The sequence below is a fragment of the Notothenia rossii genome (genome assembly GCF_949606895.1).
Source record: "Notothenia rossii genome assembly, contig: SUPER_4_unloc_1, whole genome shotgun sequence".
Taxonomy (NCBI): domain Eukaryota; kingdom Metazoa; phylum Chordata; class Actinopteri; order Perciformes; family Nototheniidae; genus Notothenia; species Notothenia rossii.
Window position 1 is genome coordinate 64,447 of NW_027640358.1, and position 72,089 is coordinate 136,535.

General features: G+C 42.5%; 3 protein-coding genes across 3 annotated transcripts in view; 1 reads left to right on the forward strand and 2 right to left on the reverse strand.

Annotated features, from left to right (window-relative positions):
- Positions 1–928, forward strand: part of LOC307038378 (uncharacterized protein) — a 3,173-nt gene extending 2,245 nt beyond the window's left edge. The window contains exons 4-5 of the mRNA XM_079696291.1: positions 159–290; positions 405–928. Coding sequence (XP_079552417.1) covers positions 159–290; positions 405–688 — 416 coding nt within the window. The 3' untranslated portion in view covers positions 689–928. The remainder of the gene's footprint in view (positions 1–158; positions 291–404) is intronic.
- Positions 929–7,573: 6,645 nt separating this feature from the next.
- Positions 7,574–50,285, reverse strand: LOC307038375 (protein NLRC3-like). Its single transcript, XM_079696277.1, has 10 exons — positions 50,243–50,285; positions 48,669–48,823; positions 41,439–41,543; positions 31,836–32,071; positions 29,841–31,641; positions 20,234–20,407; positions 19,662–19,829; positions 10,878–11,048; positions 10,404–10,447; positions 7,574–8,150 (listed from the first exon to the last, which is right to left on the reverse strand). Coding segments are annotated over exons 2-10 (2,829 nt in total). The 5' UTR covers positions 48,797–48,823; positions 50,243–50,285; the 3' UTR covers positions 7,574–8,148.
- An 18,662-nt stretch (positions 50,286–68,947) lies between these two features.
- Positions 68,948–72,089, reverse strand: part of LOC307038372 (NACHT, LRR and PYD domains-containing protein 12-like) — a 21,198-nt gene continuing 18,056 nt past the window's right edge. Inside the window, exon 14 of the mRNA XM_079696273.1 lies at positions 68,948–70,417. Coding sequence (XP_079552399.1) covers positions 70,416–70,417 — 2 coding nt within the window. The 3' untranslated portion in view covers positions 68,948–70,415. The remainder of the gene's footprint in view (positions 70,418–72,089) is intronic.

A 72,089-nucleotide genomic window follows, 5' to 3' on the forward strand; every position in this document is an offset into this window, starting at 1 on the left:
CAATATGTGCATATTTCAAAACTTTCATTCACAGGTAAATAAAATCTCTCTCTCTCTCTCTCTCTCTCTCTCTCTCTCTCTCTCTCTCTCTCTCTCTCTCTCTCTCTCTCTCTCTCTCTCTCTCTCTCTCTCTCTCTCTCTCTCTCTCTCTCTCTCAGTCAAACAGGTGGCTTTCTCAGCCTCTCTGTTGGCTTCAGGCTCAGGAACTATCGGACCATTTAACACTCAAACTAATCTGGTCTTCAGATTCGTCTTCTCAAACATTGGGAATGCCTACAACCCAAACACAGGTACTCAAACGTTTACAATTAAAAATAGCAGCAGGTTTTAGGATTTGCTGAATTCGAATAAATGATCAACAAACAAATATGAAGTTTCCTTCACTGACAAGACATTTCCCACAGGTTTTTTCATTGCACCAGTGAGAGGAGCCTACCACTTTGAGGTCTACGTACATGGTCACGGTCATCCTTCACACGCTTCAGCTGCTGCATTGTTCAAGAACGGAGAGCATGTTTGTATTGCATATGAACAACAGCCGTCAGGTGGTGCCACATCTTCTAATGGTGCCACGCTGCTTCTGGAGGTCGGAGATGTTGTGTTTTTGCGTTTGTGGCAAAATACTCGAATATATGACGATGAAAATCACCCTAGCACTTTCAGTGGTCATCTGCTTTTCACCATGTGAAAGGGAAACTATTTTCTTCAGCTATATGTTAGCCATGCAGCAGTTTGTCAGCACTTGTACTTGTAAAATATAATTCATGTTGTTGTATTCAAGCTTTTCTTTTGTTTGGACAATGCTGCACAACAACCAAAAGGTCTGTATCAGTAGCAGCACATTAAAGTCTCATTGTGTTTCTCCTGTAAATGAAAGCTGACTGAAGAGCTTCACAGAAACAGCCATTCATAAATATCACACATGTTGTTTCATGTTCTCTTACATTTGAATACAATCATAGACATATCACTGCAATACTTTTTGTAAACACACAAAGTTGAATATTAAAAAAAAAAAATCTTACTGTTAATAGAAAAACCAAAAACATGTGTCTTATCTGTTTTGAAATGAGGGATTAAACACTCACCAATAGCTGTCTCAGATGTTGGTGAGAGCAGGCTCTGTGAACACAGTCACTCTGATCTGTTTCCAGATGAGACGCTTTACACTTTGTCATATTTTGACTTTCTGACTCAGCGCTTGTGTTTTGTTTTGGAAGAGAGAGTTTAATGTAATGTAGGAACATTTAGGTTGTTGTGAAGATCACATCATTCTGCTACTTCCTGCCTGTAGATGTTTTATAACATTGTGTTGTTCCCACAAAACAACAAATACAAGGAACAGATTGTGCATAAGAAATATCAGCATGTGGTTCCTGCTGGGTCATCTTGTACATTATGATAAGAGTATATCCTCTACCTTCACAGTGCACATTAACAGACTCATGTTAACGGTTGTGATAATGGTGGCGTCAGTAGTGGAGGATCTGCAGCTGCACACACACACTCTCTCTCTCTCACACACACACAGGCCAAAGGCCTTTGCCCACCTAACCATTGTTTTTATGGGTGAACCTCCCATTGATTGATGTCAGACATCTCATTTAGTTTTTCTACACCTCACACTCTCCAAAACCACACACCCCTTCAAAAGAAAAGCCCTATAGATGTAATGCTACTTGAACTTATACTACTACGTACATCTGATATTGAACTCCTTCAGCCTACTTTCAGCTGCACAAACTATTCAACTATTAACTTATTCAGCTATTTCAGGACAATCAGGCGATACATGTTGTTGTTTATACCTTTTTTAAACCTTTTCTTTTAAATATTAAGCTTCTTCACTATTGTTCCTCCTCTTACAGTTTAACATTTCACTTTCAAGTGTTCAACAAAGTCATTGCAATGCATTTGAGCTGTAACAATTTGATTCAAATAATTTCATTTTTCTGCATTTCTCCACTTAGTTCAGCAACACACTTACTTGGTCTCTGTAGCTAAAAGCAGCTACCATTCAACTAATAACATATTCAGCTTTTTCTGTATTTTCAGCTAAATTCAGCCACAAATGCTCACAGTTTACAGCATTCGCACACATTTTCTGCAGGAAATGCATTTTCTAGTTAATGTACTTATTGCAGCAGTCTGTGCATAGATTTGGTACCTTGCTGGTCTAAGAGTGAAACAAACTCATTCAGTTAAAATTCATAGAATTATGTCTGCCACCTTATATATTTATATTTAAGGCTTTACTGATGTGCCACAATAATGTCACCTAATGTTGTTGAGTTAAAATATTAATATTGTGGCTTTCCAAGTTAACATTGATTGATATGACTGCGATTAAATCCGCATATACTTCTGCCAGGGGATGCCACCCCTCAAAATCTCGTGCCACCCTCTTGCCACCCCATGAATATTTGTCTAGATCCACCCCTGATTGGAGACGAAACAGCCAATCAGAATTGACCTTCTCGAGTTCTCCGATTGGTTGGTTTTGTTGCACATTTGTAACGCTGGGCCAACTTGAGCGAGCAGGCAAGGGGGGGCGGGGGCCGCCTGGTAAAAGAAATGTATGTCTGCCGCCGGGTCTGTCCTTTACAGTTCCTTTAACTCAGGGGTGTCAAACGTACGGCCCGCGGGCCGGATCAGGCCCGTGAACAAGTTTAATCCGGCCCGCGAGATGATTTTGGAAAGTATAAAAAATAAAAAGAGCTGTAATTTTTCAATGAAAGAAACTGCTGTTCTAAATGTGTCCACTGGGTGTCGCAATAGCAATTATGTGAAGCGAGCAAACTATGTATAACGGGGCTGAGGAAGTAATCCTGTGTTTACAGTCTATCGTGCTTGGCTTCCTCACTCCCCAAAATGTCGCTATCAAAAAAGAGAAAAGTGGACACAGAGTGCAGAGTTTTCCAAGAAAAATGGTCATCCTCCTATTTATTCACGGAAGTGAATGGGAAACCCGTGTGTTTGGTTTGTTCGCAGCACGTTTCAGTGCTGAAAGAATATAACCTTCGTCGCCACTATGAGACTCAACATGCCGACAAATATGATAACTTGAAAGGAAAACAGAGAAGCGAAAAGGTGAAGGAATTGCTGGCGGGTCTGAAAAAACAGCAGTCTGTGTTTACTCATAGCCGAGAAATCGGCGATGCTGCAGTGAAAGCCAGCTACCTTATTGCTAATGAAATTGCAGTGGCTTCAAAACCATTTAGCGAGGGTGAATTTGTGAAGACATGCATGCTGACAGCTGCAGAGATTGTGTGCCCTGAAAAGCGTCAAGCTTTTGAAAATATCAGCCTGACAAGAAACACAGTTGCACACAGGATTTCTGATCTTTCGGAGGATTTGGACAGCCAATTGAAGCGCAAAGTTAAGTCGTTTATTGCGTTTTCAGTTGCAATTGATGAAAGCACGGACATTACAGATGTTGCGCAACTGGCCATATTCATCCGCGGAGTTGATGATACTTTGACCGTAACCGAGGAGTTTGTGGAGTTGGTGCCGATGACGGATACCACGACAGCGGCTGATATTTTCAACACACTCGAGGGTGCCCTGGACAGAGTCGGAGTGGACTGGTCACGCGCTGTCAGCGTGGCTACAGACGGTGCGCCTTCAATGATCGGGAAAAAAGCAGGTGTTGTGACGAAATTCAGGGAAAAAGTGCAGACTGCAAATGGAGGACGTGATTTTTGGACTTTTCACTGTATTTTGCACCAGGAGGCATTGTGTTGCAAGTCATTAAAGATGGATAACGTCATGAAGGTGGTCGTCCAAACTGTTAATTTCATCCGATCAAGAGGCTTGAATCACCGTCAGTTTGACAACCTTCTCAGAGATAAAGACCACAACTACGGCCTGCCTTACCACACCGAGGTAAGATGGTTAAGCCGAGGCATTGTGCTGAGGCGTTTCTTTGATTTACGAGAGGAAATTGAACAATTCATGAAACAAAAAGGCAGACCAGTGTTAGAATTTAAGTCCAAAGAATGGATGCAGGATCTTGCGTTCATGGTGGATGTTACAGAGCACTTGAATAACTTGAACACAATGCTGCAGGGGCGCAACAAAGTTGTAACGCAGTATTATGACAGCGTATGTGCGTTCAAGTTGAAGCTGTCATTGTGGGAGACGCAGCTCGCGGGAGGTGATGCAGCGCACTTTCCTTGTCTGAAAAATGTGTGCGATACCCAACATGTCGCAGACATGAAGCGGTTCAAAGATAAACTAATAGGACTATTGCGGGAGTTTGAGCAACGCTTTCAGATTTTTGGTGAACTGGAGAAAGACTTCAAAGTTTTCTGCTCGCCATTCACCGCGAATGCCTCTGATCTGCCCGTCAACATTCAACTTGAAATAATAGACTTGCAGTGTGACTCAGATTTGAAGGGGAAATTTGCTGCAGCTGGCTTAGACACATTTTATCAGTATCTTTTGCCAGGTTACCCCAACTTGACAGCCCTTGCTGCAAAAGTGTTGTGCATGTTTGGAACCACGTATATTTGTGAGCAAGTTTTCTCTGTAATGAGCATCAATAAAACAAAGCTGCGCTCAAGGCTCACGCACAAGCACTTAAATGACATCCTGAAATTGGCTGCCACTCAGGCTTTGACCCCTGATATTGATGCACTTGTGAAAGCTAAAAGGTGCCAGGTTTCAGGAGCAAAAACAACAGTGGGTAACCCAACTTAAAATGCTGCATAAGACACTGCACCCTGATATAGTTATCTAAAAAATGATTGTCTTCTGTGCAGATTGAAAGAAAGTGAACAGTGTGTGATTTACTGTAATAATGACAGTAACTTCAGTTCATAAGTTAGGTTTGTTGAAATTGTTCATGCATTGCACAGCTTTTATTTATCAATAAGTAATGTAGCCTACAAGGCAGGAAGTAAGTAACTCAACCCTCTTGAAAAGTTTCTACCTCAATTTGTCTCAATCATTTGGTGAGTTAGTACAGGATTAATATGTTAAAATGACAAATTAGTTATTTGAGAAGAGTTTTTGTATTTTGTTCATTCCCAGTATATGACTTAATGTTGTTGTATGGCTTTTTGTTGATACGCCAAGTCTAAATGTGCTTGTACTGTTATTGCACTAAAGTTCACTAAACTTAAACAAAGAAAACAATCTGAAGTTGTCGTCATTTTTTTGTTATTATGCTATGATTTTACCGCTCCGGCCCACTTGGGAATAGATTTTCCTCCATGTGGCCCCTGAGCTAAAATGAGTTTGACACCCCTTGAGTTAAAGTTTAACTCAACATGTACGTCTGTAGTTCTTACTGCAGTACGTTAAAATGAAATATAAATATAAGGATATTTATAACTTTATGGATGAAAGTTATTAATGAATATAAATGAGGTTAAATTACAAAGTAAACATGTGAGATCTCCAGCAGTAACAGAGAGTGACCTGAGGGTCTCCAGTCTGCAGTCTGGACTCTCCAGAAGATCTCTCTCAGCTCCACTCCTGAATCCTGCAGAGCGTTCTGACTCAGGTCCAGATCTCTCAGATGGAGGTTGGACTTCAGAGCTGAGATCAGAGCAGAACAGCTGATCTCTGACAAGCTGCAGCCACTCAGTCTGAATAAAGAAAACATGATGAGGATAAACATCTGTTTATAATCCAATCAGATGTTACTCAACATTTAAATGAATCTGAAAAGAAACATCTGTCTACTTCAGAAAGTGAACTCTATCATGTAAAACTAAAATGACTTCAGATGACCTTTATTCAGACGTTATCGTTTACTAAATATTAAATACAGAGATTTACTTTGAACTACTAACATCTATTACAGTTCCTTATAATTGAGATGGCATGCTTTATTATACTCTCCAAGATTCTTCTTTGTGGTTCCGGGCCAATCCCTAGGGGCTTTGGGTTATACGGGACATGTATTATTCCGCGAATGTCCGTTGCCTCCCCATGAGGTTGCCTTTGTATGTTTTCTGCTTTTAGCGGCAGACTTTGTCGTGTTACTAAATCATTATAGTTTGCTTGTGTTTGAACGCTGTATTTCTCGCTAAGCGCTTTTGCTACTCCTTTTTTATGGTTCATGTCAGTGTTGGCCGGGTTCAGAACCCATGGCCAACCGATCATGTAGCCGTTAACATTTTTAATGTTGTCGGCTAAAATCACTACATGTGACCCGTTAGTGGCCAAACATCGTATCCCCATCTGGACTGTGTCCTGTGGTAGGGCTGGCGCTGTTCCCAGAGTAACTAACGGGTGCTCGGGTGAAATCATTTCATTACATTCACTCGGTCCTGCCTCAGACCGCAATCCAAAAATGGATCCGGTTTGGGACATCGTTCCTACTGATATGGTTTTTTAATAGCCTACTGCTTGATCCCTAAGTGTGGTAGCGACCCACCCCGTCGTCTGTTATAATATTTTCGGTTACCCTTTGGAGGGGGCCCTATTTGTATTTTTAGCGGTAGCTCCCCTCACTCAGTATTTGTCGCAATATTATACATACAAGGGAGGCTGTGGCTCAGTGGGGAGTGTGCTGGACTTCGAATCAGGGGGTAGCAAGTTCGAGTCCCACTGCAGTCAGCATGTTATTGTGTCCCTGAGACACTACACCCCAAAGTGCTCCTGTGGGGATTGCCCAAAGTACTTAATGTATGTGAGTCGCTTTGGACAAAAGTGTCTAACTAGTGTAATGTATACAAGTATAGTTATTCCCCTCTGTTCGGTCATAATGGTACTGCTTTCCTTTAATCATAAACCGTTACAGATTATGAGAGTCTCACCTCCTATCGGAAGATGTACTTGTTAATTTTTACGCTTGAGATTATTAACGGAACGTTACACTCCTTTTCGTGATAGAGGCGTCTATTTTTTAACCCATATTTTAGACCCTCTACCGTATGCGCTCCTGCTTTGATTTCTTTAGGCTCTTTACTCGCCTTTGTTCTTGGCGGCAAGGTACTCCGTGATTAATAAGGTTAGCTCTCGGAGAACTCAGTTTGACTGAGGCTCTTTGTACAGGTTGTTTAGTTTGTGCTCTGGCACTTTTCGCAGTTTTCGGTTTGTTCAAAGAACGAGACAACTTCTGCACGATCGTGCCCCGCGTTGGGCGCCATGTTATAAAGTTACGGTTTTTACTCAGTCCGGGCATAAAAGGTGTGTCCTCACACACCACCACGAGGTACCGACAAACTCCCTACTTTCTATACTACCTCCATTCATCAGTTAACACATTATTTCAACTTTTACCCTGCTAGTTTTTCCCTTTAGACTTTAAACACAGACCTTAATGAACACACCTCTGAAACCTTGGGATTCAATACCCATAAAGCACTGCTGCCGTATTTAAGATCAATCGATCATGGCGACCTCCAATATGACATAGAGTTCAGCAACAGAGTTACCTAGATGCAACTTACCCGTTGTTCTCTCTCACGTTTTGTAAGACTCCGTAAGGGATTGATCCTCAGCCAAGGAACAGGACACTGGACTCAAACTGGACTCAGGACTCAAGCTACGTGGGAACAGGTTACATTGCCATCTGAATTGTCAACTATCCAACAATAATCAGAAGGGCTACATGGACTTTAGTTTCCTCTCACAAATATGAACAGGTAGTTTTATTAAAGTTCAACACATCAATAAAAAATGAAATGCGCTTTGCTCAGATACAAATTATATCTGAGGTTTAGGTTTGCCTCACTATGAGTTAGTCTAAGATCGTCTTCCGTTGCCTGATAAAGCCGGAGAGTTCAAGTTCGCACTGGGTTCAAAAAGGAACTGCTCTCCGATGTTCTTCTTTCATCCTCTTCTTTCCCGCGGCTTGTCACATGGTCTGACTCGTGGTTTGTCACTTCCTGTGCGTGCAAGCTGCTGCGTTAGAGGTGTCGTTCTTCGTTGCTGTAGTTAACTGTTCACTTCCCGCAAGGAAATACATAACAGATGTTCTTCTCGAAAGAGGAAGTGCGTACTCCAGGTCTTTATGAGTACCTATGTTTTTAAGGGTTTTTGTTATACATCCTGTTTATATTGCTAAAGCGTTAAACTATACGATACATGACTCTGGCATTCAGAGTTTTAACACAGTTTTTAGCATATTCAAGCTAAATACATTGTTCCATTTTCTTCCTTTCTTCAACACAGGACTCGGGGGATGGGAGTTCCTGAACATGGAGAAACAGCTTCAGTTATTATGCTCCAGATATCTGGAACAAAGTCACAGAAAGAATGTGTCTGCAGCTCAGAGAGTCCTGCTGGGAACCCACACATGTTGAGGAGCCCAAAGTGTGATGATAGAAATGTACAGTACGGGTCCCCAGCACATAGAAGCTGCCGGATGCTAACCTGCATATGTTGGGAGAGCTTTACAGACCAGGAGAGGAACTAAGTACATTTACTCAAGTACTGTACTGAAGTACAATGTGGAGGTACTTGTACTGTACCTGAGTATTTCCCTTTTAGGCTACTTTGTACTTCTAGTCCACTACAGTTCAGAGGTACATGGTGTACTTCTCCTCCACTACATGTATTTAATACCTTTAGTTACTTCTCAGATGTGGATGAATGATGTGAAATATAATCAAGTGTTAAATCAGACTTTAGTTCCACCTGGAGTAAATCCACCAGCTACCCTGCAGTATACAAAGTCATTCAAACTAGCTGCACCTTTACCAGCTTTGAGAACACTTTCATGATCAATCATTATAAAACATATCATATCTATTATTCTGAAATGGACCAATCTGCACAATGACTACTTTTACTGTCTTTCACTATATTTTGATGAGAATACTTTTCTACTTTCACTTGAGGAACATTTTGAATGCAGGACTTTTACTGTAACAGAGTATTCCTACACTCTGGTACTTCTACTTTTACTCAAGTACAAGATCTGAGTACTTCTACTTTTACTCAAGTACAAGATCTGAGTACTTCTACTTTTACTCAAGTACAAGATCTGAGTACTTCTACTTTTACTCAAGTACAATATCTGAGTACTTCTACTTTTACTCAAGTACAAGATCTGAGTACTTCTACTTTTACTCAAGTATAAGATCTGAGTACTTCTCCTTTTACTAAAGTACAAGATCTGAGTACTTTTACTTTTACTCAAGTACAAGATCTGAGTACTTCTCCTTTTACTCAAGTACAAGATCTGAGTACTTCTACTTTTACTCAAGTACAAGATCTGAGTACTTCTACTTGTACTCAAGTACAAGATCTGAGTACTTCTACTTTTACTCAAGTACAAGATCTGAGTACTTCTACTTTTACTCAAGTACAAGATCTGAGTACTTCTACTTTTACTCAAGTACAAGATCTGAGTACTTCTACTTTTACTCAAGTACAAGATCTGAGTACTTCTACTTTTACTCAAGTACAAGATCTGAGTACTTCTACTTTTACTCAAGTACAAGATCTGAGTACTTCTACTTTTACTCAAGTACAAGATCTGAGTACTTCTACTTTTACTCAAGTACAAGATCTGAGTACTTCTCCTTTTACTCAAGTACAAGATCTGAGTACTTCTACTTGTACTCAAGTACAAGATCTGAGTACTTCTACTTGTACTCAAGTACAAGATCTGAGTACTTCTACTTTTACTCAAGTACAAGATCTGAGTACTTCTACTTTTACTCAAGTACAAGATCTGAGTACTTCTACTTTTACTCAAGTACAAGATCTGAGTACTTCTACTTTTACTCAAGTACAAGATCTGAGTACTTCTACTTTTACTCAAGAACAAAATCTGAGTACTTCTACTTTTACTCAAGTACAAGATCTGAGTACTTCTACTTTTACTCAAGAACAAGATCTGAGTACTTCTACTTTTACTCAAGTACAAGATCTGAGTACTTCTACTTTTACTCAAGTACAAGATCTGAGTACTTCTACTTTTACTCAAGAACAAGATCTGAGTACTTCTACTTTTACTCAAGAACAAGATCTGAGTACTTCTACTTTTACTCAAGTACAAGATCTGAGTACTTCTACTTTTACTCAAGAACAAGATCTGAGTACTTCTACTTTTACTCAAGTACAAGATCTGAGTACTTCTACTTTTACTCAAGAACAAGATCTGAGTACTTCTACTTTTACTCAAGAACAAGATCTGAGTACTTCTACTTTTACTCAAGTACAAGATCTGAGTACTTCTACTTGTACTGAAGTATATGTTGATGGTAATTCTGTAACAAACTGGTTATAATGTTGATGTTTTCATGTGTTTTATTCTTCAGAGTTTATTTACATGTTACAGAGTGTCAGTGAACGCGTCACTGTGTTGATAGACAGTTGTTGTGAAGAGAAACAGCCAAAATGATGAAGAGAGAGAAACCAGAGTGTTGCTTTCCTCTGAGGACATGCTCCATCAAAGAGTTTCATATCTGGATGAATGGAGGATATTCAGTACTCACAGGTCTTCTGGATCTCGGCTCTGATCGTCTCATCATCTCTGATCCTGTAGGGATGAACACAATCCAAAAGTTATGGATCCAGTTTAAAAGAAGTGTTTGTTCTTTGAGTCAGCTTCAGAGTCCTGACTGATCTCATGCTTTACATCCCATCATATCTTCTCTGCAAACACTACGACTGACTGCCACAGCTCTCAGCTGCATGACAGGAAGTAACAGTCATTAGTCAAGGAGCTCAAAACATCCCATCAAACACAGACTACCTTTTCCACTCTTCTGTCAAATCCCACATGTCTGGTGGAAAGTTGATCACTTACTAAATGTGGCTTTGCATTTCCAGCTGGCCTTCTATAGTTGATGGAAGAATGAGAGAGCCTGCAGTCAGTGGGTAACATCACTGATCTGATTCCCCAGTGAGAGAAACACCTCCCTGTGTTTCATACAATACTGCTGAACCAGCAGAGACCCCTTACTGACCTGAGGGTCTCCAGTCTGCAGTCTGGACTCTCCAGAAGATCTCTCAGCAGCTCCACTCCTGAATCCTGCAGATCGTTCTTACTCAGGTCCAGATCTCTCAGATGGATGTTGGACTTCAGAGCTGAGGCCAGAGCAGAACAGCTGATCTCTGACAACATGCAGCGCCTCAGACTGAATAAAGAAAACATGATGAGGATAAACATCTGTTTATAATCCAATCAGATGTTACTCAACATTTAAATGAATGGTAACAGAAACATCTGTCTACTCCAGAAAGCCAACTTTATCATGTAAAACTAAAATGACTTCAGATGACCTTTATTCAGACGTTATCATTTACTAAATATGAAATACAGAGATTTACTTTTTACAACTAACATCTATTACAGTTCCTTTAAGAAACACTCAACATGTGTGTCTGCAGTTCTTACTTCTTAAAAATGAAATATGAATAAAAGGATATTTACAACTTTATGGATGAAAGTTATTACGTCCTCAACCATCAGTATATCCATGGAACTGCCCCACCCTACCTCAAGGAACTCCTCACACCTCCCTGCGGACCACCCGCTCCGGCAACTCCAACATCCTCAAACCCACCAGGACTAAGCTCCGTACCATGGGAGACCGGGCCTTCTGCTCGGCTGCCGCCAGTCTGCGGAATGCTCTCCCTGACCACATGAGAGCACCACAGACCGTGGAGGCCTTCAAAAAAGGCCTCAAAACCCATCTATTTCATAGAGCCTTTCCCTAGACCTTTTATTTATTACCACCCTTTTATTTTATTTTATTTTTATTGTTTGTTTTTATTGCTTTTTTATTTAATTCTACCGTGTTGTGTATTGTTTTTATACCGTTCATGCCCACTGCTTGTAGCACTTCGGGATTTGAAATCAAATATGAAGTTCTTTATAAATGAAACCCATTATTATTATTATTATTATTATTATTAATGAATATAAATGAGGTTCAATTACAAAGTGAACATGTGAGATCTCCAGCAGTAACAGAGAGTCACTTACTTACTTTAATAATATCATTGTGTGATTCTTATTTGCTAATGTTTCTCTATATTTACTACTTCTCACACTTCTTAGCTAAGCTTGGGAGAAGTCCTTATGAAGAAGATGTGTTGCGGTGTTGTTAGTGACTCTCTGTGTGCACCAACAGTACTTTAAGAAACAGTCAACATGTATGTCTGCAGTTCTTACTTCTTACTTTTAAAAATGAAACATGAATATAAGGACATTTACAACCCTATGAATGTAAGTTATTAACGTACGGGCCCCGCCCATCCAGGATTTGGGCCCGCCTGTTAGGGAATACTTCTAACTCCTCTACTCCTAAAATATCCAACCTTTTTGCCCTTTAACGTTTATCACCAACCCTGATTCAGTTATCTCCCTTAAGGAATGTGCTGCTCCAGCTATATGTTGATATTCCCAGTTTATGACCAGGCAACTCTCGGTCACAAATGGTTTATGATTGTGAGAACGCTGGAACACTTCCTTCTCTGTGTTTGTAATGTTCGAGGCCATGAGGGTCAGGCAAGTGATTCAGTGTCCCCAGATGTTCAGGCTATCTCTAGTGTTCCCAGATGTTTAGTTTATCCCCCCCACTATGTTGATTACTCTCTGTGAACCTATTAAAAGGTCTAGCAAAAGAGAGGCGCTTCAGAATTGACGTGGTAACTCTCCCGTGCAGTCAGAACCTCTGGCTGCTGTGACTTGTGATGTGAATTCTCCGGCCGATACTTACAATAAACCATCAGTGTTTGACCTCAGAACTCCCGCTCATCCCGTGTCTCCTTCATGAGTCGGTGACTCCCACTGCATTGCTACACAGAAGTTTCCTCACAAATTAGCGTTGGCAGGATACCAACAAATCTTCAGAACTGGTAAGTGTAATTTCAAATCCACATTTGGACATTGCCTTAACAGAATCTGTGATTGACGGTATCCTAAAATTACCTGTTAAACTGAGCGGCTGTGTTCATAGCCGTGGGAACATGTTTCAAATGGGGGGTGCTGTGGGGATGACACCAGGGCTGGTTCCGACCAATGTGCTGCCCTATAGGCAAGATTTTAGCTGGCAATGAAAAACCTCTACAAAAGACCACTACACTTCAAAAAGAGAAATATATTGACATGTTGGACAGCTTATATAACAAGGCTTAAAATTTATTATATATTATAACATGTTTTAATTGTGGGGTGGACTTCACATCCTCTAGGGGGGTCCGAGGGTGCCCCCCCGGAAAGATTTTTTTAACATTTTAATGTAAAATGCTTCAATTTGGTGCACTTTGAGCGCCCAATTAGAGACTGATCTAGGGGATACAACTCTAAACACCCATACGAAAAAGATCGGTTTGCATTTTAATAATCAAATAAGTAGGTATGTGAACATTTCCAATAACCTACCATAGCCAATAACAAATACATGTAACTTATTTTATTTGTGTTGTTCATTCATATCTTATTTGACCAGTTAACATTTATTTATTTATGTATATTTTAAAATCTCTCCAGTTTTAAACGATATTTTTGGTTTAATGTCCTATAGTATACATTGGAATGATTTCAAACCTGTTTTTATTTATCCTAATAATTATAAAGATGTGCCTTGGAAATATTTGTTTCCATAAATTGTGATCAAAACGTTTGAGACCCACTGAGATAACTTAGACTAAAGTGAACTATCTAAGCCCTCAGAGTCCTTTACCTCACTGAGCCTTTCAGTCTGACAGGAGAGGACTCTCCCTCCACATTATTGTAGAAACAGCTTCTTATATCCGTTAGCGCAGCAGAAGCTAACAACAATCCCCGCCGGTACCGCGGTATCCCCTCTCTCTCTCTCTCTCTCACTTTGGCTGTGAGCTGCGGGCGCCTGCTAAGCCAACATCCCCCACTTTCATCACTTACAGCGCCCATCGTACAGGGCAAATGGAAAATGTAACCGGGTTGAAAAAGGGTGTTATCTTTACTTAATTATGAATGTTGTTACATCAAGGCTGAAAATACGTTTTTTTTGTATTATATCTTGTGGAAGTGCAGATCCCATGTCCTCCACCAGGGGGTGCTGCAGCACCCTCAGCACCCCTACTTCCCACGGCCCTGGCTGTGTTTCGTTTTTGGTTAATGAACATTTGGGGATAAAAAAAAACAGGGACTCAGTGTCTAGGGACTCAGTCCTGGCTGATTTCCTCTGTGTATGCTGCTCGGGACGGAGGTGTAATGCATGCACAGCTCATGTTTAGAGAAACCTTAAAGAAAGGCATCAGTAAAGTGGAACTTCTGTATGAAAGCAATGTAAAGATTTGTATTGAACGAATCGCCAAATTCTGGGGGTTTCAGCGGCCAACACAGCAGTTAAAAATAAGCAGCCAGAGATATTCCCCCCATCGCCTCTGTGAACACGGCTCCAGCTGCAGCTGCCGGTGTGTCTGTAAATACCCCCCGTGTTTGGGTGGCTGGAGAAGTGCAGCTGAGAGGGAGAAAGTCACAGCCTTTGTCTATAGCTTTAACTCACAACACCGCCGTCTCTATTAAAAAACGAGATGGTCTAAAAGCACTCTCGTAGTTTGTGACCGTCTTCTACATTGCTGGTAAGACCGGGGCAGCGCGAGGTGCATGCATCACCTGATGCGCCACAGTTCCCTACTTTGCTGGAGGAACGTTCCCTACATTATTGCTGGAGGAGCTGGTGCCGGTCCGAGGTGCATACATAAAAAGATAGGCTAATTGATCACGGGTGGGCAGTGGCAAGCAAGTGTAGAAAAAAACTGTATTTCATCGTTGTGATGAACTCGATGGCGGGTGTATAGGCTGGTCGTGTGGGACTACAGTTAACTGTGCTGTTGTTGGAGAGAAAGGGTAGAGGAAAAAGTCTATGCACTCCTGATCGGGGGGGCATAGCGCCACTAGAATAGAGTAGTGGTGTCGATAGAGGATAAGCTAGTTATCACTCGGATGGTCTTCAGGCACGATCTAGGACTTGTATACAAGGGTGGACGCGAGTCAAGGCGCCCCATCTATAAATCCCTACTCCCTCTGAAACCTCTTCATTCGGACTAAATTGAGCTGGTGTTTGTTGCGAGGTCATGTTTGTTTGTCTAATTGTTTGTATGGGGGGTCTATATTGGTTTGTCTCCCCGCTGTCTTGTTTTTTTATTTATTTTATCTTATGTACCACATTTAATTTAATAATTAATCTTGAATTAGTAATAACTTTAAAGAAGGCAAAAATTCACAATGTGGATGAGGTGTGTGTGTGTGTGTGTGTGTGTGTGTGTGTGTGTGTGTGTGTGTGTGTGTGTGTGTGTGTGTGTGTGTGTGTGTGTGTGTGTGTGTGTGTGTGTGTGTGTGTGTGTGTGTGTGTGTGTGTGTGTGTGTGTGTGTGTGTGTGTGTGTGTGTGTGTGTGTGTTATGCGGCACTATTTTCAGACATATTTTTCTCCTTTTCAACGCTTTTCTCTGGTTTGTTTTTCATTTTCATGCATTTTTTGATGGATGAATTTGAACTTATTTTGTTTACGTTTTGCTCAGTTTGACCCAGTTCTGCCCACCGCGTTGGAGGATAGGACCGAGAGATGACAGAATCTCTGGCCGCCTCACAAGTCACTATTGTCAGACCCTTTTTTTTTTGCTTTACCCCGGTTCTATTACTCTTGCCTCCTTTGACTATAAAACCCATTTCCTGCTGGGGTGCTGCCTGGTTCCGGGGCACCCTAAGCCTTCTCTTGGTCGGGGCAGCTGGGTGAGTATCATGAATTGATGCCTCGGATATGAGTCTGTCGGCCTGGTTCTTCGGGGCACTCATAAGCAAAGCTATGCATGAGAGGTGCCCGTGATGGGGGGGCGCAATCGGCAGTTTCTAACAAGACTTTAGCGATGAAACATTTTGAGCACAGGAAATATTATTGAGCGCGCAATTTAAAAATGTCGAGCACATCAATTATATTTTGAAGAGAAATTGACTCTCAGGCCCTCTCACAAACTTCTCTCTCTCTCTCTCTCTCTCTCTCTCTCTCTCTCTCTCTCTCTCTCTCTCTCTCTCTCTCTCTCTCTCTCTCTCTCTCTCTCTCTCTCTCTCTCTCTCTCTCTCTCTCTCTCTCTCTCTCTCTCTCTCTCTCTCTCTCTCTCTCTCTCTCTCTCTCTCTCTCTCTCTCTCTCTCTCACAGCGTTACAAATGTGCCACAAAACCAACCAATGGATGTATAATAAGGCCGTCAACAGCCTGATGGCAACCTAAAACCCCTCTCTTTCTGTATTTCAGATAGATGATATGATTGGAGACAAAACAGCCAATCAGAATTGACCTTCTCGAGGTCTCTGATTGGTTGGTTTTATGGCACATTTGTAGCTTTTGCCAACTTGAGCGAGCAGGCAGGCCTGGGGGGGGGGGCCTGCCCTGGTAAATCAAATGTATGTCTGCCGCCGGGTCTGTCCTCTAAAGTTCTTACAGCCCTTTAAATCATTCGGCAAAGAATTCCACTTCTTTACTCCAGAGACACATCTGCTTTAAAACGTGCGGTCACCGCTAAATGCACTTTGACACAGGGGTATCCTCTCCTGCACTTTATGTATCCATGCTGCTATGTTGTTTTGCCATGTCATAAATACTTGTGTATTCTGCTCTTGCTCTCTTGCACTTTTCTTGTATTTCATGTATTTGTATCTGCTATGTTTGTAAATGTCATGTTCTTAATGTTTTATTTGAGGGACTGCGGATGGAAAGTAGCTCAAAGCTAAATCAGGCATATTTACGCTTGGCACATTTATAGTTTTAAGTGTTCCTTAAAGTGCAATGTCCCTACCAGATAAACCATTAGAGTAAATAAACAAGCTGATGCTTAGAATGTAATCTCCTCCTATGATGCTCATCCTCTGAAATTAAAACTAATGTGTTTTGTATATTTTCTGGCAGTATTCTGTTGTTTGCTTTATGCATAACTAAAGCCGTCTGTAATTCTGTTAAATCTTTAAATGTGAACAGCCTTGACTCAATAAACTGTTTGTTTGTTCTCTTGGTTGTACATTATGCTACATTCTCACAGCTTTTCTCTGTAATGTAATGAAAGGTTTTAAATGACTCATCTAGGAGTATATATGAGTATATGAGTCAGCTGCATGCTGGAAAATGGGACCTTACTAAGAGAGAACAATCCAATATTTAAATGATTTTTTGGGGTATCCTTTTGAGGAACTGTCTGTTTAAAATTAATCAAAGCATCAGACTAAAAAAGTTTTGAAAATAATAGAATATTTTGATTTAGGTCAAAATGTAATATTTGTAAACCTGAAGAATTCATATTACATGTTACTTGTTAGACGCTTTTATCCAAAGTGACTTCAGAGTCAGCCATGAACCTCACTGCACGTCACTGCAGAAGCTTATATATAAAACTCTACGTTTTTTGTGCCACACCAAAACCTTTATTTATTCAGGTGAAAACCCATTGAGATCATTGGCCTCTTTTTCAATGGTGACCTGCACCACTTTTTTACATACAGATGAAGCAGTTCATTTCAGACTCCAGCTTACAGCTTCCTGCCTACGGCCTGCCAAAGACCAGTATAGAGGAATGTTAAGCCCTCCCACTATTTTCCAAGAGGGCGTTGCCAGATTTTCTATTTCAGGATTTAACCAGGAGATGGCGCTTCATTCACAAATACAGAAAGACAAGCTTCATGGACTTTCAGTTGTGTTTTGAAGAGCATTTGAACACATCAATATTTTAGATCAACTAAAGTATATCTAATCTTGTAATTCAATAATATATAGTCTTTATATATTAAATAATCATAATTATAATGTAAATGTTTACATTACACTTCTTTATTTGTTATGCTCATACTTTTACCTTTACAATCGTTTGCTTTAATATGCAGTATATTTTTGTGTTTGCTTCCTCCTGCTCCCTTTCGGACACATACTGTATGATTTATTATTATTATTAATATGAAGATATTATTAAGATCAGATAAGATGTTACTTTATTGATTGAACATTTTAGTTTAGAATGTGCTGTCCCACGGTGATTCAGAAGGCTCACAGGTCACATTCAGACCATTATTTAAAACAATAGGTGCTTTCACACCGTCTACAGTTTGATTTGTATAGAGGGAGCTCTGTGGCTGAACGGCCAGCGATTAGGTGCGGCGCATTTATCATAGGTGATCAGAGCTAACTGCCTGCCGTCAGATTTCATTTAAAAAACAGATCTGATTTTAAGACTATTTCTGCGCTCATAAAGAATGATAAGAATAAGAATAATGCGTATTGAACTGGTTTCATTAATTAGTGAGTTTATTTAACACTAGAACCGCCAATCGGGTCATTTTGTGTGATGTGTGTTGTGTGTGTGCAATGTAACTTTTTTTCAATAAAATATTTAAGTCTCCCAGTCCGTGACTTTTCCTGAAAGTGTGTTATGTAGCACCCTATGTTGTTAAAAATTGCATTCTAATAGCGGGATTTGACGGGTTTAGGTAGGCCTATACAAAAACCTCTGGCGGTTCTAGTGTTAAGGTAATTAGGTACAGTAGAAGCCCTTTTTTTATCAGTAACGAATTTAGCAGTTGAACATAAAAGTCAACTAACTGAGGGTCACTTGCAATGACAGTCTTGTGTCTAACTGTAAGCTTGTCACTCAGAGTAACCTACCGTTAATTTAGCTGCTGGAGAAGAAAGATCAAGGGGGGAGGGGGGGAGAGAGCTGTGGTTGATGGGCCATTAGTTGTGTAAATACACAGCTGAGAGCTGCCGTTTCATTCAGACTGTTTAAAAAACATTAACAACGGACTATTTTCTTATCGGATGCATGTCAATTTCAAAATCAATACATAAAACTATTTTTTAAATCAATAAAAACATTTTCTAAATCCATAAAAGCATTTCAATTAATATTGGGAGTCATGTCGTTACTTTGTTGAGAATGTGGCCGTGTAATAAGCGGGATAATTTGCAGCGACTTGTTCCTTATGGGGAAACTAACACCCCTCATCCAGATGAGGATCCCTCCGCTATACTTTGGGATCCTGATCGACCGACGAAGCTCCATTCAAATATAAATATTTTTAGTGAATTACTGAGTTTAGGCACGTTAATAACGTTTTAATGAAGTTGAATACAGTATATTCATATGTGTCAGTGATTTCATGTCAATTCGGCGAACATAAACATAAATGATCGTGGTGAAGATGATGATTAAATTAGGATTAAAAATCGAGAGCCGGGCTGCATTTCCTCCCGTTCGTTTTTTTCGACTAAACAAAATTATTTTGTTAAATAACAACATGTTGATGTTTTGTAAATGAGTACATGTCTCTTATTTAGCACAGTAGTATGATATCCGTGACATATGGAACTTAACAAAGTTCCGCTGTACATCCAGGTACTGTATCTGACTTTATTTCACATGAGCTCCAGTGTGGAACCCCACTGCACCCCCTGGTGGATCAATGATCCATTGCAGCTGGCTTCATTATAATTACATTTATCTATCACGGGGGCGGTCTCAAGTCAAGCTGGAGGTTTTCCCTTGAGCGAGGGCAGATCACGTACCAATCACGGCCCTCGCGTTTCAAACTGTCTGAAATGAATCGCTACATCTGTATAAAAACGCCACTGGCAGTTCTTACTTCAGTATGTTAAAATGAAATATGAATAAAAGGACATTTATAACTTTATGGATGTCAGTTATAAATGAATATAAATGAGGTTCAGTTACAAAGTGAACATGTGAGATCTCCAGCAGTAACAGAGAGTCAGTGAACTGACCTGAGGGTCTCCAGTCTGCAGTCTGGACTCTCCAGAAGATCTCTCAGCAGCTCCACATCTGAATCCTGCAGATCGTTCTCACTCAGGTCCAGATCTCTCAGATGGGAGGGGTTCAGAGCTGAGATCAGAGCAGAACAGCTGATATCTGACAAATTGCAGCACCTCAGTCTGAATAAAGAAAACATGATGTAAGTTTAGAAAACAAAGTTCCTGTTTGAAATAACTCCAGGTTTAATAATCTGTTCAGAGTCAAACAGGGTTTTAATGTCAGAGATGCTGCAGAAACAATCCACTGATAATCTGGAACTTTAACTTTGATCAGATGTTTAACAACTCCTTCATCTCCCTCACAGCTCATCAGTACTGACAGCATCTGCACTGACTCCTGGAGCACAGAGTGAGTCTGTGGAAGCTCAAACTCTCTCCCTCACACATTCACCTTCTCTCTGTTACTCTGATCAATATTCAGTCATTAGCAAAAACGGAACAAATAACAATAACATTGTATTTGTTCAAATTCATAAAATCATAAACACAAACAGATCAATATGAACTGCAGTCAGTGAACTGACCTGAGAGCCTCCAGTCTGCAATTTGGACTCTTCAGTCCAGAACTCAGACGCTCCACTCCTGAATCCTTCAGATAGTTGCCACTCAGGTCCAGATCTCTCAGATGGGAGGGGTCAGACTTCAGAGCTGAGAACACGACTTCAAAGACAGTCTCTAAGAGTCCACAGCCAGTAAGTCTATAATAAAACATATATTACAACATGAGTTAAAAAAGAGGAAACATTATATTAACCTCAAGCATTTGATGAAAAAAGATTTGACATGTTCTGATAGTGTAGTGGAGAGTTAGAGATAACTCAGTGTCGGCACTAGTTTTGTGTCTATCACTAGCTTCACCCCGGTGTGTCGGCCAGAACACCACTTAAGGTCAAAGGTCCAGAATAGAGGAGATGAGATGAGGCTTGACTTCTTTAATGATCTAGCAAGACATACAGATATATGTGTGTGTGTGTGTGTGTGTGTGTGTGTGTGTGTGTGTGTGTGTGTGTGTGTGTGTGTGTGTGTGTGTGTGTGTGTGTGTGTGTGTGTGTGTGTGTGTGTGTGTGGTTTTTCCTATAAGGGAAATAAACAAAATACAATCAATATAAGATAACTTATGCATACATAAATAATATACATAATATTCCCAAAGCTTATAGAAATAATATTCTAGACCTGCTATAATACAACATGTTTCCCTTCACCTATAATAATAAACACATTAACACATGATGTCAAACACTCATTACCAGGGACCAGTGGCGGTTCTATGGGGTGCCACCTAAGAAAAATGCCTTGCCACCCTAAATGTAGGCAATTAATTTATCTATAATATTTTTTAAATGTCGATTATAAATGTTTGTGACATTTCTCCATAGTTTGTGTGAACGTTTAACCCAACAGTTTAGAATGAACTCCCCCCCCTAAATAATGGTTGCACCCGCATCGGGAAAATCGTGTCACGTTCATCGTCTCGCTGTTGCACCCTACTACAAAAAGTCCACGGAGTCGGTCGGAGTGACAGTTGGGTAAGCTATAATTTGCCTGAATGTGACTTGCTCGCGAGTGTATGTGTGTGTGTGTGTGTGTGTGTGTGTGTGTGTGTGTGTGTGTGTGTGTGTGTGTGTGTGTGTGTGTGTGTGTGGAATATTTATATTAAAAACCGTAAAACTAATTGTTGTTATTGCATGCAAGGACTGGTTTAAGTGTTCAACATCAGTTGATTTTACATTGTCTTATTATGTGATTCACATGCATAACAATCACCAGAGAATGCAGAAAATGAAGTCTCTGAAGTTGAAATGGGTTTGGGGGGAGATAACATTTGCCCCCCCAGCTGGAACCTCATGCCACCCTTTCGCCACCCCAGGTATAACTTGCTAGAACCGCCCCTGCCAGGGATACACAGAGATTCGAAGTTAAGCTACCGCTAATGTTAACGTTCCACTTCCGGTCTTTGGAAAGCCGCGGCCGATGCTCTTATTGTGAAACACTACAGACATGCTACTTCCGGTTAGCGGAGCAATAAAGATCGATAATCTCTAAGAATCTCTCATTTAACGCGACATAAATGTTTATCCACATGAACTACATCTTAAACATTAATTATAAAGTGTAGAACAACATAACAGGCAGTACTGTAGACAAACACTCACCTTCATTTACGCACACAATACTAATGACACATTACACAACTGCATAACCTCCAGCAACTTTACTTCTGGCACACATCACCCTCTGAAACATGACGTCACCCAAAACACGTGGGTTAGCCCCTCCCCACCAGCGCCATATAGAGGCGAAGCCCCTCCCTTTCCGGTGGACCTCCATGGGACCTTATTTTGGAAAAATTATGTATTGAAGTCAATGGCGAGAGAAACGTCACTACTGTCTTGCAAAAAAAGGGATTGACTGCATTGACTATCACCACAATGAAAGACATCCAGCAGAATGTCATGCAAAGCTGCCTGCCAGCCTGCCTTCCTTCGATTCCCCCTGAACTGCCTGATCTTTTTAATGTTCAATCAATGTTAACCATTTGTGCAGATAGCATGAAGAAATAAAAGATCGCCGATGCTAATGTAGCGTTAGCATGTCTCCCTCGGGGGCATCCGGGCTTAAAGGTGTGTCAGTTGCGGCTCCAGAGTATTTTTGTTGTGTAATCTATGGTAGGGCTAACCCATAGAGTGGGGGGGCTCAAGTCAGTATTTGCAATGTAATTACACGCTCCCCTTGACAGTGAAACGCCACGCGTGAGGTTTTGATTATTTCCCTGTCTCAATCCAAATTGAACTGTAGTAAATAAAAAGGGCGACCTGGAGACAATCCTGCAATTTCCCCACAGGTGAAAGAATTGACATGCTGAAAACCCAAACCCTGCAGGGGGGTCTGGGGGGATTACCCCCCAGGAGATTTTTTGAAATACTACCATAAAATACACATTCTGGTACTCTCTTGAGAAGAAAAATAAATAAATCTATTATTATACGACATATTTTAAAAAATGAATGCCATTTTAGTTTTTTGTTCTGAAAGCTGAACCTGCTGCTCCTCTCAGAGAGAAGAGGGGAGAGGCTGTGTGAATTACTTGGATAAGGGTGGATAGCCCCCATTGTTCTGTGTGTCAAAATGAAAGACAGCCCACACACCTATCAATCATCAAACCGTGGGGTCTTATTTCATTACGTGTTGATTTCTATCAACACGTAATGTTGTATCGATGTATATAGAGATGTACTACAGCAAAAGTATTCTCCGTCGGGACTTCCTGCAACAACACCACGCCGTTATCTTGATTCTGATTGGCCAGAAGACATTATCAAAGATGTTCTATTGAGAAGACGATCACTACGTGACAAAAGTTTTCAAAACCGTTTCTAGTCTTCGGTATTTCCAGACAAGTGGCTACTGAAATCAGTCTTACTAACTGCTGTCTGTGCAATTTACTCCGCGGACTTTATTTTGCTTACTTTAACATCATTTTTCATGGTGGGGCTAAGCTATTTCTTGGTATGGCTGTAGCCTACCCCAGCCATACCCTTGCGCCGCCACTGATTATAGAATGATCAAACCGTTGTGACAGTACTCTTCAAAGGGTTCACGAAATATGACTACTACTCTACTGTTTAACACTTTGGTTAACTTAATGTTCCTTCATGTTAAGGCTGATAAAAATGACAAGGCTAAGCCGGCTGTAATGCTAACTAACGTGCTAGCTACTAGCTAGGTAGCTAACTTGATCCAGCCACTCCTGGTCCCTTCATCAGACGGGAAGCGAAAGCACGAGTAAGACCCATTGCTGGTAAGATTACAGCCTGTTACTAAGCACACAGGCATCTTGTTAAAGTTATCTTAGCTATCTCTTATAGGTAAGATAAATATAGGTAAAATAATTATATTTAGTGGAGTATATTTATGACACCACTTACGCGACTGGGATTTGTAGTCTTTCTAGTTGCGTATTTTTCATAGTCTTATATTTCAACAGTTTTACGACAAACTGTGACTTTTTTTACATTGACAAACATCATATGTGTAATTCATGGCACAATTCAAACGGGATCGAAAGATAATCTTTCTCTCTCCATTGACTTCAATACATTATTTTTCCGAAATAAGGTCCCATGGGGCGGAAGTAGATGGGCGGGACTTCGCCTCTCTATGAAGACACAACTAAACAGGTATCAACTCTGTATAATAAAATAATACAAATAACTATAACTTTGGCGCCTTTTCTACAGATAGAACTTTGCTGTTAGTCCATTTAGTATAATATTGTGGTGATTGACATTATTCACCCACAGATCTATGGGTTGGGGTATTGTTCTGCATGGACATTCGAGCGAGCCGGACTTCCTGTTTCCGCCGGTCTTCGCTTCCCGGGCTTTAAGTGTTTACATGTATTTGCAGATGCTTAATAAAAGTACAGCTTGTACCTTCGATACCCCGCCTCCGACTCCCGTCTCTCGGCACCACATTGGTGACCCCGACATAAGTTTTGTTGAAGGATCCGAGACTGAACCGTGCATGGCAAGTAACGCCGTTTTTTTCAAACTGCCGGAGTTTTGGGAGACATCTGCGGCTGCATGGTTAGCTCAGGCGGAGGCTCAGTTCGCCCTCCGCGGAGTGACTGACGACGCAGCACGCTATTTTCACGTCGTTTCGGCGCTGGGGAGCTCCACTGCGACCCGGACGGTGGGCTTTATTACATCTCCTCCTGCCCAGGATAAATATGCAGCATTCAAGGCTTTCCTGCTAAAGACTTTCGAGCTGTCATGGTCGGAACGGGCCCGACGCTTGCTTGCTATTCATAGCCTGGGGAACAACAAGCCTTCTGACCACATGGAAATGTTGCTCAGCCTGCTGGGTACGGAAAAACCTAATTTTTTGTTCATAGAACTGTTTCTTCGGCACATGCCGCCGCATGTACAGACAGCGCTCGCTAACACGGCCATTACTGAGCCCCGTGCTTTGGCCGAAGAAGCCGACCGGTTCTTCCTGGCAACACAGCGTTTTACCCCGGAGGTGCTGGCCCCGACACGCAGCGGCACCTTCCCTGGTACAGGCATGCCACCTAGCAGAAGCTCCGGGGCCGACGTCAGCAACTCCAGCCCTGGCCTATGTTATTACCATGCACGCTACGGGGTGAAAGCGAAGATGTGCTGTCCCCCCTGCACCTACAAGGTAACGGGAAACGCCAAGGCCTGCGCTCGGTAGTGGCCGCGAGCGTGGGAACATCCAACCGACTCCTGTTCATCAGGGACACCCTCTCTGGTCGCAGACTCCTTTGTGACACAGGAGCCCAGCTGAGCGTCCTGCCGGCTACAGTGGAGGACGCCGCCGGTGGAGGCCACGGCCCACCTTTAACGTCCGCTAACGACACCCCTATTCGCACCTATGGCACAAACACAGTGGACCTGTGCTTCGAGGGTCAGCGGTTTAAGTGGGATTTCGTCACGGCTGACATCTCCTTCGCCCTCCTCGGCGCAGACTTCCTGTGCGCTCACGGGCTGCTGGTGGATGTCAAGAACAGCCGCCTGGTGGATGCGCTGACGTTTGCCTCGTTCACGTGTACCCGCGGCGACGCCTCATTCAGCGGGCTCTACAGCTCACTCTCACAGGGCGACAAGTTCCAGCACCTTCTCAGTGAGTTTACCGACTTGACGCAGCCCACCTTTTCCGCTGCCACTACCAAACACGGGGTAGAGCACCACATTGACACTGAAGGCCCCCCTGTCTACGCTAGGGCCCGGCGGCTCAACCCTGACATGCTGGCAGTTCCTGATAGGAGGTTTGACCATGTCAATGTCGACCTCGTGGGTCCCGCTTCCCCCCTCTCACGGTTTCACCTACCTGTTTACGATGGTGGACAGGACGACCCGCTGGACCGAGGCCGTTCCCCTCGCCTCGACGTCAGCTTCCGACGTCGCCCACGCTTTCATCGGCACGTGGGTGGCGCGCTTTGGGACCCCGTCTGACCTCTCCTCTGACCGCGGTTCTCAGTTCACCTCGGAGCTGTTGAACGCTGTTGCTGTGGGTTTGAGAGTCAAACTGTGTGCCGGCTTGACCGACGGCAACTGTGTGCATAAGCTCCCGTGGGTTATGCTTGGCCTCAGATGTGCCCCCAAAGAGGACCTGCAGTCCTCGTCGGCGGAGCTCGTCTATGGCCAGACGCTACGGGTCCCCGGGGAATTCATTCCCACCGCCACTGTGCCCTGGTCTGCGGCCGGGCAGCGCTCCTCCCTGCTGGAGACCGCCGGGACATTCACGCCCGTCCCCACGTCGCAGCACAGCAACCAAGCTTTCCGGGTGTCCCCCGGATTACGGTCGGCAGATTTCGTTTTTATTCGCCACGACGCCCACCGCGGTCCCCTGCGGCCCCCTTACGACGGTCCGTTCAGGGTCGTACGTAACGGGGACAAGAGCCTGGTGTTGGACATTGGTGGCAGGCCTGAGACTGTGTCCGTTGATCGGATTAAACCTGCTCACGTGGACGTTTCCAGGCCGTTGGAGTTGGCTCTGCCCCCACGTCGGGGCCGCCCTCCCATGGCCCGTCCCCCGCCCCCTGTGGGGATGCCCTGGCCCTGGCCTGTGGCCCCGCCCTCCTCGGGCCCCTGTGGTCCGTACACGCCGAGGTCGGGTGGTACTTCCTCCGAGGCACAGGGATTTTGACTATGGGTGAATACTGGGGGGGCTTGTGTGGTGATTGACATTATTCACCCACGGATCTATGGGTTGGGGTATTGTTCTGCACGGACATTTGAGCGAGCCGGACTTCCTGTTTCCACCGGTCTTCGCTTCCCGGGCTTGAAGTGTTTACATGTGTTTGCAGATGCTTAATAAAAGTATAGCTTGTACCTTCGATACCCCGCCTCCGACTCCCGTCTCTCGGCACCACAATATATAATAATATATGATAATAGAGTGTAATGAGTTGTCAGTGTGATCTGATCACATGTCTGTGCTCCTGCTGTCACTGACTGTTACCTAAAGAAACAGAAATTAAATGAATCACTTGACGATATTAGAGATGTACATATTGAAATGTTAATTGATATTTGGATGTGAATGATGGATGACGGATGTTTTGGCTTCTCTGAGCATCTGAACATTTATTGCGCACACAAACACAATTAACAAACCAATAAAGTTTCAATATGTTCAACTTGATACCATCAGATGTTACCAGTCTATCAGCATTAAGACAGAACTCTGTTCTTGGTGGGACATGATATAGATCTGATTTTAAACTCTAACACATTGTGATCAAAATGTGTGTTTAATGATAAAGAAACTTCTAGAAAGTAATCATTAAAAAATGGGTTGTTGCTACACTTAAGGTTTGGAGGGAAGTCTGTCGTAATCAAAAACTACATGAAGATGTAATCTTCTTGAAAGAAATGTGAACTGATCAAGACTTCCCTCCTAACGAACTTAACAAAGACGATCACATGTTTAGACTATGGGCTTCTAAGGGCTTGAGGACATTTGGACAAATGTTCGGTGATAAAGACGTGACATCCTTTGAACAGCTTTCGTTACAATATGATTTACTCAAATACCATTTATTCAGATTCTTCCAGTGAGGAGTTATCTATCCGGCATTTAAAAAAGAGATCTTTTCATCAAGCCATTAATAAAATACATGCTTACAGTTTATGACCCTGGAGTGGAAACAACATTTCAAACTAAGATGGTTCAAATATTACAATTCAAAAATCAAGATGAACACAGTATCATTAATGTAACAGATCAATGGGGAAATGAATGATCCTGCAACATACCAGTAGAACAAGAAACATTCATAACACCACCAACTCAAACTACTGGAAAGAATACATGAAGCTTTTAATTCCATACTTGAAGACACCCCAGATTCAAAGTGAATACAAAGAAACCCTCACTTCAAAATGCTGGAGAGAACGCGCTGAGCAGAAACCAGACACATATATTCTGGGCCTGTGATGTGTTGGGAGACTTCTGGGAAACACTTTGAAGAGAAATGTCCAATATCTTGTTCTCTCAACAAAAACCCATTCTCCCTATTACCGGGGAAACACCAGAGGAGATACAAAAAGATTCCTATCTATTTCTGGTCATTAGAAAAGAGATCATCAAACTAATGACAAGGAATTGTCTGAAAGAGAATAACTTAGTAAACTCACAATGGAAGAACTTAGTAAATGAAATCTATGTAACGGAGGAAACAACTAGATTAGAAACCAAATGCATATCTTTGAGGAAAGGTGGGAGGAATGGGTCAGCATAGAACAATATAGTAGGGGTGCACCGAATGGGAAATTCTTGGCCGAAACCGATACCGAAAATAGGAAACAGTTGGCCGAAAACCGAATGCCGAAAGGCCGAAAATGATTAATAGAAATATATATATATATATATATATAATGTATATATATTTTACCAATGTTGTTCAGCTACCTGATTATGGAAAAAGACATGATTATGGCAAAACTTAACTTAAATAATAATCACTATTATGGGTCCATAAAACATTTATTCAGCATTTTTGAATGCATACAGTACATTAATTCCAAGTCAAGTGCATTTTCTTTTCTCTGCAGGATAACTACAACAAAGTGCATTCAGAACAAAGCCAAGGTGCTTTAAAACTGCATCAATATCTAGGCCAGTAGGCCTACAACTAAATAGTGTAAATAAAGACTGTAACAGCCAGGCCTTCAACAACAACAAATGCACCTATAAGTGCATGCATACAAATGTGCAAACTGGATAAATCCACATGAATGTAACTATTTACAAATGAAATGACCATTCAATTTCAAGAATCTGTAAATAAGGCTGTCTGTCCTCATAAGCAAAGTAGTAAACATTGTATAAAGATACATAAAGTGAAAACTGGATACAAAATCCACAACCAATTACAAATTAAATTACAATTTCAAGAATCCGCAAATAAGGAGGTCTGTCCTCATGAGCAATGTAAACAACATTGTATTATTTAGATACCGAAAGTACAATATATTGAACACTGTGCTGCTGTCATTTCCCCCTAATGATAACCTGAGATGGTGAATTATAACTCACAATGAAAATTGTTCAGGAAAGTGGGTATAGAGTAGACATGTAGAACTAGATAAACTTATGATAAGCCAGCCTTGTCTACTTATTAAGGAAAAGTGGGAGGTTCTTTTTAATGAACAGTAGCTTCTCTGCTTTATCATCCATAAGTCTGTTCCTCTTGTCATCAAGCACATGAGAGGCAGTGCTGAACATTCTCTCGCTGTCAGTGCTTGTGATTTGATCTGACTCCCCATATTTGTCCGGGTGTTTTGATTTCAAGTGGTGGAGTAATCCCGAAGTGGTGAAAGTCTTTGCAGTTACACCCCCTCGAGAAATGTCAGCTGAACACGTTTTACAAATCGCAATCCGCGCCTCTCTCTCTGATATTTTTAAATATCTCCAAGCGGCAGACATGTTGGCTGTGAGCATGGTCGCGCGCCGTGCTTGTCGCCGCGTTTTGATTACGTCATCACAACAACACGTTAGCTTACCAACGTAACCCTGTTCTCGGACATTCGGCCGAAAGCCGAAAGGGCCTTTTTAACAATTTTCGGCCGATAATTTTCGGCGGCCGAATATTCGGTGCATCCCTACAATATAGTGAATATAATGAATGTATACCTGAGTATTCATAATGTATTCATAATGTATCCATTATTTTCTTTGTAATATTATTAATACTATTATGTTATTATGTCTTTTCTGATTGGTCATCTGTTATGTATTTCATCTATGTACTTAGATGTGTTTATTCTGTTCTGTATGCTTTGTGAATATTTTCTTAAAAAGCAAAGAGAAAAGCAAAGAAAGTAAAAATAACATGTTTCTGTGATAACTGTAAGTCCTGCTGTGTGGTGTGATCACATGCTGAGAAACCTCTCAAGTCCTTCATGTGTTTGACATGTCGCCTCCATCACTCAATATGAAGAGAGGAACGCTTCAGTTGAACTATTATTATAAATAAATAGAAGAACAGGGTTGGTTTATTTTGCTCTCAGTATTTCAACAGCAGAAATGTTATAGCGTTTATTTGAATAATTAAACTCCTGATCCGCATTAGTTTATAAAGTGAATCACATCTGGACTTACTTGGCCTTCCTGCAGTTCCTCACAGCTGGAATCAGTCTCCGTCGTCCCTCCGGTGATGTTTTGTACTTCTCCAGGTCCAACTCATCCAGAACCTCCTCTGACATCTGCAGCATGTAGGCCAGAGCAGAGCAGTGGATCTCAGAGAGTTCCTTCTTTGATCTGTTCTCTGACTTCAGGAACTCTGTGATCTCCTGATGTACTGCGTGGTCCTTCATCTCTGTCAGACAGTGGAAGATGTTGATCATCCTGTCGGGAGAGAAATCACTTCTCATCTCCTTCAGGTTGCTGATGGCTCTCTGGATGGTTTCTGGTCTGTTGTCTGAGCGACCCAGCAGGCCTCCTAACAGTCTCTGGTTGGACTCCAGAGAGAGGCCGTGGAGAAAGCGGACAAACAGGTCCAGGTGGCCATTTTCACTTTGGAGGGATTTCTCCATGGCTCCCTTTAGGAAGACAGGCAGGGATGGGTAATCCTGATCTCTGCTGTTGTTATAGTCTCCCTGCAGGAAGTCCTTCAGTACCTCTGTGTCTCTGTTGGTGTAACAGTGCAGCATGTAGACTGCAGCCAGAAACTCCTGAATGCTCAGATGAACAAAGCAGTAGACTGTTTTCTGGAAGATCACACTCTCTCTTTTGAAGATCTGTGTACAAACTCCTGAGTGCACCAAGGCCTTGGTGAAATCAAGACCACAGCGCTGCAGGTCTTCTTGGTAGAACATGATGTCTCCTTTCTCCAGATGTTCAAACGCCAGCCTCCCCAGCTTCAGAAGAAGCTCCCTGTCAGCCTCCGTCAGCTGCTGTGGACTCGTCTCATGTCCCTCTTCATACTTCTGCTTCTTCCTCTTGGTCTGGACCAGCAGGAAGTGTGAGTACATGTCAGTGAGGGTCTGGGGCAGCTCTCCTCTCTGGTCTGTAGTCAACATGTGGTCCAGAACTGCAGCAGTGATCCAGCAGAAGACTGGGATCAGACACATGATGTGGAGGCTCCTGGAGCTCTTGATGTGAGAGATGATTCTGCTGGACAGGTCTTCATCACTCCATCTCCTCCTGAAGTACTCCTCCTTCTGGGCGTCAGTGAAGCCTCGTACTTCTGTTAGCCTGTCCACACACTCAGGAGGGATCTGATTGGCCGCTGCAGGTCTGGAAGTTATCCAGACGAGAGCCGAGGGAAGCAGCTTCCCCCTGATGAGGTTTGTCAGCAGCACGTTGACTGAGGACTGCTGAGAGACATCAGACACAACCTCATTGTTTCTGAAGTCCAGAGAAAGTCTGCTTTCATCCAGGCCGTCAAAGATGAGCAGCACTTTGCAGACAGCCAGCTGCTCTGCTGTGAGCTTCTGTAAGGTTGGATGGAAAACATGGAGCAGCCTGAGAAGACTGTACTGCTCACCTTTGATCAGGTTCAGCTCCCTGAAGGAGAGCGGGATCACCAGACTGACATCTTCGTTTCCAGAACCCTCGGCCCAGTCCAGAGTGAACTTCTGCACTGAGAAGGTTTTTCCAACTCCAGCGACTCCGTTGGTCAGGACCGCTCTGATGAGAGTCTGTTGGTCAGGTAAGGCTTTAAAGATGTCCTGGCACTTGATTGGAGTGTCATGGAGGGGCTTCTTCTTGGAAGCTGTCTCCAGCTGCCTCACCTCATGTTGGGTATTAACCTCTTCACTCTGGCCTTGTGTGATGTAGAGCTCAGTGAAGATGCTGTTGAGGAGGGTTTCACTTTGATCAGTTCCTTCAGTCACACGTTCACATCTCCTCCTCAGACTGAGCCTATGTTCATCTAGAACCTCCTGCAGACCACGTTCTGCTGGAAGAGAAGGAAACAGGAGAGAATGAGGAACATGCTCTGAGAATCTAATTATAACAATTAAACAACAAGAAACAGACTGAGTTTAAATGTTGTACAAACAGCTCACTGTCTCTGCTCTACAGCAGTATACCTATTCAGAAACAAAGGAACCAGGAAGAGGAATGAAACGCTGCGTGTGTTCGGCCTCTTACCTCGTACAGCTCTGCTCTGACTGGCTGTCTGCAGTCCAGCTCTGGTTCTGGGTCTTTCTCCACACTGGGGACAGGAGGGGTCTCCTGATGGAGGGCTCTGCTCCCAGTATGAGGTGATGCACTGTCTGCAGAACCAGTGTCCACAGCTGGTAGAGACTGGATCCTTCAGGACGTCCTGACACAGAGCACAGCTGGACAGCTGCTGCTCCACAGGAACACCACTCTTCCTCTTCCCTCTGTGGAGAGGAACACATCCTTTACAGCACTTTACATTAGAGGAGCTGATTCTCACCAATGGGCAGAGCGTCACCAACGTCTCACTCAAGACTCTTCTCCTCCAGTAGAACTCAGGTGAGGGTGTTGTTTTGTTTCTTTCCGTTAACTGTCAAGTGGGAACTGAGTATTTTTGTTAGTAAGTTTTTGTGTTTCTCTTATTATCCTACGATGCTGTGATGTGTGGCTGTGGATAAGAACATATGAAGGACAGACCGTCTGTTTCTATTTATGTTTTTAGAAAGGGGCGGGTCATAGAAGATTATTTTCTTCTCCTTGCTCCTTTCCGGTCAAAGGTGTGTTTATAGAGACATGTTTTGTAAATGTTTGTTATACATGAAGTTATGCATACCATGAACGGAACAAATACAAATGAAATGAATTGAAAGATGAAATGTGTCACGCTGCAGGAACACGCAGGTGACATGAATTTCACCTCTTCACTTTCTTGGTGTAGCCAGGCACGGATCTGGGTCTTTGCATTGACTCTACATGTAATCACACAAAGCTCTGTTATATCTGCTAATGCTAAACACAACCAGCTCACCAGGTCATCACTATTAAAGACATTATACATTATAAGACATAATAAAAGATAAGTGAGAGGACGCTGGCGTTGCTTGTTCGCCGCTTCTCCGTCTGCGTTTTAACTTTTCTTGCCTTGTAAAAAGTGTTCGTTTTGACTGCTGGATTATATACAGGACTGTCTCAGAAAATTAGAATATTGTGATAAAGTTCTTTATTTTCTGTAATGCAATTAAAAAAACAAAAATGTCATACATTCTGGATTCATTACAAATCAACTGAAATATTGCAAGCCTTTTATTATTTTAATATTGCTGATTATGGCATACAGCTTAAGAAAACTCAAAAATCCTATCTCAAAAAATTAGAATAGTTCCTCAGACCAAGTAAAAAAAAAAGATTTATAACAGCAAAACACAATCAAACATTTGAAAATGTCCATTAATGCACTCAGTACTTGGTTGGGAATCCTTTTGCACGGATTACTGCATCAATGCGGCGTGGCATGGAGGCAATCAGCCTGTGGCATTGCTGAGGTGTTATGGATGCCCAGGATGCTTCAATAGCGGCCTTTAGCTCATTAGCATTGTTGGGTCTGGTGTCTTTCAGCTTCTTCTTCACAATACCCCACATATTCTCTATGGGGTTCAGGTCAGGGGAATTTGCAGGCCAATCGAGGACAGTAATGCCATGGTCAGTACACCAGTTACTGGTGGTTTTGGCACTGTGGGCAGGTGCCAGATCATGCTGGAAAATGAATTCCTCATCTCCATAGAGCTTTTCAGCAGACGGAAGCATGTAGTGCTCTAAAATCTCTTGGTACACAGCTGCATTTACTCTGGGCTTGATGAAACACAGTGGACCAACACCAGCAGCTGACATGGCTCCCCAAACCATCGCTGACTGTGGGAACTTCACACTGGATTTCAAGCAACTTGGATTTTGCTCCTCTCCAGCCTTTCTCCAGACTCTGGTGCCTTGACTTCCAAATGAAATACAAAACTTGCTTTCGTCTGAAAAGAGGACTTTGGACCACTGTGCAACTGTCCAGTGCTTCTTTTCCTTAGCCCAAGTCAGACGCCTCTTCCGTTGTCTTGAGTTCAGAAGTGGCTTGACCATGGGAATACGGCTATTGTAGCCCATTTCCCGGACACGTCTGTGAACAGTGACTTTTGATACCTGGACTCCAGCTTCAGTCCACTGTCTTTGAAGCTCCCCCAAATTCTGGAAGCGACTCTTCTTCACAATGCTGTTAAGGCTGCGGTCATCTCTCTTGGTTGTGCAGCGTTTCCTGCCACATTTCCCCCTTCCAACAGACTTTTTGTGGATGTGCTTTGAAACTGCACTCTGTGAACAGCTTGCTCTTTGAGAAATGTCTTTTTGTGTCTTACCCTCCTGATGGAGGGTGTCAATGACGGTCCTCTGGACAGCAGTCAGATCAGCAGTCTTCCCCATACTTGTGATTTAGTTTACTGAACCAAGCTGAGTGTTTTTCAAGGCTCAGGAAACCCTTGCAGGTGTTTCGAGTTAATTAGACGATTCAAGTGATTCGTTGAACACCCTACTAGTATACTTTTTCATGATATTCTAATATTTAGAGATAGGATATTTGAGTTTTCTTAAGCTGTATGCCATAATCAGCAATATTAAAATAATAAAAGGCTTGCAATATTTCAGTTGATTTGTAATGAATCCAGAATGTATGACATTTTTGCTTTTTTAATTGCATTACAGAAAATAAAGAACTTTATCACAATATTCTAATTTTCTGAGACAGTCCTGTATAGCCTACTGTTCTGTCACAACTGTGATGATCGCGTTGTTCAGTTTTTTCATCTGGCTACTCACCATTTCTGTAGATCAGCTGTCTGGGGCTAGCTACCTGTCAGCTGTTAGCATCGACAGCCGCCGAATCCCATTTTTACCCTGGGTTTTTGGCTCGGACTTCCACCTCTCTCGCCACCTGGATTATCCCTAAACCGGATTGACTGTTGCCTTGAGGGCCGAACTGTCCGTGAGTTAGCTCCGATCATTGCACCGCGGAGTGCTGTTGCTTGAGGCTCGGTCGCTAGCCGGTTAGCTGCTGTGGATATGGTGCTTCAATACTCTGCTCTCCAACTTCGGAGTTTCTTCAGCTCTACTGCACCAGTCTGCCTGGATGCCATCAGATCATCAGGACTCTTGCAGCGCCCCCGCTACATACACAGATCATCCCGCTACAAATTTATTCACACAAATTCTAGTATTCCTGTGGTACAATCGGCTCTGCATTTCCGTGTTGCTTGTCGACGTCATCTAAACACACGTTACGTGCGCACCAGCTGTTTGAAGCCCCTGGCCTGCTCTGACAGTAGCACTCCTCCTGTCTCCTCTGCAGCCACCTTCATGCTGCTCAATACCCGCTCCCTCAACAATAAAGCACTACTCATCCATGACATCATCATTGATAGGAAACTTGATTTCTTATGTTTAACGGAGACATGGCAGAACCAGCAGGATTTCTTCGCTCTCAACCAAGCTACTCCCCCAGGCTACGTTTACCTCCATAAACCTCGCTCCACGGGCCGCGGCGGCGGGCTGGCTGTCATCCACCGAGCAGGCATCCGGGTCAGGGAGATTCCCTCTCCACATATCACATCATTTGAGTGTATTACATTCTCGCTCTCCGGATCACCTCTACTTCAGGTTGCCCTGATTTACCGCCCCCCCAAAGCTTCCACCACCTTCATGTCCGAGTTGAGTGAGCTTCTGTCCTCTCTCTGCTCTAAATCACCTTCCACCTATCTGCTGGGAGATTTTAACATCCACGTCGACTCCACCAGCTGTAGCTTTGCCGCAGAATTTCTGTCACTTCTGGACTGCCTCAACATAACACAGCATGTCCAGGGCCCCACCCACTCCAAAGGTCACACGCTGGATCTAGTCTGCTCCACTGGTGCCCCCCCCTCTCACCTGCAGCGCCTAGACCTGGCAGTATCAGACCACCATGCCATCATCTTCACCATCCCCATCCCCCTGCCTAGGCAGCGCCCCAGGCGCACAATCACCTTTAGAGACACCAAATCAGTGAGTGCATCAGCCCTATCAGACCTCCTCATAACCCACATGGCCCCGGCTCTCTCCGACACTTCGCCGGACGTGTTGGTGGCCCGCTACAACACTACCCTCTCTCTCAGCCTGGACTCTCTGGCTCCCCTCAGAAGCCGGACGGTGTCTTTTCTCCGCCCGGCACCATGGTTCACCTCTGATCTTCGCACAATGAAGCAAACTGGTCGTCGGCTGGAGCGGCTTTCCAGACGAACTGGCCTCACCGTCCATTGTATGGCCTTGGTGGACCATGTGAGGTCCTACAAGGAGGCTCTCTCCAAGACCAAGACCGCCTACTACTCCTCCCTCATCACTTCACAACAAAATCACCCCAGATCCTTGTTCTCCACCATCAACCGACTGCTCCACCCCCTCCCTGCCACGTACACTGCTGAAGCTCCTGACCTCTGCTCCAAATTCCTCAACTTTTTTCAGGCTAAGGTGATCTCCATTCATCAACAACTCCTGGTGCCCGCCCCCTCCCCCTCTCTGCACTGGCCCCTGACACAGAAATGCACACTCCCAGCTCAACCCCTCAATCCCCAATGCTCTCTCTCCTCCTTCTCCCCAGTGGATGTTCCACTGGTCTCGAAGCTGGTGACCAATGCTAAGGCCTCCACCTGCTCCCTTGACCCCATGCCCACGGTGCTGGTCAAGGCCTGCCTTCCCACCCTCTGCCCCATCATAACAGACATCATCAACTCCTCTCTGTCATCTGGAATAGTTCCCTCCTGCTTCAAAACCGCCTCCATCACTCCCATCCTCAAGAAGCCTGGTCTTGACCCTGAGGAGCTGAACAACTACCGACCGATCTCCAACCTTCCTTTCCTTAGTAAAACCTTGGAAAGAGCAGTCGCTAAATAAAACCGCTTCTTAAAAAGCACAACCTCGATCCAGAGGTTTTAGCCAACTATAGACCTATTTCTAATCTTCCGTTCCTCTCAAAAATTCTTGAGAAAGCAGTCGCAAAACAGCTGTGTGATTACTTAAAAAACTATGATTTATTTGAAGATTTTCAGTCTGGCTTTAGAACACAACATAGCACAGAGACAGCTCTGGTTAAAGTCACAAATGACATTCTAATAGCCTCAGACAAGGGACTTGTCTCTATTCTTGTCTTGCTCGATCTTAGTGCTGCATTTGATACTATCGACCATGATATCCTATTGCAAAGACTAGAGCACTTAGTTGGCATACAGGGAACTGCTTTAGGCTGGTTTAGGTCCTATCTATCTGAACGCTCTCAGTTTGTACGTGTCAACGATGAATCTTCCATGCAAACCAAAGTTAGCCATGGAGTGCCACAGGGCTCAGTGCTTGGACCTATTTTGTTCACCCTATATATGCTTCCGTTAGGCAATATTATAAGGAATCATTTTGTAAACTTTCATTGTTATGCGGATGATACTCAACTATATTTATCAATCAAGCCTGATGAAATTAATCATCTAAATAAAATTCAAGACTGCCTCAAGGACTTAAAAACGTGGATGACCTTACATTTTTTTATGTTAAACACGACCAAAACTGAAGTTATTTTACTTGGCTCGAAGAATCTATGAAACAAATTATCTAAAGATATATTAACTATGGATGGCATTAATTTGGCCTCCAGTGAGACTGTAAGGAATCTTGGTGTTATATTTGATCAGGATTTATCCTTTAACACCCACATAAAATCAATTTCAAGGACCGCCTACTTCCATCTACGTAACATTGCAAAAATCAGGCATATCTTGCCTCAAAACGATGCAGAGAAACTAGTCCATGCATTTGTTACTTCAAGGCTGGATTATTGTAACTCCTTATTATCAGGGTGTACCAAGAAGTCAGTCAAGTCGCTTCAGCTGATTCAAAATGCTGCAGCTCGTGTACTAACCAGAGTTAGGAAAAGGGACCACATTACTCCTGTTCTGGCTGCCTTACACTGGCTCCCTATAGAACACAGGATAGAATTTTAATTTTTTCTTCTCGCCTACAAAGCCCTTAATGGGCAGGCGCCTTCTTACCTTAAAGAACTCATTATACCCTATTGTCCTACTAGGGCATTGCGTTCCAAGAATGCAGGGCTGTGGTTGTTCCTAGAGTCTCTAAAAGTACAATGGGAGCCAGAGCCTTTTCTTATCAAGCTCCACTTTTGTGGAATCAGCTTCCAGTTTGTGTTCGGGCGGCAGACACCCTATCCGTTTTTAAGAGTGCGCTTAAGACCTTCCTTTTTGATAAAGCTTATAGTTAGGGCTGATTAGATTCAGCCCCTAGTTTTGCTCATATAGGCTTAGTTTGTCGGGGGACATCTTACTTATTCCTTCTCTCTGTCTATACCTGTGTACTCTCATGTTCCGATTAACCCAGCTTCCCCAAATTTCTTTCTTTTTGGTGTCTATATACGCCGGGATCCGGAGTCATGGATGATCCTGCGGTCCTGTGTCATGGATTGCGAGTCCTGGATCTTGAGTCGTGGCTGTGGTCCTGGATCATAAGTCCTGGATGGATATACTCGTGGATTCATCTTCCTATTATACACACATGCATTTCCAAACATTTGGTCTACCTATGTTGCAAATGTATTATCTTTTCAATTTACACACGGCATCTATTGCACGTCTGTCCGTCCTGGGAGAGGGATCCCTCCTCTGTTGCTCTCCCTGAGGTTTCTCCATGTTCCCCTTTAAACTGTGGGTTTTCTCTGGAAGTTTTTCCTTGTACGATGTGAGGGTCTAAGGACAGAGGGTCTAAGGACAGAGGGTGTCGTATTGTCATACTGATATTCTGTACAAACTGTGAAGACCACTGAGACAAATGTAACATTTGTGATATTGGGCTATATAAATAAACATTGATTGATTGATTGATTGATTGATTGAGTCGCCGCCCAGCTTCATCAACATCTGTCCAACCATGAGCTCTACGAACCCCTACAGTCAGCCTACAGAGCACATCACAGCACAGAGACCGCCCTCCTCAAGATCACTAATGACCTCCTTCTCGCTGCTGACTCCGGACAAATCAGTATTCTCATCCTCCTCGACCTCTCTGCGGCCTTTGACACCGTTTCTCATACAGTCCTCCTGAAATGCCTCTCCGACAGCCTTGGCATCACTGGCACAGCTCTGTCATGGTTTCAGTCCTATCTCTCAACCAGGGCTCAGTTTGTCAGCATCAGCGGTTCATCCTCCCCCCCGGCCCCAGTCAACCATGGTGTCCCCCAAGGCTCCGTGCTTGGTCCCCTACTTTTCACCATTTACATGCTCCCCCTTGGCCAGATCATACGTCACTTCGGTCTCAATTTCCACTGCTACGCTGATGACACTCAGCTCTATCTCAGCACCTCACCATCTGCCCAGCTCCCTCCACAGTCTCTGGTCAATTGTCTCCATGCCATAAAAACCTGGATGACAGCAAATCTACTCAAACTCAACAGTAAGAAGACTGAGCTCATGGTTGTGGCCCCCAAGGCACTGCTCCGGAAGGTTGGGGATCTCATCCTCCACATTGACGGCTGTTCCATCTCCCCGTCTCCTGAAGTCCGTAACCTGGGTGTCATCCTTGACTCAACTCTCTCATTTCAGTCACATATCAAATCTGTCACCAAGTCTGCCTTCTATCACCTCAGGAACATCTCCCATCTATGACCATCACTCTCCGATTCCGTGGCCGAGACCCTCATCCATGCATTCGTCTCCTCCCGGTTGGACTACTGCAACGGAGTCCTGTTCGGGGTTCCCAGTAAAGCCCTGGACAGGCTCCAGTATGTGCAGAACTCGGCTGCCAGGGTGCTCGATCACACCAAGCCCTGGCAGCACATCACCCCCACCCTCATCCACCTCCACTGGCTCCCAGTCAAGCACCGTATCACATATAAACTCCTTCTTCTGACCTACAAATGCCTCCATGCCCTCGCCCCCCAATACCTGTCTGACCTTCTCCGCCACCACACTCCATCCCGGAAGCTCCGATCGTCTGGACAGGATCTCCTCTCTACCCCCCGCACCAGGTTGCGGACTTTCGGTGACAGAGCTTTCAGTGTAGCATCCCCCACCCTCTGGAACTCTCTCCCCCCCGAAATCCGCAGCGCCCCAACCTTGGACACTTTCAAAAAAGCCCTCAAAACGCACCTTTTCACCAAGGCTTTCCCCACTATATAGTTAGTTTGATAGGTTTATTTTTATTTTTCCGCTACTTGCTTGCCCCCCCCTCCCTGACCTGTCTGCCTCTTTTCCCCTACTGCCCCCCCCTGCCCGACTTGTGAAGCGACCTTGGGTTTCGTGAAAGGCGCTATATAAATATTATGTATTATTATTATTATTATTATTATTATTATTATTAAGAAACATCTTTAAAATACATATCATAAACATGCCCAAATAGTAAATCATGTTTTGGACGATATATTTAGCTTCTAGTGAGTATTTATCAATATCTTTGCATTTAAAACCATGTTATGCCACTAGGGGTTTAACGGTATCCGTATTCGTCCCGTACCGTCACGGTTCGGACGTCACAGTTCAGCACATGCAGTCTTTTTTTACGAGTGGGAAAAAAGTCTGTCACTCAGGGCAGTATTACACTATATATAATCCAGGGGGCGGTATTGCGCCTAAAAGCCAGCCGCCCGTAAATAACAAATGAAGAACAAGAAGAAAACACAACAAAACCAACACAATACATGAAGAAGAAAAGTTAGCAGCTATGGCGATTGGCGAGTTCACAGAACGCACAGGAGCTAGAACTCACCTGCTTCTTTTAAATCAGCTGTGTGGGAACATTTCGGGTTCACTGTGGACTACAATAACGATGGGGTGCGAGTGGTGGATCGAACGAGGGCGGTGTGTCGGCGTTGTTCGACAGCGGTGCGGTATGCTAGTGGTAACACGTCAAACATGCTCAATCACCTCCGAGTCAGTCTCAGTCCCCAGGGAGAGGGTTTTCTCGACGGCAGGTGACATAGTTACCGCCAACAGATCTGCTCTCACTATTGACAACGTAGACAAACTCATCTTTTTGAAGAAAAACTTGAAAATAGAGTAAAGCTTGAGTACCTTTAGTTAGGCATAATGACCTCACACACTCACAAGTTAATTACACATGTTAGACATTGCTCTTAAAGGTACAGATTTTATTTAGTTTTATATTTATCATTGTATTTATTTTATATTTTGACATCAGGAGATGTTATACAGTTCTGTATTGCCTTTTATTGATTGTGATTGAAACACTTTCTTATTATTTATTTTAATATTTTCAAGACATTCTTTTTAGTTGTACAGCTTATTTAACCTTTCTGTTTGACATCAGCCATTATAAATAATATGACCATCTGAGTGTGTGTGTTACTGTTTCTGGTTTGTTTTTAACTATGTAGTACAGTTAATGATTCCAAATGTTAGAGTTCCTTATTTTCATACCAAAAAAAAATTATGCATTTGGGACTTTTTTTTGCTTTTCCTTGTTGTACCGAAACCGTACCGAACCGTGACCCCCAAACCGAGGTATGAACCGAACCGTGACTTCTGTGAACCGTTACACCCCTATATGCCACTGATACAATGATGCTATAAGTGCATATTGAAATATCCTCAAATAACGTTAGCTTGCTGAACTCTGCTGCCTTTGTTCTGTACTATACTGCACACATGATATTATTAAAGAACAGTTTAATATATTAGATTATATAAAAACTGGATCCTCTTCAGGTCAGGTTACAGCAGGAACTCTTACTTTGTGTCTGAGGGTCCAGGTTCATTACTGAAGTTTATAGGATAGTATTTAGACCGGTCACTCTTCAGAGACAGACAGCTGGGGACTGGAGACTCTGCTCTCTGTCTGTGGAAACAACACATGTTTTAAACATCATTAGTTCATTCAGAGAGCAGTGTGTTGATTAGATAGATACACACTCCTACCACAAGGTGTCGCCACATAGTTGTGATCTATGTTTAAATCCATATGTAAGGTAAAAGAGCTGAACAAGACCACTTGATTAAAGATGGCTAAGACTTTAGCACGGAGCACGAGTCAGTTCATCAATAGACCAACAAACTAAACATGGTACCAGCAATAAATGATGATGTAAAATAAAAACACATTAAGTGAGGAGTTGCGACATGGATTCATTAAAGCCACCGGAGACGCTAAAACTTTTGGGAAATGTCGACAGCAACTGGCGGACCTTCAAGCAGCAGTTCCAGCTTTACATCGCGGCCATGGGACTGGAAACTAAGCCGGATGCTAGGAAGGTAGCGCTACTGCTAACTATAGCAGGCCCACAGGCGATAGAAGTGTACAATACTTTTGTGTATGAAGAGCAGGCTGATAAAAACACACTGGATAAAGTGCTCGAGAAATGTGATGCCCACTGCTCTCCCAGAAAGAACGAAACATACGAGAGATATGTATTCCGTTCACGTGTGCAGCAGCATGAGCCTTTTGATAGCTTTCTGACTGACCTGAAGCTAAAAGCACAGTCATGCAACTTTGCTACGCTGAGGGACTCCATGATACGGGACCAGATCGTTTTTGGCGTGGAGGATAAAAAGGTCAGAGAAAGGCTGCTAAGGGAAACGGAGCTGACGTGTGAAGCAGTTCTAAACATCTGCCATGCAAGCGAGCTGTCCCAAATGCACGTCAGGAATTTCAGCGAGATGGCGGGCGCGGCTAACGTGAATGATGGCGCAGCAGTTGGTGCGGTCTCCAGCCAAGACAAATGGCGCGCACAGACGCGGCGCGCACAGCGGTCGGAAGAAGGGACATTCAGCGCACAGACGCGGCTCGCAGTACAAACCACGACAGTGTCCGGCATTTGGTAAGAAATGCTCGAATTGCCAGGGCCAGTACCATTTTGCTAAGCAGTCGTTCTCAAAAGGAAAAGAGAGAAAGAAAGGAAAGTCTGTAAACATAGTGGAAGACGATGATTTAAGTGAGACATTTTTTCAACGGATCTGATACAGACTGATCCAGATTTGAACACTTTACTGACGTCAGTAAAGTGACGCTATGGCTATTGGTCAATTCTCCACCTATCAGGGGAATGAGAGGTTGGGCCACGGCCGGCCATCGCTGCTCGAAAGCGCTGGAGACGCTGTAGTACATATGCCAGGCCTATAAGTGGTGCTGTAGTCTGCCACAAAAGCAGCGAAGAAGACTTCCCTTGCATGGTTGCCATAGTTGCCCTTCTGTTTATCCTCCGCTGTGGCTCTTTTCCTCCCTCCTCGAGGCAATCGTCTGCGCCTCCTGCTTTAAAACAAATGAATAATGACTCTATATAATCATATGTAAGGGATAATGTGCAGCGAGGCGGTCATTCTGGGGAAAAGAACACAGACTGGCTGATCAGGAAAAAATAGTCCGTTGTTACTGTTTGAACTAACGTAGCAATGGCAGGAACTGCTTCAATAGTGTTTTTGAGGACCTCTTTGATTACAGATTTGAAAACATCGTTGCTTGCTTTAAAAGTAGCACAATTCATTTTGTCAAACCTTGGAAAGTATCTAGATATCCCTGCTCTAATGCCAAAGGAACTGGCAACTGAATATGTGTCGCCGTTTGATGTCTATGTCTGGACCGCTGCGTAAAAAGGAGGGTTTCTGCCCCGTTTCTTCTCTTCTTACTTCTATAAGAATAAAACACGGAGGACGGAGATCTCTTTTTCTCCCCCTCTTCTCCCCGCTGCAGCCCAGCAGCTGATCTCAGAGCACGCTCCCCTCCCTATAATATATTGTTTGAATATAGCATGATAGGCAGTGCTTGAATTGGAATAAAAAATCAGCAACAAGTATTTGGCACAAAGTCATAGTATATCCTATAATGCTGGTGGGTTTGTCTCTTTACTGTATATTTTAGAAAGGCTCACTGTACTTAAACAAAATGACTCAGGGTGCATCTGAGATTAGAGGGGGTGCACCCTCTAGTCTAGGGGGGTCCGGGGGTATGTTCCCCCGGGAACATTTTTTTTTAAATATTGAAGTTAGATGCATCAATCTGGTGCAATTTGAGAGCAAAATGAAGAGATATAAGGATATCTCTCAACATCCATAATGAAACAACTGTAAACAGATTTACTTTTTCTTTATGGATATAAAAGAAAGTAAAGCTTGACTCCTACTGGCTGGTTAAATGACTCCTCGTCCCTGAGGCCACTACCAGTTTTTTGTGCCATTTTGCTGGATTTATTTGTCAATAGCGTTGCTGCACAAAGTGATAGCCCTCTAGTTTAAATCTACTACCCAAAAAGAAACATATGGAGATGGGTTACTATTTTAAAAAAATTGCAAATCTATTTGGGAACAGTGGGGCCGGGCCTCAAATCCTATAGGGGGGTCCGGGGGCATGCTCCCCCGGTAAGATTTTTTTTTAAATGTTGGACTTAAATGCATCAATCTGGTGCACTTTGAGGGGGAAATAAAGAGACTACACCCATATGAAACAAAAATGTATACATTTAAATAATCATAAAATCATAAGTACATGGCCATAACCAATAACATACAATATCCAATATGAAAAAACATTGAAACTTGTTTATTTATTTGTTTTTGGTTCATTTATAGTTGTGAGTGTGTCTGGGCTCCTGAATCGGCCTCTCCTGTCTCCCTCCTCTCCCCCCTGCTCCTCTTTGAGGCAACAGCAAAGACTAGTTTTAGCTCTCAACAAATTTATCTTACCTTTTTTCACCTAGTTAACATTTTGTTTGTATTATTCATGCATATTTTACTAATCACTACCCCCTCAAATGGAAATATGTGTTTACATAAACGGTGACCGAACCGTTTGAGACCCACTGAGATAACTTAAACTACGTTAACTATCTAAAGACTCAGAGAGTAATTTACCTCACCAGAGCTGTAGTTATCAGCCTCTCAGTCTGACAGCAAAGGACTCTCCCTCCACCTTGTTGTTGAAACAGCTCCTTATATCCGTTAGCGCAGCTAGCTAGCACCAGATGCTAACAACAATACACGTAACCGGTGCGCGCGCTTTCTCGCTCGCTCGCGCCACACATACACCAACACACACCCTCCCGAGCTTGAATGACACACAGAGACCAATCGAGGGCATTAGTATGATCTGTATGAAAGTGGCAATGTCGGCAGGCCACGTCATGTAGACAGCCAGTCACCCTCTGTGAGGCAGAGTCAGACCCACATTTGCGCTGCGTTGCGTTTACAATATATACGTATATTGCCGGCGGCTGAGTACCGGCATTTTACTGAGTACCGGCACCTTGCCGGTACTCAGTAAGAAGTGCCGGTATCACATGGGTAAAAATCAGAAGTGCCGGTACTGCGTACCGGTGAGTACCGGCCCAATTCAAGCACTGGGTCCACTTTAAATGGACAGCCAAACATGAGCAAGAGTGGAAAACACTCAGACAGACACTGACAACTGCACCTGTATTGACATTCTTTGACCCAACAAAGAAGATTAAAGTTTCAACAGATGCTTCAAAGGATGGAATAGGCGCAGTGCTCCTACATGTTGAAGGCGAGCATTGGAAACCAGTGGCCTATGCTTCCAGGTCAATGACACAGACTGAGTGCAGATATGCTCAAATAGAAAAAGAATGTCTGGGACTGGTTTATGGCTTGGAGAAGTTCCACAGCTACATTTATGGCCTACCTTCATTCACAGTAGAGACAGATCATCGTCCACTTGTATCCATCATTAAAAAGAATTTATGATGAAGATGCAGAGATATGACTGAGCTGATCTACACACCTGGAAAGCAGCTGATACTTGCTGATGCTCTCTCACGAGCATCTACAGTGGATAATGTGAGTACAACTGAAGAGGATCTGAAAAGTCATGTGAACATGGTGTCTACTTCTTGGAACTAATCTTGGAAAAATCCCTTGATTTCCTTCTGCTCACCGAAACCTGGCAACAGCCCGATGACTTCTTCTCCCTCAACCAAACATCCCCCCCTGGCTTTAATTACATCACTAAACCCCGCCCCTCCCGCCGTTGTGGCGGCCTTGCTGTAATCCACAATCAGAACATCCAGATCACAGAACTAACCCTCCCCTCAGTATCATCCTTTGAATTCATTGCCTTCAAAGCCCCTCCTTCACTGACAGTCATCCTCATCTACCGGCCTCCTAAACCTCATCCCTCCTTCCTCTCCGATTTCACTGAATTCCTTACACTTGCCTCATCCCTCTCTCAACGTCTGTTACTACTTGGTGACCTCAACATTCACATTGACTCACCCACCTGCAAGCTGGCATCCGAATTCACAACCCTACTGGACAATTTCTCTATCACCCAACATGTCACCTTCCCCACCCATGAGAAAGGACACATTCTTGATCTCGTCTGCTCTACCAACCTCCCAGTGATTGACCTCCACCCTTGCCCATTTCCCCTCTCCGACCACAAACTCATACAATTCACCATTGCCTCCCCCACCCGAAGCCCCTGCCCACCCAGAAACATCACCTTCCGTAATCTACATTCCATTGACCATAACCATCTCTCTGAACTGCTATCGTCTAATCTCCCCCTGGACGCAACCCTCAGCTCCCCTGACGATCTGCTCAACCACCTCAACTCCACCCTACTCACCTCCCTCAACACTTTAGCCCCCCTCAAAAATAAAACTGTTACTTTCAAGAACTCCTCACCCTGGTTCACACCCGCACTGCGTAAAATGAAGCAGCGAGGCCGCCAACTTGAACGTCTTTCAAAGAAATCCTCCCTCACAGTCCATTACATAAGCTACAAACTCCATCTCAATGCATACAGAGATGCTCTTATTGCCGCTAAATCTGCCTACCTCTCCAACATCTTCACTGACCCCTCCCGTAACCCCAGGACCCTCTTCTCCACAGTTAACAAGCTCTTCAAACCCTGTGCTGATAACCTCCCTACTTCTACTTCCGCTACTTGCAGCTCATTCCTCCAGTTTTTCGCAGACAAAATTAACGCCATTAACCACTCCTTCTCAGCTCCATCTGATATACAAGCATCTCCCCCAACCTCCACCGCTACCATTTCTCCCCCCATCTCCCTTGACCTCCTGACTCCTCCTCCCCAGCGCCGCCTTTCCCAGTTCAACCTCGTTACCCCAATTGAAATACTCCATCTGATCGGTTCCTCAAATCCCACAACCTGCCCCCTTGACCCTCTACCCACTCCTCTCCTGAAGTCCTGCCTCCCCGTCCTCTGCCCCTATCTTGCTAACCTTTTCAACTCCTCGCTGTCCCATGGAACCGTCCCCTCTGCCTTCAAAACTGCTGCCGTTACTCCAATCCTCAAAAAACCTGGTCTTGATCCCTCCTCCCTCACTAATTACCGCTCCATCTCCAACCTACCATTCCTCTCAAAAACTCTAGAACGCATTGTAGCCAATCAAATTCACTGCCATCTCCAAACCAACCAGCTTTATGAACCCCTTCAGTCTGGATTTCGTCCTCACCACAGTACAGAAACTGCACTCGTCAAAGTCCTCAATGACCTCCTCACCTCTGCTGACACTGGTTCCCTCAATATTCTCATCCTCCTCGACCTGAGTGCAGCCTTCGATACCGTGAGCCACAACATCCTGCTCACCCGACTCAGGGACATTGGTATTGAAGGTATTGCACTCAGATGGCTCCAGTCCTACCTCACTGAACGATCCCACTTCATCTCCCTCCCCAACCACTCCTCTGCCACAGCTTCAGTCACCCAAGGTGTTCCTCAAGGATCAGTACTTGGACCCCTCCTCTTCATCATTTACATCCTGCCCCTCGGTCAGATACTCCGCCACTTCAACCTGGACTTCCACTGCTATGCTGATGACACTCAGATCTACCTCAGCACCAAATCCCTCCATAACCCACCCCTTACCCACATCGATTCCTGTCTGACAGCTATTAAAACTTGGATGCAACATAACCTCCTCAAACTGAACAGCAACAAAACAGAACTCCTCCTAATTGGCTCCAAATCCACCCTCAGCAAGGTCACTAACATAACACTCACCATCGATGGCACCATTGTTTCCCCCTCCAATCAGGCACGCAACCTTGGCGTAATCTTTGACCCCACCCTCTCCCTCGAACCTCACATCCGCCAAACAGTCAAAACCTCATTTTTCCACCTCCGCAATATTGCAAAAATCCTACCCTCTCTCACCCGCCCCGCAGGCGAACGACTAATCCATGCCTTCATTTCCTCCCGCCTTGACTACTGCAACTCACTTCTTTACGGCATCAGCACTACATCCCTCAACAGACTCCAACGGGTTCAAAATGCAGCTGCACGTCTCCTCACACATGCCAAATCATGGCATCACATCAGCCCAGTCCTCAAAGAGCTCCACTGGCTTCCTGTCTCCCATCGCATCAATTACAAAACTATGGTCCTCACCTACAAAGCACTCCACCATCTGGCCCCCCCTTATCTCACAAACCTTCTCACTCCTTATCAACCCCCACGGTCCCTCAGATCCACCGCAGCCGGACTCCTATCCATTCCCACATCCACACTCTGGAGCTTTGGGGGCAGAGCCTTCTCAGTGGCAGCTCCTAGGCTCTGGAATTCCCTCCCCCAAGATCTCCGTGACTCTGAGTCCCTCACAGTCTTTCAGTCCCGCCTCAAAACACATCTTTTCAACTCTGCCTACCCATAAGCCCCCCTCCTCTCAATCAATTTCCTCTTGACTGCCTTTTTATTTATTTTACTATACTTACTTGTTTGCCTGTCCTTGTTTGTCTACCCTCCCTCATATTGTAAAGCGTCTTTGAGTCGTGAAAAGCGCTATATAAATAAAATGCATTATTATTATTATTATTACTTCTTGACTTCTGTCTGTATGTAGATTATTTACAATCGCTGTTGACGCCAGGGATCAAGAGTTTCAACTTTGTTACTAAGTTTCTTTACTGTGATCATTAAAGAACAGTTTAGATGATCAGATAACATAAAAACTGGATCCTCTTCAGGTCAGGTTACAGCAGAAACTCTTACTTTGTGTCTGAGGGTCCAGGTTCATCACTGAAGTCTGGAGGATTCCACTCTTTAGACCAGTCACTCTTCAGAGACAGACAGCTGGAGACTGGAGATGTGTCCTCTTCCTCATCTTTAAAACCACTCATCTTCTCCAGAGAGATAAACCAGTAACACTGAAGACACACACACACACACACACACACTATAATAACACGCTTGTTTCAATCATAACCATCATAATAATAAACTTGTGCATTCGGGTTATGCAGAGTCAGGCAGCTGTCCCTTTAAGAGAGAGAGAGAGAGAGAGAGAGAGAGAGAGAGAGAGAGAGAGAGAGAGAGAGAGAGAGAGAGAGAGAGAGAGAGAGAGAGAGAGAGAGAGGGGTGGCGCGTGCATGTGTGCGCTAGTGATGGGAATTGCGGCTCTTCTTGGTGAGCCGGATCATTCGGCTCGGCTCACCAAGAAGAGCCGGCTCTTTCGGCTCCCAAACGGCTCTTCAGTTTACCACATATTATTCCTTTTATAATTAAATCAAATGTAGCCCTGTTTTGACTAATGAATGATTTATATGTGTACACATATATCACTTAAATTATTCAATACATCCTTTGTACTGAAGTATTCAAAAGTAAAAATGACATGTTTAATATAAATGATTTGCTGTGGCCAAATGTTTTCATTGCATTGACAGACCCTTGTAACTCTCTGATACCACCCAATGAAAAAAAAGGGGCTACTGTATCGACATTTTAAAATTATATTTAAAGAAAAGGCCCTGACAAAACAGCAGGGCTCTATTTCAGTAACTATTAACTATAGAAATAAAGACAGCAACAGCTGACATCAAATCTTTGCTGAGCCTAAGGATAAGAATAAATAAATAACATAGTGAAAATAAATATATTGCAATGCTCAAAACAGCAGCATCCAACCGTCTCTAATCCTTGGATGTTACATGTCACTGCATGCATGCACGGAGCAGCTGTAGCGCGGAGATGATCATCATCATCATCATCATCATCATCATTCTGTCTTGTATTACTTAACAAAACAAAAAAAACGGCTCGCCGGCTCGTGACCGACACATCACTAGTGTGCGCATGGTAGAGCGAGGGAGAGAGAGCGAGCGGTGGTGTGTGTTTTTGAAGTGAACGAAACAGCAGCAAATGTCTGTCGAGTGTCTTCAAAGTTAAATCTGTAACAAAGACCTTAATAAATGCAACGGCCTCCCAAAGAAGAGCTCGCCTGTCTGCCTTATTGAAAAGTGGGTTATTGAACCCGAAGTTTGTTGCTTCGGCCCTGGAAGACTGCAGAGAGTCACCCCTGCTTCCTCCACTACGGTCTGGGAGCCGACAGGAAAGTTTAACACTTGTTTAAAATACATCAAATCAGTCAGACTTCAGACAGGCCGCTCTTTTGACTGCGCTGGGCTGTCGCATGTTATGTCACTTTGATGAATCAGAAAACAGGAAATAATAAAGTTCACACCACTTGTAGAAGTCTGTTTGGACTCTAGGACGCTGATGTTCTGACATCCAGTAAAACAGAGTAAATAATATGTTAAAAAGCAGATCCTTGTGTTAACACTCACCCTGTTCTCCTCCTGCTCCTCGAGCTTTAAAATGGCGTCTGGCAGTCTGACAAGTCTGACTTATTACTTTCAATTTCAACTTCCCTTCCTGTCTGCAGATCCTCCTCTTGATTCATAACCAGCCTTATCAGCTGAACCAGTTCCCATACAGGGACTCTGTTCAGTGAGATAACAAATAGAGCTAAAAACAAGATCAACAAAGTTATTGAAATAAACATATGAATACCAAAGTGTGAAAATCACCCAGTAAACATCCTGCATTCCAAACCTCACTTAAAGGTCCCTTATTATACTATTTTTTATCAATATATTATAGGTCCAGATATACACAGAACATGTCTCTGAAGTGTTTGCGTGTGTATGGGAGAGTTATATGGGATTAGTTTTGTTTCATAAAGATAAAGCAACACTTTCTCAGAATCAAGCAAAGAGTTTAAGAGAAAAAAAAACTGAGTCAAGCAAAATACATTTAATTTAAAAAATAAAACTATAAATTGCAAACAAATCATTTGTGTAATCATGTAAACTGTAAGTCTTTTTTCTTTGTTTTAACATATATTTTTGTTTGCAGTTCTTGTTCTTCTTTCTCAATGATCAGACTTTTGCTCTCGCTGCAGCTCTTCTCGTTTGCGCTCCCTCATTTTTTGTTTTCGATTTTGACACAAACGTCCCAGGTGGGCGGGACTTTCAGGGGTGCGTCCCCATTGGCTACTCAGTTTTTGAGTGACAGCCCACTACACCACAGATCATACAGTGCAACTCCTGCAGCAAACTCCGGAGTCCACTCGGCCGCGTTTGTGTTGGTGCCTCCTGGGGAGTTTCATGAAGATATCGGACTTATCTTATGGATTGCTGTGCATTAGACTTGTGTTGTGTAGTTTATACTTTATTCCAACTTGATTTGCTTTATTAAACCTAGGCTGCATACCAACACAATTAGAAACATGCTCACATCTTACTATGTTGGTCTGAAGAGCTGAAGCATTCATACAAAATGGATAAAAACTGTGTTGTCTCATTCTTTATCGTGTGAGAAAATGATATACATTTAGCATTACAAATTCAACATACTATTCCTAGCTTGAGGAAGATCTGAATAATCAACAGATTTGAATGGAATCTCTAACACTTTCATGTAGAATAAAGACAAAAGAGTGATTATACAAATTACATTTATTGAAATTTGAACCAGATGATGAAGTCTCAAAGAATGTTTTAAAGGTCCCATGTTATGCTTATTCGGTTATTACCCGTCCCCTTGTGTGTTATGAAGGTTTTTATCCATGTAAACGGTCTGCAGAGTCAAATACCCTCGAAGTACACCCTGCAGCGAGTAAAACTCTAACACAGAAAAGACCTCCCCAAAATGCCTTGTTGGATTTCCAATGTTTTCTTCCTGGGTATCGCTACGTAGGGATACCCAGTAGCCATGCCCAGAGCTATGGCCGCACCCTCTGCCAGTCAAACATATATATACTGTTGGACGCTCAAGTTCAGTTCAAAACTGTATCCAGTCATGCCAACGAGGGTATGTTTCCTGTCTTGTGAGGGGAAATCTTCAATGTATGCCCTACCGAGGGCAGAACCACGACGAAGTCAGTGATTGACATTTCTTGTTAACACTGTTCCTTCAGATGTTCGAGCCGGTATTGTACTGTGTGCGCGGCATTTCACGGACCAAAGCTTCGCAAACATTGTAGCGATTCATGCCGGATATGCACGGCGTAGGACACTGAAGGACAATGCTGTTCCTACTTTGTTTGGACCAGAGGGAGATTCGGGTACACAACTTGTAAGTACGCATTGTTGTTTGTGTATTTACGATGTTTAAAACAAACAAGGTATCTACCACGACTGTTTAACCTGTTAAGCCCGAGAGACCCCGGTACCTGGGCAGCATTTATTTTTCTCACGAAACTGTGTCTCAGGGCTTCTTAACATTTAAAAACCTATGAATGTCTCATACTCAATTAACGTGAAGAAACTCAGCTACCTGACGATATGAGCAGTTTTTACCGAAACAAAACACAAGTCTCACAAGAAGCGTTAGCATTAGCCCTTAGCGAAAACGGGCTGATGCTACTTCCAGTGCTAACTAGCAAAAATGATCTTTAAAACTTAATATGTTCAGCACAATCTACATATAATCTGAAAGATGATACTCCACAGATTATTTTTGATATAAGTATCATCACTGCACGACACAAACTCACTGAGCCAGAACAGAGCAAGAAAACAACAGTTTTCTAAACCATAAGAATAACTATGTCTTACCGTTGCTGTTTTGTGATCAAAAGTCGTGTTCAAGGGAATAAGAACGCTGCTAAAGGTTAATCCAATGTCTCTTAGTCACTTCAGAATTGTTCCTGATAATCTATCATTACATTCATGGCAGCAGAGTAGGTATAACGTTTTTCAGTCCGGGGCTAATGCTGTCTCCCACGAGGTTTACGCAAACCTCTTACTCCTCCACGTAAGTGTTCAGCGGGACTTACTAACTGCCACTCGATTCTATTGGCTCTAACGGTTCAGAAAAGGTGTCAATCACCCAAATCGACCAATGGGTTCCAGAGATAGGATCCTGCATAGTATAAATAATGCCAGTAGCGGCTATTTTCCACACATGACGCAGCAGCACCAGCACCAGCACCGCAGTCCCACAGCACCACAGCAACACAGCGACGAACCCAGCGAACAGAGAACACAGAGACGACAGAGACAATAGCAGGCAACAGAAAAGAATATTACAAGGACAAAGATTTATTTGCTTTTAGGATTTCTTTGAGCAAATAATGGCACCCAGAAAGAGGCTGTATAAGCTTGAAGACGCAGTGGAAATGGTGTTTGCTGACTCTCCGTCAGAAGAGGAGGATCTACTCCAGCCACAATCAGACCCTGATTATGAACTTCGGGAAAGGTATGTACTCTCTATGTTTGTATCTATTATGTATTTGGTGTAATCTATAGTACTCCTAAGATATTTAACCTGTTCTGTGTGGGGACGTTTACGACCAACCCGGGGTGGACAAGGGTGGACGTGCCAGTCAAGGCGCCCCATCTATAATTACATTTAAAAAAAGATGTCATTTATAACGCTGACTTTCCAAATATGCAGATTGCTGAGTCTGCATTTATCACAGTTAGCGTCTGCTGCCCTCTGCTGTCTGGGAAGAGGAACACAGTCTCATTCCTCCCTCTAGTCTCAGTAGTAGTTCCTCAAAACACCTGTCCTTTTTTAAATCACGTCTAAAATCACATCTCTTCACACTTTTCCCCCTAAAATGATTTAAAATCATTATTTCTGCATTTAAATGCATTTGTTTTATAATGAATGTAGTTCCCTGAAACAATGCACATAGTCTGGAGCTCACTGGGGTCCTGCATATGCTTTAATCAGGCGTTTTAACACTTTTTTCATGAAAACGATTTGTAATCATTATCATGGGGCTGTATAAATTCAATTCCGGGTAATACGGAGCACAATTGTACCTTTTAGTATTTAAATGTATTTGTATTATATTCTTTTGGACTAGTAAAGTGTTCATTCTCTGTGATTTTGTCAGTTTATGGAGCTTAGTCCACAAATCCTGGAGGTTCCAGGCCAAAAATATAAGTGATGAAAACGGTTAATTATGTCTTAAAATAATCAAAAATGAAGTTAAAAAAATTTGACGAATCTTTTCTAAGTGCCAACGGAAAAGGGGCTCAACCCTCTGGCGCTTCTCAGCTTCTCCGTTGTAACTTACAACGGAGAAGGGGAAAAGGGTACGGGGCTTCGTCTCCGCTTCTCTGTTGAACAAATTCATTCATCTGTCTCAGACTACGGTCTGCACGAAATCGGGAAGCCAGGTTTTGGGTGCACTCAGAAAAAAAACGGCTGTCTGAGATACTGGAGGAATTAATCCACTCCATGTGCACTCTGGCCCAGATGAATTTGATGCCTTGAGACCCCCCAGCCTGGTTCTCAAAATACTTTAACTTTTCACATGTACAGTACCTCTGGAAGTATGTAAGGGGAGTCGACAGGGGACTATTCCCGCATTTTAGGCACTATTATGGGCTATAATTTTCTAATTTTACCCACTTTGCCTGGTACTCAAAAAAGATAAAGTTCCGAAATCTGAGTCTGGAAGTCAGTCGGTAAGTAAGGGGAGTTTGAGGGGACTCTATCTGCATTATGAGGCACTATTTTCAGATACATTTCATCAATTTTAGCCCTTTTTTATGGTTCTCCAAAAAGTTAACTTAGACTTTTTCTGAGTCTGGAGGTATGAAAGGATATGGCGTTCCACTGAACTTGAAGAATCTCGTTTAATTTGGCATATTACTCTCAATGAATATAAGAAAGCACTGCGTAAAGCGAAAGCAGCTTGCTACTCTTCATTAATAGATGAGAATAAGAATAATGCAAGATTTCTTTTCAGCACTGTAGCCAAGCTGACAGAGAGCCACAGCTCGACTGAGCCTTCTATTCCCATAGCACTCAGTAGCAATGATTTGATGTGCTTTTTTAATGATAAAATTGTTACTCTTAGAAACAAAATCAATGACCTCTTGCCTTTGACCAGTATAGTGCTATCAACAGCTCCCAGAGAGTCTGTCATCTCTCGGTCCTATCCAGGCAACGTGGTGGTAAGAACTGGTTGAAACAGACCAAAACGTTTAAAAAATAACTTTAAATTCATCCATGAAAAAATGCATGAAAATGAAAAGATTTGTCGAAAAATAGTGTCTTGTGAGGCCGCCAGAGACCCCTGTCATTTCTCGGTCATATCCTCCAGGCCACACGGTGGCCAGAACTGGGTCAAATTGACAAATGTTAAAAAAAAAGAGTTTCAATTAATCCATGAAAAAGGCATGAAAATGAAAAAAAGTATCCAAAAATAGTGCCTCATGAGCCCGCAAGAGTCCCCTGTCGACTCCCCTTGCATTCCTCCAGAGGCACATTTGTCAGAGTAAACTTTTTTGAGAACCAGGGAAAATGGGTGAAAATGAAAAAAGGTATCCGAAAAGAGTGCCTCATAATGCGGCTAGAGTCCCCTGTCAACTCCACTTACATTCCTCCAGAGGCACATTTGTCAGTCACCCAAAAACCGGGTTTCCGATTTCGTGCAGACGGTAGTCCAAAATGTATGGAGGAATATGTTTGACGGAGAAGCCGAGCAGAAGCACCGGACACTTTTCCCCTTCTCCGTTGCAACTTACAACGGAGAAGGGGAAAAGCGCCAAAGTGTTGAGCTTTTTTGAGCCCCTTCTCCGTTGGCAATTTTTTTAACTTCATTTTTGATTATTTTAAGATATAATTGACACTTTTCTTCACTTTTTTCTTCTTTCGACGGGTGGGTGTGCATGGCAGACCACCTGTGAGCACCCAAATTCAGCCTGGAACCTCCAGGATTTGTGGACTAAGCTCCATAAACTGACAAAATCACCCAGAAATGTCACTCTTCTAGCCCAAAAATATATAATACAAATACATAAATGTATAGCAAAAGGTACAATTGCGCTCCGAATTACCCGGAATTGGATTTATATAGCCCCAAGATAGTGATTAAAAATCATTTTCATGGAAAAAAGTGTTCAAACGCCTGATTAAAGCATATGCAGGACCCCAATGAGCTCCAGAATATGTGCATTGTTTCAGGGAACCATATTAATGATAAAATAAATGCATTTAAATGCAAACATAATGATTTAAAATCATTTTAGGGGAAAAGATGTGGAGAGGAGCCTGAAAATGACTCTCCAGCACCCCGGAGAACTACCAGTTCATCTGGTTTAAATATGGTGGGGATAGTGGCATTAACTAGTACCCAGTACTGGGAGAGAACCAGGCTGCAGCACCTGACTCTTCAACCCAGGAAAAGTGTTTGAAACGTCGGGAAAAGTGGTGTAAATAGAGGCAGAGTGAACCCAGAGAGCAGGCTGTGCAACACCTGATTTTTAAAGGCTGGAATAAGTGTTGGAAAGGCAGGGAAAAGTTGTTAGAAATAGTCTGATACTACCAGGGCTCATCACAACACTTAACAAGGCAGAAATAATGTTTCAATGGTCGGGAAAAGTGTTTTTAAACGTCTGGAAGAGAGTTTTAGCCCGCCATTTTGCAGGATATCATTTAACATTTAACCTCTCCTGGAAATGCACAGAATATGTACATCTTCAGGAGAGGGTCAATGTTCAAAACTCCCCTACAAATGGACACAAGTCAGAATGCAGCACGGGACTTTCTGAGCTAGGAAAAGTGTTCACAATGCCTGGGAAAGTGTCTGAAATAGGAGCAAAGTACCGGTTGCTGCAGACAGCATCAGCTAATTTCACAAGACTGTGCCCTGCATCACAGCACTTTGCAAGCCATGAAAAGTGTGTGAGGATCTGCAGTACTTCCTTCTTCTTTTTCCCCTGTCTGTGTTTGTTTTGTCTGTGTGTCTGTCTTCCTGGCTGGGCGTGGCTACCTACATTCCGATTCCCGCCAACTCACCTCCTCAGCTGCTGTTCATCTCACTGATTGCCACTACTCACCTGCACCTGCTTAAAACCCTGGTTCCCATCCTCAGACTTCGCCAGTTCTTCGTTTATTCTTCAGTGGCAAACTATCGTCCAAACCTACTAGTGTTTTTCCAAGTGACTTTTGGATGTTCCTTGTGAAAGGAAATTATTTCCTAATCCTGATTGTTTTTCCTGTTCCAGATCCACATACTCCAGCCGCTCTGCCTGCCACGTCTAGCCTCCCCTCCTGGTCAGCCCAGCTCCACGTCTTCCCTCTACGTTAGGGTGACCAGACGTCCCCATTTTCCGGGGACAGTCCCCGTTTGTATTAGCCTGTCCCCGGTTGAAACTGTCCCCGGAAATGTCCCCGTTTTTTAATATACGTTAAAAACACATAGCAAGGTGAGATAAAACGTTTCATGTCAGGAAACACTGGGTAAACAGACCGTGGTCAAACCAGCCCCTACTTCGGAAAACACAGTCAAGCCTGCCCGCACGTTGTATTGCGGTGCGCGAATATCCTATGCATTACGGTAGAGGCCTGTAAAAACTGCCTTCAGAATAAAAGCGTTTACTCGGTCAATAACAAATATACCTAAAAAACACACCAAACATATTCATACTGGAGCTTAAATTAAGAAATATGTAGGCTACTATATAATGTGATCAATAATAATTTAAAACAAACTACGTATAACTACCACATTATAACTGAGTGAATGTAAAATGTAAGGATACAGTTATGAAGACATATCTGACATTTTCATTGGGTGACTATTAAAATGTATGCTGTTTAAAATCTCAAATTAGATCGATTGATAATATTTTGATTATTATTTAATGAAAACCATCCATAATCAAAGAGTCATTCGAAGTCAATCAAATACTTAATTTCACTTCAGGGTGATAGCAGGAGACCCCATCTAGTCAATCAGAGCAAATCAGGCAGTCTGATGTAGAATTTCAAAATAAAATACTTTTGAAATCTCATATATGGGCTATCGTCCTTCTGTTTTTATACAAGAATAAAAAAAAACTGTCAAATCATCAAAGACTTATTTCGCTCCAGGGTGATAGCAGGACACCCCATCTAATCACTCAGAGAGAATCAGGACAATCTGATGTAGAGTTTCAAGATAAAAGACCTCTGAAGTCTCATATATGAGCTATCATCCGTCTGTTTTTAGATAAGAATAAAACAAAAACTATCCAGTATCAAAGACTTATTTCACTTCAGGGTGATTGCAGGACACCCCATCTAGTCAATCAGAGAGAATCGGGACAATCTGATGTACAGTTTCAAAATAAAATACCTTTGAAGTCTCATATATGAGCTATCGTACTTCTGTTTGTATCCAACAGTTCAAATGTTCGAATTACATTGAACCAGAATTGTCCCCCTTTTTTCTTTAACAGCGAAGAAAATTGGATATGTTAATGATATATTGACCGCAAAACTCAAAATGTCCCCGGTTTTAATTTTGAAAATCTGGTCACCTTACTCTACGTGCTCTTCGTCAACTCCTTGTCAGTACCGTGGACAAAATAAAGCCTTTTTTTGACACTTCACCACAGTCTCAGTTTTAGTGCTTGCATAGCGGGTTCTCATCTCCAGTCACTTCTCGGGAAACCTAACAAAGTGATTGAATCCTGGGTATACATTTTTAAATAGTCTGATACCTCCAGGGCGCATCACAGCACTTTACGAGCCAGGGAAGGTGCCTGAATCGTGGGCAAACATTGTTTAAATAGTCTAATACTTCCGGGGCGCATCACAGCACTTTTCAGCCCAGGAAAAGGGTTTGAAAGGCAGGGAAAAGTTGTTTTAAAAAGTCTGATACTACTAGGGCTAATCACAACACTTTACAAGGCAGAAATAATGTTTAAAAGGTCGGGGAAAAAAAGTTTTTAAATGTCTGGAAGAGTGTTTTGTCACTTTCAAAACTCTCCCGTCATTGGCCGGAGAAATGGGGTCAATTTTGTATTCAAATCTGACCGTTAATATTCCAGTGAGACGAAGTACGTCCAATGGCCGGAGGGATCACATGTTAATTTTGTCAAAAGACCGGAGCATTCCCTTGCTCTCAGTAAAACGATCTTTCTTGAGTCTGTTGGCTCGGACATAAACTCCGTAATAAATGTAGTCTACTTTTCATAGGAGGTGTAGAACCTGAGAGCATTTTAAATCTCATATGAAGGAAATGCTTGTAGAATCTGTAGTTGTATTTGTGTTGTTGATTTAATGTGTGAACGAGGCGATACAGAGAAGCTGTCGTTATCAGGCTGTAGTTTGTTCTAAACTGTTGGAGTGGTGAGCAGGCCTTTTGTTTCTGGAGGTCTGGGGAGTCAGGTGGTCCGTGAGTATTTGTTTATTGGTTAAGTGTCCTTGGTATGAAAAGTCCCTCCCCATGACTGACCTCACCTTCTCCCTAAAGGAGAGGCCAGCCACCCTCTGGAGGAAAACCCAATATCTGTTAAACATGGCAGTAAAAGGAGTCCTTACCTTGGGCAGGAAGCGAGCCAGAATGAAGAAGACGATGATGAGAGAGGCGATCATGCCGGTGCTCAGACCAGCAGAGTAGAAGAACACTTGACTCCTTTATTGAGGGGAGAAAGACGAGAGATTCAATATGTTATTATCCTTTTAATTTAAATGCATCTTAGTGTTATTAAATAGTCTTCATCCATCTATATTTTGATTATTATTTATTGGAAACTGTCCATAATCAAAGAGTCATCGAAGTCAATTAAATACTTATTTCACTTCAGGGTGTAGCAGGACACCCCATCTAGTCAATCAGAGAAAATCAGGACATTCTGATGTAGAGTTTCAAAATAAAATACTTTTGAAATCTCATATATGGGCTATCATCCTTCTGTTTGTATCCAACAGTTAAAATGTTCCCGTTTTTTCTTTAACAGTGAAGAAAATTGGATATGTTAATGATATATTGACCGCAAAACTCAAAATGTCCCCGGTTTTAATTTAGAAAATCTGGTCACCTTACGTTGCACCCAACACTGCCTGGAACTCAAGGGCGCCGGAAGCGGGGGGGTCAGGGGGGCATTGGCCCACCCACTTTTCAGCCCTGCCGCACATTTTCGCAGCTGCAGATGCCGTGGAAAACTGTACAAATCCCTTTTCAATAATTCCCCTAAAGTCGCATCTAAAACGCGATCTGATCTAGCTGTGTATATTTTGTTATTTTTGATTGTTATATTCAGTCTCACTAGCTTCAGGCATGTTTGAAGCTTGTAAAGGGAAGATGACAGCTCTCACTCGCCACTCTGCTGTTCCTCAGCGCCGCTCCCCCTCCCTCCCGCTGAAATTATGAATGTAAGGTGTATAGTAATCATAGATAACACGGCAGGGTCCGTTACAGTTTGTTTTTATCTGGTTTCAAATAAGCAAATTCTTGGCTTTCAGAATATTAAACTTGTTTCGGCAAATTCAGATGATAAATAGGCCTACAAATTTGAAGCTTGTAACGGCATAATTACAACCGGAGAACGGAGTAATTTAACGTCACTGCAGGCATAACAGCCGGTGTTTCTCGTGAGTGTTTTCCCCGGGAAACAAACACAATACACACAAACGCAAAAATACACAAACACACACGTATATACACGCGGCGCGGAACACTGTACAAATCCCGTTTCAATAATTCCCCTCTACTCTAAAGTCGCATCTCAAACGCGATCTGATCTGGCTGTGTATATTTTGTTATTTTTTATTGTTATATATATTCAATCTCAGTAGCTACACGCATTTTTTAAGCTTGGAAAGGGAAGACCACAGCTCGCCTCTCACTGGCCACTCTGATCTTCCACAGCGCCGCTCCCCCCTCCCTCCCGCTGAAATTATGAATGTAAGGCATATAGTAATCATAGATAACACGGCAGGGTCCGTTACAGTTTGTTTTCATCTGATTTCAAATAAACAAAGTCTTGGCTTTCAGAATATTAAACTTGTTTCGGCAAATTCCGATGATAAATACAGGTTTGAAGCTTGTAACGGCATAACAAGTGGAGAACGGAGTAACTTAACGTCACAACAGGAACAACAGCCGGTGTTTCCCGTGAGTGCAGTAATCCAAACGAAAATATCTTCCCTCCGTATATTTTGATCATTTGCTCCGCTAATAATCAATCAGATCGATGGATTCCAGAGAAGAGAAAACTTTAAAGGCCTTTTTCTCAAAATGATGACTCTGTAATAGTCATTAAGCAATAGCTCACGACAGGCCGTGGTATATGCTCATTATATCACAGCTAAGGGGCGTGGTTCGGCCCGACGCGAAGCTTCGATCACGGCCTGTCGTGAGCTATTGCTTAAATTGTCCCTCCGTTGCCTTCTGCACAAAACATAGTGCAAGGTGGTTGCTATGCAACAGCACTAACAGCAAGCGAACATATTAGACAGAGAGCGTTGATCCATTATTTGGCTGTTTATTTACATGAATGTGTATGTTGCTGTTTATTGTGCATCCACTGAAAAACTGTCCAGCATCAGTAGCATGGCTTACGTGGTCATTTGTATAGGTTGAGGTTGTTCGAGGCTGTTGCTTGGCGTGGCGAGAATATTGCTCCACTTTCTCCGGTCCCTGAGATTGGGCTTCCAGTAGCTCTGGAGAGAGCTTTCGCACCTGTGGCCACTAACGGTCATAATTTCTCTGCTTTGTTTCAAGACCCGCATCAGAAAGCTTTTGAATGGTGCTACTTTTCCAGTTGGTCTACCTGCTCTTCACGTAGCTCTGCATGTCGTAGTTTAGGTGCTTTTTTTTTTCTGGAGATAGGCACTGCTCAATCCACTCCTACATACTATAGTAAGACCCCCCCAGAGGTCGAAGTTAATCTTAAATGTTTCCATTTGATGCTTTGTAAGTTTGTTTCGTAACGGAAGACATTTAAATATATTTATAAAACTGACAAGTCAAATCAAGCAATCTGATTGGTCGATAGCGTTTTTGCGGACCTCTTTGATTACAGATTTGAAAACATCGTTGCTTGCTTTAAAAGTAGCACAATTCATTATGTTAAACCTTCAAAAGTATCTAGATATCCCTGCCCTAATGCCAAAGGAACTGCACACTGAATATGTTTTGGCGTTTGATGTCTATGTCTGGACCGCTGCATCAAAAAGTAGGGCTTCTGCCCCGTTACTTCTTCGCTGCTTTCTTGTTCCAGTATGAATTGCTTTTCAGCCCAACGGTATACTGTTTTTCTCAGACGCGGAGGGATACTGACTTGTTGTGAAAAGTAATTTACAATTCTACCCGTGGTATACGCTCAGTATATCACGGCTAAGAACCAATCAGATTGCTTGATTTGACTTGTCCGTTTTATAATGTGACATATTTTGCTTAATGTTTGGAGTAGCCTACAAAAACAATCCTGATATCATTAGAAAGCTAGGAATCAAAATATGTCTTCGGGTCAATGCGACTGATTTCGATGGAGCAGGTCACTTTGCATTAGGTAAAATAAAGCAGGCAGACATAACAGGAAGAATATGTACATTTTAACCCAATCAAATAGGACATTTCCACACCATTCAAATGTATCCATGTAAATTACAACCAATAAAAAAGCTTAGATTTGTTTATTTGTTACGTTGTTTACTTTATTTGTTACGTTGTTCTGTGTGTCAGCCGTTAACCTAGATAGAAAGAATATAGCCTACACTTGCAAACATGTCAGAAGAACCGACGCAGAAGAAAACTAAATACAGTCAATCTAAACTTAAATGTAACAACTGGAAGGTCACATCCCTGACATCCACATCTCCGGAGCCTGGACCTTCTTCAAACAGCGAAGCCAGATGAACCCAGGAGCAGCTCTGCGGCCGCAGAAACTGTCAAAACCGGCACCGCCGTTGTTGAACCGAAACAGGCTGGTTCCGACTGCATGGAGGTTTGTTGTCGGGACATTGAGGCGGGTAAAGCTGTACAGCTAACTATCGGAAAAAAGGAGACCGCTAGTAGATGATTTGGGCAAAGAGAAGGTACAAAAACAGAGAGTGGTTAATTCTTTGCAAAACCACTAAACGATAGTGATAAATTGCGATGTTAACGAGCTCATGATAACCTCATATTTGTTTAACTTAGGATCATACCTGTGTGTTTAGTCTAGAAAAAGGTAAATGTGTGCATTTTATTATAAAGTTATGTATATTTACAGACTGTTGCAAAAACTAAGAAGCTTATAAACATCAGTTTTAAAACTAAACGAGCTTTACAAAAAACGAACACAATTTGGAGTTTTATTTGAGTTATTCATTTACATTTTTTGTCAAAGAGATGCTGATTTGAAACCGTTGTTAGGCCTACATATTACGGTATTTCCTGTTTCTGCCGGAGAGAGGGGAGTTTGTCCCAAAGCTTGTGCTGTATTTACTCCCTCCATCTGACAGGAGGGACCCTCATGTGTCACTCCACGGAGTTCACTCCGTCAGGGAGGGGGAGTGTGTGGGGTAGGGTGTAGGGCGTGGTTTGGGATTGGGCCATACACACACGCACTTTTTTTGGCCCCCCCACTTCTAAAATGAATCCGGCGCGCCTGCTCACCTGAACCCTGAACTAAAGGCAGCAATGCATATAACGAACATCTCGTGAATTTGTTGCAAACTGCCTCTTGCCAGCGCTACCTTGACGCCAGTTTTAGCGGTGAGGCGCAGGGAAAGGAAGCGAGCCTGCTGTGCACTGAACCTGCTATGACGCACTTAGTGTCCAGTACTGGCTACTGACCCGGGAGGAGAAGTAGCTTCAATGAGATGTAGCTTGAGCCCTGCCTGCCTGCAAGAGGGGTAGTGGTTGAAGTCAGAAGTGGGTGAAGCTTCGCAAGCGATGAGGGCCCGTTCCGAGTGAAGGCCGGTGTCGGTACCAGATGTGTTCGTCGGGGTACCATATGTGTTCGGGGTCCGTCTCTTACCAGTGACGTCACGACGTAATGACGTCACGCATTGTGATTGGCTGTACGGTAATTTACCCACGCTGTCTAGACTAGTATAGAGGGGTTTTTTGACCATTACATTACATTGTATTTAGCTGACGCTTAAGTGCATTCGACCAACAAGATAAAAACTTGAAGAAATACAATAAAACTTGAAGGAAAAAAAAGACGAATGAGGAGAAGAACAAGAGAAATCGAAGGTAAGAAGTATATAACGTAATATGGTAGGTAATATGTAATATGATCAGTGCCGTTGGTACGTTAGTTCAAACAGTAACAACGGACAATTTTTCTTAGCGTATGCATGTCAATTTAAATCAATACATACAACTATTTCACATGTACAATATTTTCTTAGCCCTAATACTTAATACTACTTATTTCGTTTTGATTGTTATATTTGATTATATTATATATTATCAATAAATTATATATTATATATCAATATGATATACTTTTCTATATAATAAATTATCAAAAAAAGTATTTATTAAGTAAGGGATAATGTGCAGCAATCACAATCAAGTCCACAATCGAATCCATAAAGACAAAGTAAATCTGTTTACAGTTGTTTCATATGGATGTTGAGAGGTATCCATATATCTCTTCATTTTGCTCTCAAAGTGAACCAGATTGATGCATTTAACTTCAATATTTAAAAAAAATCACTCCAAAGGGAGTTCTTGTTCTTCCTTCTGTCTGTCTGAATCTGTGTATTCTCATGTTCCGATTAACCCAGCCAAATTGTTCTTCTTTTGTGTCTTGATGTGATCTTGAGTCGAGGCTGATCCTCTTGCTGTGGTCCCGCATCCTGGATCCTCTATCCTGAGTTCTGGATTAAGTCGTGGACTTCGGGTCGTGGCTGAACCTGTCTCTGCGGTCCTGCCTGGGTCTCGTCGTGCTGCCTCCCTGAAGGCTCCCACAGGATTGTTGACATCTTCGTGGATTCATCCTATTATTATAGAAGCATGCATTTCCTAACATTTGGTGTACCTATGTTGCAAATGTATTATCTCTTCGATTTACCCACGGCATCTATTGCACGTCTGTCCGTCCTGGGAGAGGGATCCCTCTTCTGTTGCTCTCCCCGAGGTTTCTCCCATTTTTCCCTTTAAACTGTGGGTTTTCTCTGGAAGTGTTTCCTTGTACGATGTGAGGGTCTAAGTACAAAGGGTGTCGTTTTCTTCTCATACTGATATTCTGAACAAACTGCTGTTGTATTAGCTGTAAAATGTCTTTACTGTAGGGTATTTTTATTATTTGTACAGCACTTTGGCTCGACCAAAAATCGTTTATAAATGTGGAATATAAATAAAACTTGATTTGATTGATTTGATTTGAAAGGGTGTGCGCCAAGGTTCCATATTAGGACCAATAATTTCACCATATACTGTATGTAAATAATCTCTAATAATCTTTCAAATGCTGCTTTCTAGTTCTATAAAGATGATACTGTTATTTATTGTTCATCCTCTTCTATAGAGCAAGTCTTGATTTCCTCCAGTCTGCCTTTGATGTTATTCCATCCCATTTATCTCAACTCAAGTTAGTATTAAATGCAGACAACTCCAAACTCATGATATTCTCAAATCTCAAAAAGTTAACTTCTTTTCTCTCCAACATTTGTACTGTTCAAGGGACTGACATTGACATTGAAAGGGTCACTACATACACATATCTAGGTTTTATTATTGATCAGAACTTATCTTTCAAGTCACACACTGAAAATGTTGTTTTAAAATTAGGTTTCTCCTTTCAGACAAGGAAACATTTGATCTCTGCAACGTTTTTCCAAACTCACAATATTATTTTCACAATATTTTCCAAACTCACAATATATATATATATATATATATATAGTGAGTTTGGAATAAATATGCACTTCATGAAAATTATTAGTTGGTTACTGTTAGTAAAAAAACAGTAAGGTTAATACTGGATGTTTGTTACACTTGGATATGTTTTCTGTAACACTTGTAACATAATTATTCTCCAGTTTATGCATTTGAGTGACTTGCAGTTAATGCTCGACATTCAATTCAAAACCTTTATTTATCCAGGTAAAATCCCATTGAGATCAATGATCTATTTTTCAAGTGAGACCTGCAGCAGTAGGTTCCAAATGAAGACATAAACAACAGAACAACAAAAGGACATCATACAGCAAAAATTACAGGGATTACAATTTACATATCTATCCACATGTACAGGTACCAACAGCATCTGACTGTGGAGCATCCAACCGAGCTTTAAAAACATGTAGTGGTACCAGCTTGGTAATTTTACATTCTTTTTGCAGACTGTTCCAAGTTAGTGGAGCTGCACATCTAAAAGCTTTCTTCCCTAAGACAGTCCTAGCACTTGGCACATTTAATAAAACCACAGCATGAGATCTCAGGCAATAAGTACTTTCAATTTGCCGAGAGATCAGGGAGCAGATATAAGATGGTACTTTATCCAACATGGCTTTGTAAATGAAAATGTACCAGTGACTGAGCCTCAGTACAGTAAGTGATGGCAAAACCGCCTTGGTTTACAGTGTACAGTGATGTGTAAGTGCTTTACAGTTTGTCACAAATCTCAGTGCACTGTGATAGTAAAACCTTATTGTGGTGTAATTATATATCCAAAGCAGTCAGAAGTCAGAAAATCTTTAGTGATGTTTAACCACTCAAAAGACAGCCCATCAAAATTAACACATTGGGACCTTTCAGAGAGGTAGTTCATCTTCTACATATAATAACGGACAAAGTAAAGAATGAAGTGTAGGCTATGTTTAAATGTTCGGAATTTGACCGTGTATGATGGTCCTCTTGAGTTGCCGTACAGCCAATGGCGTACAGCCATGCTCCGTTTTCATGTTTTTTTAACATGTTTTTCACAAACATTTTCACACGCTAGGAGCATAGGAATAATTCAATTCGGTTCGTCATGATCTGTAGATGTGATTTGCCCCCGAGCACCCCTGGGTAAATTACCGTACAGCCAATCACAATGCGTACAATGCGTGACGTCATTGGTAAGAGACGGCCCCCGAACACATATGGTACCCCAAAAACATCTGGTACCGACACCGGAAGCGCCGCATTAGAGCGGCCCTGATGCCAATGATGCCCTCTCCAGAGACTGAAGGCGTGCGTCAATTGTTTGCCTGAAGTAGCCCATTTCCATTAAGCTTGAGGAACTTCCGTGGAGCCCAATATCCTTGTCTTTTCCTCCCGCGTCCGGGTTTGCGGGTTGGCCGGCTGGAACCGGTAGCCGACTGGGGAACGCCGCCTGTAGCTTAATCCGCAAGACTGCGGAGCTGATGAATATATACCTGGAGCTGGGACGAAGCCCTGCTGCTGCTTGCGCGTTGACACCTGGAAGACAGCTGATGGAAAAGGGGAGAGCATATGTAGAGGGATTAACAGCTGCGATGATTAGGCTTGTGAATGGAGGGAAGTGATAGGTTAGCTGAGGAGTGGGGAGTGGCGCTCCCTATCCTTTAGTGAAGGGAGCGAGTATTGCCATGACGCGCAATACGAAGTGATAGGTCTTCCTGCCTGAACTTGCGCTGAGCTTCATTTCTGGAAATAACTTCATAAATAACTACGTCTGAAAGCAGAAGTCGAAGGCAGATAATAGAAAGCAAATATTCAACAATTACACCAATTGAGTTGTAGCTATATTATATTATTTGCACGCTCTTGCGGGGCCACAGAACATGAGGTCACGGGAGTTTGACACCCCTGATTTAAACCGATATAAAAATAAACCAGATATATGTTTACCATGCACAGAATCAAGGGAACGTGGTTTCTCTGTGTTTGGCGGTGCAGAAAGTTGAAGGTGTTCTGGGCGGAGGTACGAGGTGAAATAAAGAAGATCATTCAAAGCAGATTTGATTCAAAGATCTGTTGGGTTTACAGTGGCGGCTGGTGGAAAATATTTTTGGTGGGGCTGTTGATATAGTGAGTAAAAAAAATGTTTTGGGGAGAAATGAACCCTTAAATTGGGACTTCTGGTGATGTAATGGCTCCATAAAATCGTGGTTCTAGGGCCAGGAACAACCAGGCTGAGTCAGGCTGAGTATGCTAAACTAGAGAGAGAATCGCTGTCAAGGGGGCTACAACTACAACAAGATGAAAATATTTGACCGTGATTTAATTGTAATACACGTTTCAAAATGATGCCGAAGTAACAACATACTGATACCGGATAGTAAAAACCATGAATTAAGGCTTTGACAAATCTGCAGACAGACGGCAGGCGAAAAACCTTTTAAAATGCGTGTTTTCTGAATGGAGATTTGGCTAAGCTAACGTTGTAAATGCTCCGACCGTCCACACTCACAACAACGGCCTACAGACATAAATAAACCAGCGACTGTATTCTCCATGACACAGACAGTATGTGGTTTGTACTTGTTTAACTTTTGTCTAGTTTCTGAACAGATATGAAGAACTGTGAGCTCTGAGTGCTAACAGCTAACGGCTGTGTTGTTTTTCTGGGGAGCTTATTGAAGATGTCGTCACGGCTCCGCCTACACTGCGTTACTATAGAGATACTACCCCAGTTCCTCACGAGTCTAAAAAACAACTCACGTCAACGCACGTAAGCGCCGAGTGAGCACCCTCGTGACCAAAATATTTGACGGCGCTGATTGGCTGAAATTATGTTTCGGCGGCACAGTTTACTATTGAGACTTTTGCAACGTGCTGGTTGCTGCTGTTTGGCTCGGGGGCAGCGCCCCGTAATGATAAACTAATGCCAAGGGCAAGGCCAGGCAGGAAACATGTGACTTATCAGTAACTTTAGACATCGTAACACAATTTTAAACAAGATTTTATTGTAGATTATACATTTTACTGATACCAATTGTATGATATTTACCTTGTTCATTAAAAATTAAAAATATAAAATATATATATTTTTGAAATATATATATTTTTAAATATATATTTTTTTAATTTAATTTAATTTTTTTATGTGGGAAGAGGTGGGGCGGCGCCCCTAGCGCCCCTATGGGCCGGCTGCCACTGTGGGTTTATATCCAGGAGAGCATGAACATAGAGAGTCCTCAGCTCGTTTACATAAAGCCACAAAACTGATCATTATTTTCTGTATCATTTTGTATTTATTTTCTAAAACAGATACAAAATATTGAATATGTTTTATTTGTATTTCTTTTTAAAAAACATTTAAAAAGCTATACCTAAGAAGACAACATTATTATGAATAAACAATAAATAAAGTATTTTTTATATTCAAAAATTGACACCAACATTGACTTTGATGCATTTTTCTTGCAGTTTTGCATTTTATTTTTTTGTGAAAGAAGAAAACTTGACCTCAACCCCACTGAACACCTTTGGGATGAACTAGAACGGAGAGCCAGCCTCTCGTCCAGCACCAGTGTCTGACCTCACTAATGCTCTTCTGGATGAAAGGGCTTCCCACAGACACACTCCAAGATCTGTAGAAAGCCTTCCCAGAAGAGTGGAAGCTGTTATAGCTGCAAAGGGGGACCAAGTTCAAATGAAAGCCTAAGAGTTTGGAATGGGATGTCCTGAAAGCTCCTGCAGGTGTGATCAGAATCAGAATCCCTTTATTAGTCCCAGAGGAGAAATGTACATTGTTACAGCAGAAAGAGCCAGAGACAGCTTCATGTTCCCTAAAGCATGCAGACAACAAAGTATTCAAGATTAAAACAAGAAATTATAATTTAAAAAAAGTTACACATTTTACAAAATACACATCCTGTAACGGTTCTGAAGATTTAACAGCCAGGTATGTATTGCACATGGACATAGTTGGTATTTAACAACAAGGGGTGTTATAGTCTGTGTTGTTGTGTGGGGGGTCGTGGTGGTTATATAGTCTGACCGCTGCAGGAAGGAAGGACCTGCGGTATCTCTCTAATGTGTAGTTGGTCTAATACTTTGGTCTATATTGTGTATAATTGAGTATCATCTGCATAACAATGAAAATGTCCCGAGTGATTCCTTATTGCCTAAAGGAAGCGTATATAATGTGAACACAATAGGTCCAAGCTCTGAGCCCTTATGCTTTGCTGCAGCAACACTGACTGGATTCAATCAAACAGAACTCTAAACACATTTTCAGCTCCGCACACAATCTGCAATTCAACTCTGCACTTTCTAAAACTCTGCACACGGTTCTCTGAGTAACACACAGAGATCTGACATATTCACCTGGCAGCCATTTTCAAAACACTGCCATTAAACATGCTACACATATGAGCCAATGAATAGATACACATGCCAGCTGACCGTTACCGCCTGGCTGCTTTACTGCTGACTCATCAATCAGGATATAAGGACAAACAACAATATCCTGTTTATGAAATACACAAGAAAAGAAAGAAGATTGAAGTCGTTCATTCATGAGAAAAGCACTCAGAGAGAAAGTCAGAATCATTTGATTAAAAGAAATGTGAATAAAATGTCCAAAGAAAGTATTCAGAGTAATTCTTATTACAGTTTTATAATTGTTTTATATATTTCACAAAAGATCTGCTTTGACTGCAGCTTGAGAAACTTCTGGATTCAGTCTGAAAGCATCCTTTTTGAACTTGAAACATGATCTTTAATAATGTTGTAGTTTAGTTGAACTCTGAGAGGTGGACTGGCTGGACTCCTCACTGGGACTCTGGTTCTGGACCAGCTCGCAGGGTCCAGGAGTTCTTGGAGAGAAGGAGCGCTTCCTGCCGCAGGACTCGGGGGATGGGAGTTCCTGAACATGGAGAAACAGCTTCAGTTATTATGCTCCAGATATCTGGAACAAAGTCACAGAAAGAATGTGTCTGCAGCTCAGAGAGTCCTGCTGGGAACCCACACATGTTGAGGAGCCCAAAGTGTGATGATAGAAATGTACAGTACGGGTCCCCAGCACATAGAAGCTGCCGGATGCTAACCTGCATATGTTGGGAGAGCTTTACAGACCAGGAGAGGAACTAAGTACATTTACTCAAGTACTGTACTTCAGTACAATGTGGAGGTACTTGTACTTTACCTGAGTATTTCCCTTTGATGCTACTTTGTACTAAAGGGATTATATGTAGTGGAGTAGAAACTCCACTACATATAATCCCAAGCTACCCTGCAGTATACAAAGTCATTCAAACTAGCTGCACCTTTAGCAGCTTTGAGAACACTTTCATGATCAATCATTATAAAACATATCATATCTATTATTCTGAAATGGACCAATCTGCACAACGACTACTTTTACTGTCTTTCACTATATTTTGATGAGAATACTTTTCTACTTTTACTTGAGGAACATTTTGAATGCAGGACTTTTACTGTAACAGAGTATTCCTACACTCTGGTACTTCTTCTTTTACTCAAATACAAGATCTGAGTACTTCTACTTTTACTAAAAGATCTGAGTACTTCTACTTTTACTCAAGTACAAGATCTGAGTACTTCTACTTTTACTCAAGAACAAGATCTGAGTACTTCTACTTTTACTAAAAGATCTGAGTACTTCTACTTTTACTCAAGTACAAGATCTGAGTAATTCTACTTTTACTCAAGTATAAGATCTGAGTACTTCTACTTTTACTCAAGTACGAGATCTGAGTACTTCTACTTTTACTCAAGAACAAGATCTGAGTACTTCTACTTTTACTAAAAGATCTGAGTACTTCTACTTTTACTCAAGTACAAGATCTGAGTACTTCTACTTTTACTCAAGAACAAGATCTGAGTACTTCTACTTTTACTAAAAGATCTGAGTACTTCTACTTTTACTAAAAGATCTGAGTACTTCTACTTTTACTCAAGTACAAGATCTGAGTACTTCTACTTTTACTCAAGTACAAGATCTGAGTACTTCTACTTTTACTCAAGTATAAGATCTGAGTACTTCTACTTTTACTCAAGTACAAGATCTGAGTACTTCTACTTTTACTCAAGTACAAGATCTGAGTACTTCTACTTTTACTCAAGAACAAGATCTGAGTACTTCTACTTTTACTCAAGTAGCCTACAAGATCTGAGTACTTCTACTTTTACTCAAGTACAAGATCTGAGTAATTCTACTTTTACTCAAGTACAAGATCTGAGTACTTCTACTTTTACTCAAGTACAAGATCTGAGTAATTCTACTTTTACTCAAGTACAAGATCTGAGTAATTCTACTTTTACTCAAGTACAAGATCTGAGTACTTCTACTTTCACTCAAGAACAAGATCTGAGTACTTCTACTTTTACTCAAGAACAAGACCTGAGTACTTCTACTTTTACTAAAGAACAAGATCTGAGTACTTCTACTTTTACTACAAGATCTGAATACTTCTACTTTTACTCAAGTACAAGATCCGAGTACTTCTACTTTTACTCAAGTACAAGATCTGAGTACTTCTACTTTTACTCAAGAACAAGATCTGAGTATTTCTACT

Excerpts from the sequence above, each read along its gene's own strand:
- LOC307038375 (XM_079696277.1), bottom strand. The coding sequence starts at position 48,796 with ATGAGTGGTTTTAAAGATGAGGAAGAGGACACATCTCCAGTCTCCAGC. Across the intron at positions 32,072-41,438 it reads CCTGGACCCTCAGACACAAA|AGGGAAGAGGAAGAGTGGTG; the intron begins GTAAGAGTTCCT and ends TCCTCTCCACAG. Across the intron at positions 19,830-20,233 it reads TGCAGACTGGAGGCTCTCAG|ACTGAGGTGCTGCAATTTGT; the intron begins GTCAGTTCACTG and ends TTCTTTATTCAG.